The sequence below is a fragment of the Saccostrea echinata genome, unplaced genomic scaffold (genome assembly GCF_033153115.1).
Source record: "Saccostrea echinata isolate AGI-Se365-2 ecotype Australia unplaced genomic scaffold, CSIRO_AGI_Sech_v1 ptg000001l, whole genome shotgun sequence".
Classification (NCBI taxonomy): domain Eukaryota; kingdom Metazoa; phylum Mollusca; class Bivalvia; order Ostreida; family Ostreidae; genus Saccostrea; species Saccostrea echinata.
In genome coordinates, this window is record NW_026889750.1 from 28140981 (window position 1) to 28213069 (window position 72089).

General features: G+C 33.3%; 3 protein-coding genes across 3 annotated transcripts in view; 1 reads left to right on the forward strand and 2 right to left on the reverse strand.

Annotated features, from left to right (window-relative positions):
• Positions 1-433: 433 nt before the first annotated feature.
• On the forward strand, positions 434-36446 carry LOC133188670 (uncharacterized). Its single transcript, XM_061324176.1, has 12 exons — positions 434-897; positions 19521-19718; positions 25897-25956; positions 27275-27337; positions 28352-28420; positions 28844-28933; positions 29346-29564; positions 29809-29847; positions 31328-31558; positions 31809-31838; positions 33452-33934; positions 34325-36446. The coding sequence occupies exons 1-12, from the start codon at positions 810-812 to the stop codon at positions 34996-34998; spliced, it is 2244 nt and encodes a 747-aa protein (XP_061180160.1). The 5' UTR covers positions 434-809; the 3' UTR covers positions 34999-36446.
• Positions 36368-53510, reverse strand: LOC133188681 (cytochrome P450 3A5-like). Its single transcript, XM_061324187.1, has 14 exons — positions 53392-53510; positions 50815-50911; positions 49241-49293; positions 48728-48824; positions 46756-46882; positions 45544-45631; positions 45312-45466; positions 41574-41698; positions 41231-41312; positions 40873-41054; positions 38396-38484; positions 37525-37662; positions 37125-37287; positions 36368-37023 (listed from the first exon to the last, which is right to left on the reverse strand). The coding sequence occupies exons 1-14, from the start codon at positions 53445-53447 to the stop codon at positions 36943-36945; spliced, it is 1533 nt and encodes a 510-aa protein (XP_061180171.1). The 5' UTR covers positions 53448-53510; the 3' UTR covers positions 36368-36942.
• A 13257-nt stretch (positions 53511-66767) lies between these two features.
• Positions 66768-72089, reverse strand: part of LOC133174386 (nucleoporin NUP35-like) — a 7241-nt gene continuing 1919 nt past the window's right edge. Inside the window, exons 2-11 of the mRNA XM_061309544.1 lie at positions 71378-71487; positions 70936-71036; positions 70634-70748; positions 70475-70535; positions 70285-70387; positions 70042-70095; positions 69851-69920; positions 69400-69528; positions 68996-69130; positions 66768-66914 (exon numbers count right to left, since the gene is read on the reverse strand). Of these exons, the coding sequence (XP_061165528.1) occupies positions 66837-66914; positions 68996-69130; positions 69400-69528; positions 69851-69920; positions 70042-70095; positions 70285-70387; positions 70475-70535; positions 70634-70748; positions 70936-71036; positions 71378-71487 (956 nt within the window). The 3' untranslated portion in view covers positions 66768-66836. The remainder of the gene's footprint in view (positions 66915-68995; positions 69131-69399; positions 69529-69850; positions 69921-70041; positions 70096-70284; positions 70388-70474; positions 70536-70633; positions 70749-70935; positions 71037-71377; positions 71488-72089) is intronic.

Genomic DNA, 72089 nt, shown 5'->3' on the forward strand with positions numbered 1-72089 from the left:
TGCAATTCTTTGAATCGTAATAGGTAGCTGAGTGGTCCGTTCAAGAAAGTTACATTCTTAGAGGCTAGCTTAGCTGCTACAATCTTGAACGCAGCATTTGTCTGAGGCCAAATCGAAATTACCGGACGATATATACATTGTATTAAAGTTAACATTACTTTTCGTTGAAAACAATCCCTTTACATGTACAATACATAACTAAAACAGTTTTTTCAATTATAATGATAAAACCTGCTACAAAACATTATCATTCTTTTGTACATATTTTAAAAGTATCAAAGAAATGCAGGTTTTATTGCCATGGAATTCTGGTTCATGGTAATAGAAATAAAAAATGAAAGTGATTGAATCTGCAGAATGGCAGAAACCTATCCCATTTGGTTTAGGTCACTGCTGTTATCACATCTCCATAATTAATGCAGTGAGTCAAACTCCATCGATCGGGTCTTTCGAGTATTGCCAATCTGAACTGTATCGCCGGGACCAATACGAAGAATAAAAAATATTTAAGTTCTCCAAAAGATCGATAGAAGCTCTGACTAACGTGAAACCAGCTCTCTCCTCGCCGGGATCCGCTGATGGTTAGCTGGTGTCGTAGTGAATATTTCCATCGATCTGCACAGAATTTCCTACCTCCAAGTATCACTATTTTCTATCACATTCCTGGATTCCGCTCAGACATTTATTTATCATTGCGGCATATCACTGGCGTCTACTGTCCGGAATTGGAGACCTGGGGATGCGAGTCTGAAATATAACCTGTTTCCCTTTTAACAATTGTGAAGTGACTAAAGCAATTTTAGCGAAACATGAAGCCGATTTGGACTGTTTTGGTTGTGTTTGGAATAGTTCTTGTCTTTTCTCATCATTCCATACAGGAACCAATTAACAAATCAGGTAATATTTGCAATAATGTTTATTCTTTTTTATTCTTATACATGTGCTTATTAAAATTATTTAAGTTACAAAGATGTTAACTCTTTTTTTTATCCAAAAAACAAAACAACAAAAAAAACAATACATTTACATGTACAAGCTTAATTGTATCTAATGGGAGTTTATGAACTCTAATTTTCTTTATTTTAAATATAGCTAATAAATTATTATGTTACAGTAACTCTACATAATTTCTCATAAGGAAATTGTTCTTTCTGCGAAAGGTGGTAGATGCACCGAACTCGAACGGAAGCAAATTACATGTATTCAGTCTGAACTTATTGTCACTACACAGGAAAAAAAGTATCTATTTTTTATCAAAATTGAAATTTATCAAGGACTGAACCATACTTTTCCATATATATGTTTTTCTTAATAACTTGAAACATCCTGTAGAGTTTGTAAAATCTTTATTTCAAAGATTTTAGTGTTAAATGTTCTTAACCTTTGCATATAATACTAATCAACAAAAGAATGTTGTTATTAACATTGGCACTTAATTAATTATTGACATTCTTTTGAAGAAATCTTTGAAACTTGAAAATGTTCCATGCATACTTTGCCATTCACATAAGTTCAATAGTCTTTGGGTCTGTGTCATCAGACTTTCAAAAGGTGCGATAGACGCCATCAGAATTACAAAAGCCGAGATGCGGAAACTTCAAACGATTTTATGGTAGTGCAATTATTTAAAAAAAAAAAGGAAAAAAAAGACAATTCAATTACAATTCGTCTTGTTGCATTTTGTCTTTGATTTATTTCCCAGAAGACCAACGGATGTTAAAATTATCAAATAAAGTTATTAAACCCAATGAGAATAGAAGTAGTTTTGTTTGATTTACGATTTGACAACATCTTTAAGATACAGTAGCCATGAAAGTTCATCTGGTTTATTGCCAAATTTCAGGAAAATCAAATGAAATAAAATTCAATAGGTGTGAATCTGATCAACACTGTTATAATCATAAGTGATCGTTTGTTATGAACGTAAATACTGAATATAAATATTTTCTGCATAGCGCATACAGTCGCCGACATTGTACCTGTCATTCTGCGCGTTATACTTGATATCCTAATATTGATTCAGTTCATCAAATGTTTAGCCTCCAATTATTGGCATTTAATACAAATCATCCGGGGAATCAGCATTATGTACTATGACAATTATCTATGGACCCATTTAGACAGATAAAGCCCTGCTGGTGTAGAGTACCTATCAGACTGTCTGTATAATGGCTGCCATGTAGTTTAAGGTTTATGTTTACAGCTCACTATGGTATTCTCATGCAGAGTGACTTAGCTGTATCTATTTTAAAGACATAATTATAATTAGGTCTTTCCACCTTTCTGTGGAAAGACCTCTTGAAATGCTTATGTTTATTATTAGGTCTTTCCACCTTTCTGTGGAAAGACCTATTGATATTCTTCTGTTTATTATTAGGTCTTTCCACCTTTCTGTGGAAAGACCTATTGATATTCTTCTGTTTATTATTATTAGGTCTTTCCACCTTTCTGTGGAAAGACCTCTTGAAATGCTTATGTTTATTATTATTATTATTATTTTTCCGTTACCGCCTTTTGAACCGAAAGACTTTTCGAAGAACTTTATAGTTCATGATACTCGACATCAAAAGTTATTTCGAAAAACTACCCAACGAGTATGACCTATGACCCCTTTCGGAGTTCTTGCCCTTTAAACGAATAACCTTGTTATCGCTACTCCTTCGAAATCATAAACCGCAGAGGTACGAAACCTTAACCAATGTCTTCGACTAACTGAGTACTCGCTTCAAGGTTTCACTGCGAAAGAATTCGTCAACCCCTTTTATGAGTTATTGCCCCTGGACGTTTCTCATGTTTACGAATAATGAAAAACTTTTCTAAACGACAAGTCGTAAAGACATGGGACCAACTGCATAAGATTCTGTGACCTTAGACCTTGAACTTAAGGTCAAGGTCAAAGGTCAAGGTCATTCAAAATATAAGAAAATTAGCTCTTTTTATAGCTCTTTTGTCTTTCAACATATACTATATATCTTTGCATATTTGATATGTCCTTCTAAAAGTATTATAAAAATTTCATTCTTGTCCCCCAAGCTTGACCCATTCAAAAGTTGTCATCCCTTTCGCAATAAAACCTTGTTATCGCTACTCCTCCGAAACCGTAAACCGTAGACATTCCAAACCTTCATCAGTGTCTTCGACTCATTTAGTACACTCTTCAATCTATACAGTGCGAAAGGGTTCTTCGGCCCCTTCTATGAGTTACTGTCCCTGAAAGTTTTTGCTGCTTACATTTACTGAACTTTTTTTTAAAACGGTGTATCCTAGAGACATGGGACTAACTACATCGGCATATTTGACCTTTGACCTTGAAATATAGGTCAAGGTCAAAGGTCAAGGTCATTTAAAAACATAAGAAATCCCTTATATATGTGTAAAATATAGCAATTCACTAAATGACCTTGAACTTTGACCTTGACCTTTGACCTTGACATTGCTTTAAACGGAAAAGTTAGGACATGCATCCAGCTCCAGTATCAGGTAACAACACAGAAAGTAAAGATTTTTTTTTTTTTTTTTTTTTTTGTTAGGACCTTGACCTTTGACCTTGACCTTTGACCTTGACTCAAAGGTCACAATAAGGCTTAAGGATGTGGAAGTAGTTACAATTCTCTGTTTAAAAGAGGAATAAAATAAGTAATTCAAACCCCCCCCCCTTTCTTAAAAAAAAAAATCACATCAACAACAATGTAGAATATTACTCTAGAATTCAAACCAGACCTCGGATCGACACCAAATTTGGTACAAATGTAGTATAGACTTCAGAAAAACTTTCAGGAGAGTTTTACGGTGAGTCTTATAAGTTTGTAGAAGTCATGAAGTTTCACGGCAAAAACTACAAGTTCTGTTGTGTTGGAAATTTAAGTGCAGGTGAACGAAGAAATGATCTAAACCTTTTATCGGCTATTTCTTCAGATGTCGTTAGTAGCATTTAATTCTCCTGATATGATACGACATTTTAATACCAAGCATTCTCTCTTTCTTTTACATTTGGAATTTATTTGATTTTTATTTAGAATTAATCAGTTTCCAGAAATAGCGATTTTCGGTATATAAAAAAACAATTCTCGCTTTCATTGTCGTGTTTCCCTTCTAAAAATGCATGTTGGGAGTTTAATTTGTGCTATACACATATTTAATTTAACCCAAAGAAATGCTTATTTAAATGTTTCATATTTATTTCAGGATATTCAGACAGAAATGTAACAATCCGAACCCGATCTTTTAAGCTTACAACAAAGCTATTTACAAAAAATTCAGCATGCTCACAATATCGATGAATCGGGCTACAGTCCAGTAATACATATTCATTAGGGAACAGTGTTAACGTTTTCTCACGCAGCCCGTTCCTTATTATTTTATATACTGCTTGCAAATTCAGGAACTATTTCCTTTTACGGAACTTCTTTCTTCCCCTACCGATTCCAAAAATACGCTTGCATTTCTTCTATAGTCTTAAACAATTAACTTACGTATGTTATCGGAATGCGTGGCCGAATGGTTAGCGCACCTGCCTTTCAACCCAAGGGTTTTGAGTTCGAGCCCAGCTGGAGGAGCAATTTTTTTTTTTTTTTTTTTTTTCATTTTTTTTCATTTTTTGCATTTTTCTACTTTTTCTCAACCCAAATGACACGGAAACACTTAAAAAGGTGGAAAGGCCTCTAATTGTTCTCTGAACAATTAGTCTCCTAGTTATTATTATTATTATTAGGTCTTTCCACCTTTCTGTGGAAAGACCTATTGATATTCTTCTGTTTATTATTATTATTATTATTATTATTAGGTCTTTCCACCTTTCTGTGGAAAGACCTATTGAAATGCTTATGTTTATTATTATTATTATTATTTTTCCGTTACCGCCTTTTGAACCGAAAGACTTTTCGAAGAACTTTATAGTTCATGATACTCGACATCAAAAGTTATTTCGAAAAACTACCCAACGAGTATGACCTATGACCCCTTTCGGAGTTCTTGCCCTTTAAACGAATAACCTTGTTATCGCTACTCCTTCGAAATCATAAACCGCAGAGGTACGAAACCTTAACCAATGTCTTCGACTAACTGAGTACTCGCTTCAAGGTTTCACTGCGAAAGAATTCGTCGACCCCTTTTATGAGTTATTGCCCCTGGACGTTTCTCATGTTTACGAATAATGAAAAACTTTTCTAAACGACAAGTCGTAAAGACATGGGACCAACTGCATAAGATTCTTTGACCTTAGACCTTGAACTTAAGGTCAAGGTCAAAGGTCAAGGTCATTCAAAATATAAGAAAATTAGCTCTTTTTATAGCTCTTTTGTCTTTCAACATATACTATATATCTTTGCATATTTAATATGTCCTTCTAAAAGTATTATAAAAATTTCATTCTTGTCCCCCAAGCTTGACCCATTCAAAAGTTGTCATCCCTTTCGCAATAAAACCTTGTTATCGCTACTCCTCCGAAACCGTAAACCGTAGACATTCCAAACCTTCATCAGTGTCTTCGACTCATTTAGTACACTCTTCAATCTATACAGTGCGAAAGGGTTCTTCGGCCCCTTCTATGAGTTACTGTCCCTGAAAGTTTTTGCTGCTTACATTTACTGAACTTTTTTTTAAAACGGTGTATCCTAGAGACATGGGACTAACTACATCGGCATATTTGACCTTTGACCTTGAAATATAGGTCAAGGTCAAAGGTCAAGGTCATTTAAAAACATAAGAAATCCCTTATATATGTGTAAAATATAGCAATTCACTAAATGACCTTGAACTTTGACCTTGACCTTTGACCTTGACATTGCTTTAAACGGAAAAGTTAGGACATGCATCCAGCTCCAGTATCAGGTAAAAACACAGAAAGTAAAGATTTTTTTTTTTTTTTTTTTTTTTTTTTTTTTTTTTTGTTAGGACCTTGACCTTTGACCTTGACCTTTGACCTTGACTCAAAGGTCACAATAAGGCTTAAGGATGTGGAAGTAGTTACAATTCTCTGTTTAAAAGAGGAATAAAATAAGTAATTCAAACCCCCCCCCCCCTTTCTTAAAAAAAAAAATCACATCAACAACAATGTAGAATATTACTCTAGAATTCAAACCAGACCTCGGATCGACACCAAATTTGGTACAAATGTAGTATAGACTTCAGAAAAACTTTCAGGAGAGTTTTACGGTGAGTCTTATAAGTTTGTAGAAGTCATGAAGTTTCACGGCAAAAACTACAAGTTCTGTTGTGTTGGAAATTTAAGTGCAGGTGAACGAAGAAATGATCTAAACCTTTTATCGGCTATTTCTTCAGATGTCGTTAGTAGCATTTAATTCTCCTGATATGATACGACATTTTAATACCAAGCATTCTCTCTTTCTTTTACATTTGGAATTTATTTGATTTTTATTTAGAATTAATCAGTTTCCAGAAATAGCGATTTTCGGTATATAAAAAAACAATTCTCGCTTTCATTGTCGTGTTTCCCTTCTAAAAATGCATGTTGGGAGTTTAATTTGTGCTACACATATTTAATTTAACCCAAAGAAATGCTTATTTAAATGTTTCATATTTATTTCAGGATATTCAGACAGAAATGTAACAATCCGAACCCGATCTTTTAAGCTTACAACAAAGCTATTTACAAAAAATTCAGCATGCTCACAATATCGATGAATCGGGCTACAGTCCAGTAATACATATTCATTAGGGAACAGTGTTAACGTTTTCTCACGCAGCCCGTTCCTTATTATTTTATATACTGCTTGCAAATTCAGGAACTATTTCCTTTTACGGAACTTCTTTCTTCCCCTACCGATTCCAAAAATACGCTTGCATTTCTTCTATAGTCTTAAACAATTAACTTACGTATGTTATCGGAATGCGTGGCCGAATGGTTAGCGCACCTGCCTTTCAACCCAAGGGTTTTGAGTTCGAGCCCAGCTGGAGGAGCAATTTTTTTTTTTTTTTTTTTTTTCATTTTTTTTCATTTTTTGCATTTTTCTACTTTTTCTCAACCCAAATGACACGGAAACACTTAAAAAGGTGGAAAGGCCTCTAATTGTTCTCTGAACAATTAGTCTCCTAGTTAGGTCTTTCCACCTTTCTGTGGAAAGACCTATTGAAATGCTTATGTTTATTATTATTATTATTATTTTTCCGTTACCGCCTTTTGAACCGAAAGACTTTTCGAAGAACTTTATAGTTCATGATACTCGACATCAAAAGTTATTTCGAAAAACTACCCAACGAGTATGACCTACGACCCCTTTCGGAGTTCTTGCCCTTTGAACGAAAAACCTTGTTATCGCTACTCCTTCGAAACCATAAACCCCAGAGGTACGAAACCGTTACCAATGTTTTTGACTACTTGAGAGGACTTTTCAATCTTTCATTGCGAAATGATTTGTCGAGCCCTTTATTAAGTTATCCCCCCTGAGAGTTTTCGATGTTTACGAATAATGAAATATTTTTCAAAACGACAAGTCGTAAAGACATGGGACCAACTGCATTAAATTCTTTGACATTTGACCTTGACATTTATATAGAGGTCAAAGGTCAAGGTCATTCAAAATATGAGAAAATTAGCTTTTTAAATATCTCTTTTGTCTTTCGACATATACTGAATACCTTTGCATCTATAATATGTTCTTCTAAAACTATTTTAAGGATTTCATTCTTGTCCCCCAAGCTTGACCCATTCAAAAGTTGTCACCCCTTTCGCAATAAAACCTTGTTATCGCTACTCCTCCGAAACCGTAAACCGTAGAGATTCCAAACCTTCATCAGTGTCTTCGACTCATTTAGTACACTCTTCAATCTATGTAGTGCGAAAGGATACTTCGGCCCCTTGTATGAGTTAATGTCCCTGAAAGTTTTCGCTGCTTACATTTAATGAGCTTTTTTTCAAAGGGTCTATCCTAGAGACATGGGACCAACTGCATGGGCATGTTTGACCTTTGACCTTGAAATGTAGGTCAAGGTCAAAGGTCAAGGTCATTTAAAACCATAAGAAATTCCTTATATGTATGTAAAAATGTAACAATCAACTAAATGACCTTGACCTTGAACTTCGACCTTGACCTTTGACCTTGAACTTTGATGACCTTGGCCTTTGACCAAAAGGTCAGAATCAGTAATTAAATTACTCCTCTTCTCAAAAAAAAAAAAAAAAAAAAAAAAAAAAAAAAAAATCAAACCAATAGCAACGTAGAATATTTCTCAAAAACTCGTACAACACCTTGGATCGACATAAAATTTCGGGGGAACTGCAGAACAGACCGGAAAGAAACTTTCCTGAAAGTTTTACGCTGAATCTCTGAAGTATATAGAAATTATGAATGTTAACGGCAAACACTACATCTTTTCTCGTATCTGAAATTTAGGTGCCGATGAACATAAAAAGAATTGAAGCTTTTATCGGTTATTTCTTCAGTTGTTATGAATAGCAGTCGATTCTCTTGACATGATATGATATTTTAATACCAAGCATTCTTGATTTATTTAGTATGTGGAATTTATTTCAATTTTATTTAGAATTAATATTAATCGAATGAATGTCGAAAACAGCGATTTTTCAGAGCAAATAAATTTTCACGCTCTCATTGACACCTTTTTCTATCTAAAATGCATATCTGAGATTTTAATTTATGCTCCTTACATTTAATTCAGTCCACACACAGATGCTTATTTCAATCTTACCTAGTATTTCAGGATATTCAGTCATATCCGAACCCGATCCGATATTTTCATATATTTGTAAACAAAGTCACGGCACTGCAGTACTAATGCATCATAGGCTCTAAATGATTAACTCAATGCATTCAAATTATACACCAACTCAAATAATTTTTTTAAACCGAAAATCTGCATTCGTATTATACACCAATCGTGTTTCTCAAAACTATCTAATACTGATTACTACATTCCATAACAAACAAATCGCCACGTGCTTTTAGATTCCTATTTATTCCTAAACAATATATTTACTACCTCCATCTTCATCGGAATGCATGGCCTAATGGTTAGCGCACCTGCCTTTCAATCCAAGGGTTTTGGGTTCGATCCCTGCTGGAGGAGCAATTTCTTTTTTTTTTTTTTTTTTTTTTTTTTTTGCATTTTTCTTCTTTTTTTCAACCCAAATGACACGGAAACACTTAAAAAGGTGGAAAGGCCTCTAATTGTTCTCTGAACAATTAGTCTCCTAGTTATTATTATTATTTTTCCACCCCCTGATGTGATTCTATGTTTCAAGATATATCAAAAAGATTTATAGTCTATAAGAATGTACTCTTTAAAAGATTTTTGTAGTTGACCCTGCATGAATGAACTTTGACCTCTTAAGGAGTTACAAACCCTTTCGCAATAAAACCTTGTTATCGCTACTCCTTCGAAACCGTAAACCGTAGAGGTATGGAACCTTCACCAATGTCTTCGACTAATTGAGGGGACTCTTCAATCTTTTCATTGCGAAAGTATTCGTGCACCCCTTTTATGAGTTATTGCCCCTGAAAGTCTTTGATATTTATGAATAATGAAAAATTTTCAAAACGATAAGTCGTAGAGACATGGGACCAACTGCATAAGATTCATTAACCTTTGACCTAAAAATATTTGTAAAGGTCAAAGGTCAAGTTCATTCCAAAAATAAGAAATTAAGCTCTTTTTACAGCTCTTTTGTCTTTCAATATATACTATTGGTCTTTGCATCATTAATATGTACTCTTAAATCTATCTCAAAGATTTCATTCTTGTCCCCTAAGCTTAACCCCTTTGAAAGTTATTGCCCCTTGTGCGAAAAACCTTGTTATCGCTACTTCTCCTAAACCGTAAATCGCAGAGACATGAAACCTTCACTAATGTCTTCAGGGTCTTTAGTCACAACTTCAGTCTATTAGTGCAAAAGGATCTGCTGACCCCTTATGAGTTATTGCCCTTTAACGTCTTTGCGCTTACTATTAAACCTTATAACTTTAAAACTAAAAGTCCTAGAAGGATGGGGTTAAGTGCAATGTGACCCTTGACCTTTGACCTTGAATATTTGTTCAAGGTCAAAGGTCAAGGTCATTTCCAAATTTCTAAAATTTTAATATTTTCCATCTCTCAAGCCATCTCTGGTTTCTCCTGTATAAAAATAAACAGTAGAGAGTTAAATGTGAAGAATATATGAAATTTAAAGAAGGTGGAAAGACCTCTAATTGTTCGAGAACAATTAGTCTACTAGTTATTATTATTATTTTTCCACCCCCTGATGTGATTCTATGTTTCAAGATATATCAAAAAGATTTATAGTCTATAAGAATGTACTCTTTAAAAGATTTTTGTAGTTGACCCTGCGTGTATGAACTTTGACCTCTTAAGGAGTTACAACCCCTTTCGCAATAAAACCTTGTTATCGCTACTCCTTCAAAACCGTAAACCATAGAGGTATGGAACCTTCACCAATGTCTTCGACTAATTGAGGGGACTCTTCAATCTTTTCATTGCGAAAGTATTCGTGCACCCCTTTTATGAGTTATTGCCCCTGAAAGTCTTTGATATTTATGAATAATGAAAAATTTTCAAAACGATAAGTCGTAGAGACATGGGACCAACTGCATAAGATTCATTGACCTTTGACCTAAAAATATATGTAAAGGTCAAAGGTCAAGGTCATTCCAAAAATGAGAAATTAAGCTCTTTTTACAGCTCTTTTGTCTTTCAATATATACTATTGGTCTTTGCATCATTAATATGTACTCTTAAATCTATCTCAAAGATTTCATTCTTGTCCCCTAAGCTTAACCCCTTTGAAAGTTATTGCCCCTTGTGCGAAAAACCTTGTTATCGCTACTTCTCCTAAACCGTAAATCGCAGAGACATGAAACCTTCACTAATGTCTTCAGGGTCTTTAGTCACAACTTCAATCTATTAGTGCAAAAGGATCTGCTGACCCCTTATGAGTTATTGCCCTTTAACGTCTTTGCGCTTACTATTAAACCTTATAACTTTAAAACTAAAAGTCGTAGAAGGATGGGGTTAAGTGCAATGTGACCCTTGACCTTTGACCTTGAATATTTGTTCAAGGTCAAAGGTCAAGGTCATTTCCAAATTTCTAAAATTTTAATATTTTCCATCTCTCAAGCCATCTCTGGTTTCTCCTGTATAAAAATAAACAGTAGAGAGTTAAATGTGAAGAATATATGAAATTTAAAGAAGGTGGAAAGACCTCTAATTGTTCGAGAACAATTAGTCTACTAGTTATTATTATTATTATTATTATTATTATTATTTTTCCACCCCCTGATGTGATTCTATGTTTCAAGATATATCGAAAAGATTTATAGTCTATAAGAATGTACTCTTTAAAAGATTTTTATAGTTGACCCTGCGTGTATGAACTTTGACCCCTTAAGGAGTTACAACCCCTTTTGCAATAAAGCCTTGTTATCGCTACTCCTTCGAAACCGTAAACCGTAGAGGTATGGAACCTTCACCAATGTCTTCGACTAATTGAGGGGACTCTTCAATCTTTTAATTGCGAAAGTATTCGTCAACCCCTTTTATGAGTTATTGCCCCTGAAAGTCTTTGATATTTACGAATAATGAAAAATTTTCAAAACGATAAGTTGTAGAGACATGGGACCAACTGCATTACATTCATTGACCTTTGACCTAAAAATATATGGAAAGGTCAAAGGTCAAGGTTATTCCAAAAATGAGAAATTAAGCTCTTTTTACAGCTCTTCTGTCTTTCAATATATACTATTATTCTTTGCATCATTAATATGTACTCTTCAATTTATCTCAAAGATTTCATTCTTGTCCCCTAAGCTTAACCCCTTTGAAAGTTATTGCCCCTTGTGCGAAAAACCTTGTTATCGCTACTTCTCTGAAACCGTAAATCGCAGAGACACGAAACCTTCACTAATGTCTTCAGGGTCATTAGACACAACTTCAGATTACCAGAGCAAAAGGATCCGATGACCCCTTATATGAGTTATTGTCCTTTAACATCTTTGTACTTACTATAAAACCTTATAACTTTAAAACTAAAAGTTGTAGAAGGATGGGGTCAAGTGCAATGTGACCCTTGACCTTTGACCTTGAATATTTGTTCAAGGTCAAAGGTCAAGAACATTACCAAATTTTTAAAATTTTAATTTTCCATCTCTCAAGCCATTTCTGGTTTCTCCTATATAAAAATAAACAGTAGAGAGTTAAATGTGAAGAATATATGAAATTTAAAGAAGGTGGAAAGACCTCTAATTGTTCGCGAACAATTAGTCTACTAGTTATTATTATTATTCTTCTTTTTCTTCCCGGACTTTTGAAACCGCAAGACTTATCGAAAAACTTTATAGTTCATGATACTGGACATTAAAAGTTATTTCGAAAAACGACCCCCCGTGTTTGACCCATGACCTCTTACGAAGTTATTGCCTCTTTCGCAAGAATAGCCTGTTATCGCTACTCCTTCGAAACCATAAACCATAGAGTTACAGAACCTTCACCAATGTTTTCGACTACTCGAGAGGACTTTTCAATCTTTTCATTGCGAAACGATTTGTCGAGCCCTTTAATAAATTACTGCCCCTGAGAGTTTTTGATGTTTACGAATAATGACAAAATTCTCTAAACGATAAGTCGTAAAGACATGGGACCAACTGCATTAGATTTTGTGACCTCTGACCTTGAAATTTTTGTGAAGGTCAAAGGTCAAGGTCATTCAAAACATGAGAAAATTAGCTTTTTTAATATCTCTTTTGTCTTTCAACATATACTGAATATCTTTGCATCTATAATATGTCCTTCTAAAACTATTTCAAAGATTTCATTCTTGTCCCCCGACCTTGACCCATTCAAAAGTTGTCACCCCTTTTGCAACAAAACCTTGTTATCGCTACTCCTCCGAAAGCGTAAACCGTAGAGATTCAAAACCTTCATCAGTGTCTTCGACTCATTTAGTACTCTCTTCATTCTATCACTGCGAAAGCATTCTTTGGTCCCTTGTATGAGTTACTGCCCCTGAAAGTTTACGCTACTTACAATTAATGAACTTATTTTTAAAACGGTGTATCCTAGAGACATGGGACCAACTGCATCGGCATATTTGACCTTTGACCTTGAAATATAGGTCAAGGTCATTTAAAAACATAAAAAATCCCTCATATATGTGTAAAATATAGCAATTCACCAAATGACCTTGAACTTTGACCTTGAACTTTGACCTTGACATTGGGTCAAATAGAAAAGTTAGGACATGCATCCAGCTCCAGTATCAGGTAAAAATACAGAAAGTAAAGATTTCTTGTTGTTTTTTTTTGTTTTTTTAATGACCTTGACCTTTGACCTTTGACCTTGACTCAAAGGTCACAATAAGGCTTAAGCATGTGGAAGTAGTTACAATTCTTAGTTTAAAAGAGGCATAAAATAAATAATTCACCCCCCCCCCCCTTTTAAAAAAAAAAAAAAAAAAAAAAAAATCACATCAACAACAATGTAGAATATTACTCTGGAATTCAAACCAGACCTCGGATCGACACCAAATTTGGTACAAATGTAGTATAGACCTCAGAGAAACTTTCTGGAGAGTTTTACGGTGAGTCTTATAAGTTTATAGAAGTCATGAAGTTTCACGGCAAAAACTACAAGTTCTGTTGTGTTTGAAATTTAAGTGCAGGTGAACGAAGAAGTGATCTAAACCTTTTATCGGCTATTTCTTCAGATGTCGTTAGTAGCATTCGATTCTCCTGATATGATACGACATTTTAACACCAAGCATTCTCTCTTTCTCTTACATTTGGAATTTATTTGATTTTTATCTAGAATTAATCAGTTTCCAGAAATAGCGATTTTCGGTAGATTAAAAACAATTCTCGCTTTCATTGTCGTCTTTCCCTTCTAAAAATGCATGTTGGGAGTTTAATTTGTGATACACATATTTAATTTAACCCAAAGAAATGCTTATTTAAATTGTCCATATTTATTTTAGGATATTCAGTCAGAAATGTTAAAATCCGAACCCGATCTTTTAAGCTTACAAGAAAGCTATTTACAAAAAATTCAACATGCGCACAATATCGATGAATCGGGCTACAGTCCATTAATACATTTTCCTTAGGGAACAGTATTAACGTTTTCTCACGCAGCCCGTCCCTTATTATTTTATATACTGCTTGCAAATTCAGGAACTATTTCCTTTTACGGAACTTCTTTCTTCCCCTACCGATTCCAAAAATACGCTTGCATTTCTTCTATAGTCTTAAACAATTAACTTACGTATGTTATCGGAATGCGTGGCCGAATGGTTAGCGCACCTGCCTTTCAACCCAAGGGTTTTGAGTTCGAGCCCAGCTGGAGGAGCGTTTATTTTTTTTTTTTTTTTTTTTTTTTTTTTTTTGTGCATATTTTGCATTTTTCTCCTTTTTTTCAACCCAAATGACACGGAAACACTTAAAAAGGTGGAAAGGCCTCTAATTGTTCTCTGAACAATTAGTCTCCTAGTTTATTATAATACTGCGATATATGTCTATCAAATAAGTACCATTTATCATTTTAATATTTGTTTGAAACCAAAGCATAAAAATGTTTAAGATGAAAAAGTTTTGTTTTCTCATAATTATATGCAAAGTAGATTTTGCATTTTTAAATAGGAGTATATTTGTGTTGTCCAACAATAAGACTTATTTGTCTTTGAAGAATATTTTGCACAGTGTATTCTGAAAAATGTAAGGTATATGCATGTACATTAAAGATAAGATTCTTATCCAAATCAGCTTTATAAATACCTAGTTTTCAGTCTTAATTTTTAATGTCAAAAAGAAAATTTTGCATGTGAAAAGGTTTATGCCTTTTTGAGAATCTTGAGAACTAAAAATGGAAAATTCAGGGAAGTATTTAAAGCTATTATTAAAAGAACGTGGCTTAGAAAATTCATATTCCCAAATTTTAATTACAATACTGATAATTTACAAAAACTTTCTCAGAATAATTCCATAAGACTCTTTTATGGTCAAGAAATAAGACCTCTCCCTATGCCTACTAGCAAATTTTTGCCATAGACTATTCAACACATATCCTGTATTTGGATAATATTGTTTAGATACTGAAGTATCACGTCCGTCCAGTCAATTTTCCAATAAAAAGACATTTAGCTCAGCAGTGTTGCTTACAATATTTGATTTATCTAACCCCCTTTTTTCCTTTTTTCTCAAAATTTTGAGTCAAATGAAAATCAATCAAATTGTTTTGGAACAAAATTTAACAACGTATAAATGTGAAGTGGTGAAGGATTTTCAACGTTTTTATTTTTTTAAAATTATTATTATTATTATTTTTTTTTTTTTTTTGGATTATTACATAAATATGACAGGGATGTGATGCGTTTTGCTTGCTGTATAGTGTCGGTAAACAAAAAGAAAAAATCAGACTGCATTAAAAACTTTTCGGTTAATAAATGAATCCATTTTGCATAATAAACGTTAAAAAATATCGAAACTATTGCTATTGCGTGCATGATTCTCGTCTTGGGATCTAGAACTTTCTTTGATGTTCTTAGGAGTAAAAACTATCAAATCCAATTGCTTAGTTTCCAAAAAACTGTGTTTCTGGTTCAACTGTTTCCTTTGGCAGCAATCCAGACTTGCTTTCTGCTTTTCAGCTTGTCGTAACCAGAATTGGAAATAGAGATTAAGTGATCATCCACGAGACGTACACTTTTAATTCAGTAGTCATTCACGACTGTGTAGTAGTATTGATTATGCAAATCACTCCTTGTTTCCCCTCTGCTTGACAGGTTACATCTTCCTTTATTCCGTTAATAATTCAGTTAAGTCCGACATTCCTTCAGAAATAAGTGATACTAAGATTTGATACCTACTGGAAGAATCTCTTTAATTAGATTTTATATTATATACTGCAGCCTCATTGGTGATTTTTTAAAACAGAATATAGGTCTTTTATTCAAGCGCTGATTGCTTTAACGTTGAATATCAAAATAAAAAAAGAAGAAACTCTAAGAAATATAATAGTTATTAGAATATTAAGTTATTAAAATAAGATATTTCTAATAAAATTATTAAAATGATAATACGAGGACTTAAAAAACACCAAAGCTAATACTTGTTATGACGCTGAAGAGGTTTGCTTATATCTACTTTCAGCTATTTATTTATTTTTTATATAAAAGAGAAAAAAGCAGATTAAGAGATTTCTTTGTCGTTTTGTCTAGGTTTGGTCTTTGATTGATTGATTGATTGTATATTGTTTTACGTCCCATTCGAGAATTTTTCACTCATATAGAGACGTCACCATATACCGGTGAATGGCTTCAAATTTTGACCTATACTCGGCACTCAGGGCCATTGAGCAGTGAGGGATCTTTATCGTGCCAACGCCTGCCGTGACACGGGGCCTCGGTTTTTAAGGTCTCATCCGAAGGACCCGCAACTTTCACTTCAAAGTGCCGAGCGCTTGGCGAAGAAATAGTTGCTACCTATTTTTTTTATCGACTTAGGTCAGTCGCGGCCGTGATTCGAACAAACGACCTTCCGATCACGGAGCGAGCGCTCTACCGACTGAGCTACCGTGAACGGTGGTTTGGTCTTTGAAATAAAAGAATGGGACTGCTGAAGTCACAAACGGTCGAATAACATCATGACTCTAAAGCTCCTTCTTAATGTCAGGTGCTTCCACCTGAATCAATTTAACAATATCCCTAGAATTCTTACACTTCTTCCTTTTAATGTTTGCATTCCGCAATCTGTATATCTAAATAAAAACATCTTGACACTTGTTGCTAATAGTTGAACTCTGACATACATGTAGTTTAAAATTTAAAAATATATATGTCAATCAATTGTCCTTATATAGAGAAGTGAAGTAGGGATACAGACATTCTACACGAACTCTTCATGCATGCATGGGGTATTGCATGATAATTGCCTCGATATCAACTCGCCCACATCCTGGCTCTCGGGAAGTGCTTCTGGGATTTCAGCAGAGGCAAATCAATCCCAAACTGCTTTATTGTTGGCTGTGAACAAAATGTCATAGCTTTACCCACAGTCACGTTTTATCCCTTTATCATCTTTCTGATTTAAATGCCATTGATAGTGTGATCAGCCGTTAGATATCCAATGTGTTCAAATAAACCTTGCATGAACAATTATCCACGAAATTCAAAAACGATTCAAATGTTGGTTTATGCAGTTCATGCGATATTCAGTATTTTCTTATATTTCCCTTTTCCCAGTTAGCACAATAAAATTTGCACCACTTTTAAGATAATATACATGTATTGAATTTGACTCGTAAATCTTTAAATACAAATGACTGGAATGAGTCATTCTGAATCGATACGTCTGAAATGATTGAATTCCCCACAGAATTCTTATCATCCTATTGATGGAACCAATATATCATGATTGACAATAAATGAATCAGCAGATGATATGTAATCTTTTTTATAAACCTGTTGTAAGGATATCTAATGATGTTTGATTTCGTATTATTTAAACTGCTTTGAAATAAACATGTGTTTTTATATTTAGGTACAATGTAACAAAAATCGATTGAACAACGAGGATTGATCCAAAAGTTATCTCACAAACTGCTATAAAATTTTTAATAATTGAAAGTTTCCAACAAAACTTTATATACCTATGCCTCTATCTTCTTTGAATTTTGCTCTAAAATTTCATTCAGATATACATGTATACAATACTTATAAATTATCAAATAAACACAACATTGGGTCTCGTCTATCGCCGCACGGCAAGAATGTGCTGACGTCGTTATGACGTTTTGCTTCGACAATCATTTTGAATCTGATTGTACATAAGATCTACGCAAAAAGGAATGAATAGGAATAACATTTGGACAAAGTTCAAATAATTTTAATACTAAAACTCAAAACAAAACGGTTTAAAGCAAAATGGCAGTAAGGTTATTAAAAAGAAGAACTTCAGAGGTTAAAAAGATATGCGGGTATTGTTATAGTTAGAAATGTCAATCATTTTTCGAACGATTAATTCTTCTTTGGGGTTTTTTTTTTCTCCATTTCTAAATAAAACTTTTTTAATTGAATTTATTATTCTTACGGAAAATCTAAGGATATTAAGAACGGACTTGCTTTTAAGAAAGTTAAACTTCAACTAAATGATTGTTTATAACATTTATTGTTTTAAAATACTTTTCTTTCAAGTTCTTTTTTTATCGATGATTTATGAAAAAAGATTTGTGCAAACAGGTTTAAATGTTTGTTTTACTTGCATCTTGCATGCTAGTATGAAGACAATTCCTTAAGCTAAATTATTAAAAGTATTTTATTTATTTAATTCTTTTTAAACTTTTTATATATTTTTCCCTCTGATTTTCCCTCTCCCTCAAAGAAGTAACAAACAAACAAAAAATTATAAAAATTGCAATATGAACAAATTATGAGAAAAGCAGATTAGATAGACATACTTTTAATGTTACCTTGTCTATTTCTATGATTGTTTTGCTTGTATATGTATGTATGTTTGTTTGTATGTATGTTTGTATGTATGTTTGTTGGTGGGGTGCAATAAGGAGATGAACTAATGGATCAAAAGATACTATCTTTTATTAATTTTTATCACAACATTTGTTCTATAACAATTAACTAGAACCATGCATGAAGATTAAAATTGTGGAAATCATGCAGCAAATTCAAATTGATAATTATTTTTTTTTCCAGTTAGATATCCTTCTATCGCACATGCATTAAAACATCCATTATTTATGCCTTGAGTTAACAAGCGTAAAATTATTAAAAGTAAATAAGTTTGTTGCGGTATCAGTTTTATCATATTTTTTTCTGAATTATGCACATTGGTTCATTGACCTTAGGTTTTACGAGAAATTGTATGTTACTTATCCAAACTGATAGTCCTTATTCAATATTCTTTTCTATATCATAAAGCAACTGCTCTGTATTCGAAATTCATCCCAGCTTTTCTGCATTGATTCTTTTTTGCCTGCTTATAATGGGAGAATAAGCCCCAAGATAATCGTAAACGGCGATAAGTTATAGAAAAGAGAGAACCCTTCCATATGAAATGAGTTCGTTTCGTGTTCGAACACGATGACTCATCTCCATCTGATTATTTTCAGCAAGAGACTGGTTATATATTCTCTAGGCTAAAGAGAAGACACAATATAGTAATAGAAATCTGATATCCTATAGCTAGATAATTTATAAGGGTGTCCACTTGAACAAATTTGTATTTATCATGTCCTGTGGCGTAAGATGTAGTTCGTTAAATTTCATTCCGGAATTCTCCAATCCAGACATGTTGTCGTCATTGATCACACAGTGTACATCATTACTGGAAATCGATTAGTTCGTGCAAGTCTTAGCAACTAGTCTGTAATTGTTTTTTAGGAAACAATATTCTTTGGAAGTCTTTATTGATAATTAATTTAATTGTTATGCACCCTATCATGCTACTCATCACTTATAAACATATCTACTACTCCTCAGAAGATCAAAGAAATATCAGGTGTACACAGATACTGATTAATTGAACTTTTTTGGTTTCTCTTTACAGGCAATGACCATCATCCGGATTTAATTAATATTGATGAAGGTTCACTTCATCATTCCAAGCCAAGACCTAAACCTGCTGTTACTATAGAGAGAGACGATGATGATGACGGAGATGATAGTGACGTCATCGATGGTTCCGGTTCTGGGGCTAGTGAAGTTAAAATAGAAACCACAACATTACATCCAACACAATACCCAGGTTGCTGTTCTTTAGAATATCCATCTAATTTCTAAGCTGCACTAGTCTTAAATTAAGAAGCATTTAGTTTACATGTTTTTTTTTCTTTAACAAAATATCGATACCCCGCTCAGTGTTGCATTGCGTGAAGTCTAATTTAGAACGGTTTAGTGTCATTTTCATTGGAACACAAAATTCATACAGTACTTACATACCCATGACCTTGCAATATTTTTTTTTCATACAAATGATAGCAATTTTTAACTGTGATTAAACCTACTGAACTTTGCCTACAGGACTTTTTACTTAATGGTCACGGAAAAGATTTTATATATTCGGTCAATTCCTCCGTTAATTTGATGTATGATACAATTTTTAATACAAATATGAATTTCCTCTTCATTAAGATTGCAGAAAAATAAATGATTCGCCAAATGTAAAACCTTATTAATCGGCAATATTTACATGAATCCAATGACAAGAACAGACCAATTTTTTATCCAATGGAATTTCAGTTTTCCTTTTAATAGCATTGTATCCGAGTAACAAGATCGATACTTCATATGAATATTCTTAAATGATTGCAGTATTGCCTTGGAAAATCAGATCTCGTTATGACATTACATTTTTTTTATAAATGAGAACATTAGATTGACGCATCAACTTAACAGTTTCACATGCATTGCCAAATCATGATGAAATTGATGATCATATAAAAGCAGTAAATGATGGAATGAATTAACTACTTAACGAGGCCGAGTCTAATTATTTCTACCCTAGAGATTTTGATAAATTTTCTTGAATTAATTTTTACTATTATATTTATTGTTTTAAGATTAAAAAATCGAATGTTTACCGTCCTGATTTCTTATGGGGCCATCTCAAAAGTTGTCAAATTTTACTATTGGACCCTTATGGGAATTTGTTGGAAAAGCGCCAAATCATCACATTTTTTCCATATTTTTTGTATTTCTGCCCTAGAAATTTCTTTTTCAGCCGAGTACATGAAAATTATTGTAAAAAGTCACCAAACTGTGAAATTTCAAAAAGGTTGACCACCTAGGTTGTTTTAGGATTTGTTACAAAGTTTATTTTTTCAATGCCCAATACCTCTAAAATTGCAATATTGCGGTATATGCATATATCGGTGCAGATGAATTATCGGAGCAGATGAATTATTTTGGTAAAAATAGCAATGTTTAGATTGCTAGTATGTTTATTTTGATGTTCTGTCAACAATTTTAGTAAAATATCCATGGACGTCTTGAATATACAAGCCAGTCATGTGACATTCTTCAGCGTCATGCATTGCTTGCAAAATCGGAAAACAGTGACGTCGTTAGAGCCATTTCAGTGGTTTTTTCGTAAAAGCACAATTTCAGACCCATAGGCGTTACAGATAATGTATTAATTTTGTATTAAAATCACAATATTTAGGAAAGGTGTAATATCGCACATATGACTGCATGAAATTAGAAAGCTGCGCAACGTCATGCGCACTCGAATTAGACTCGGCCTCGATAAACCATTTAAACAAACGTGAAATAGGTGAAGGAAACGAACAGTGATCGATCTCAAAAATCCTACAAACAATACAAATCTTTGAACAGGGCATAAAACACGGACCCCTGAAAATGTCAGAGGTGGGATCAGGTGCCTTGGAGGAATAAGCATTCCCTATCGACAGGTTACCCGCCGTGAGCCATATGTATTGACCAGGTACACGGAATAATCCCTAGTCAAATATGGTATAAAAAGAAAGGCCTAACAATTGGTATGAAACGTGCCAGTCAAAATACGACCCAATGATAGGTTGTATTTGTTAACAAGGTCATTATAACGACAGTAGAATTTACGAAATGCTGACTTTAAACGAGGTTGTTGAAATCCCTGTCACATCAACCTATTTTTCAGTAGCCTGTGTCGGTTTCAAATTTATCGTATTCGGAGCATGCTCTTGACTATCGAATAAATTGGGAGACATAAACACCATATGCAGGTGATAGTGGAATATTACTACATAAAAGGAAAGTTGACGATGGAAAAGCTGAAGTCATATAAAGTGGATTCAGTTCAGCGCAGATACTCTAAATAGTTTATGATGTGGATGAAGTTTCAATTTTCTACAAAGTATACGAAAAGTTGCAAAATAAACTATAATTAAACAACAGTACATAGCTAAATAATTCTTATTAAATTTAAAGAAATGTGGAAGTGATTCATTTTGGGTAATAAGTAGCTGTTCACCTTATTGAGAATGTTATCGTTTACAAGATTAAGATCTTCACATTTCTTTCTGTCCTTTGCTTGTGTGGTGTTCGATTCCATGATTGGTGTCTCAATACTTTGATTTCTTTTTTCAAATATCTCCAACTGATTCCCTTTTCCTCTGACTCATCTATGTTTGTGCATTGGTGTATGTCGCTTAACACAAAGAAGTGTAGTCTTTTGTTACTGCAGAAACAGTTAATTTAGATCTATCATTCTGCAGTTATGATTGGTATATAATTTTTTTTGGTTTAGAAAATTCATGTATAGCATTTATGTAGGCAATAATGCAACGTGTTCTCACAACCTCTGTTCATAGGAAATAAGAAGAGAGAGTATGATTTGAATAATGAAAACAGTTTTTAAAGTTCTAGTTGGTGCTTTTTCAGAAATTGCAAGAAGTGTAGTGATGTATTCCTTGCAATCAAAAACCTTCTATAATCATATCTTATGTTCCTTCTGTTTTATTTATCATACAATTCCTAAAATCAATTTCATCTTGAATATTGCAATCATTACTGACTTGCTGGTATGCAGTATTCCGTATTTAGATAATGCGATTGTTTTTTTAATCCAAATGTTTGTACGTATTCTTTTATTTCAATTTCACTGTCTTATTCGTAACGGGTACTAACTGTTTTATTTTCCAATTCAAACTTGATTGATTTTATGGAATGTCATGTTCCATTTTTTCATAAATCTTTACAATATTTCCTTGTTTTTCTCTTTTATGAATTGCTCTACTTTTTTATATTCTTGCTGTTGCGTGCGTTTCTGACTTCTTTGCTTTATTTCTTTCGACGTATTTTACTCTCGTGTCATCGATCTTTCGTTCACGGTTTTCCTTTTACCAGATACACATTCATTTAATGCTTCTTTTACATCTAGACAGATGTTATCAATCTTTTCTGCCAGTGCAGTACATAAATTTCACTTGTAAAATAAACTTTTTTCTGAACCCGAATACTCCTCTGTAAAATATTGCTTTTGTAGCCACTTTTGCCTTTCATTTCGTGTTGCTGTTTTAAAATTCAGTCTTCTAGTCTGGTTTTCTAGACTTGTGTTGTCTTATACTTTCTAACACATGAACTTTTCAGTAGATTGAACTTTAAGCTTTTAATGTAATTAAGTGCGATGTTTTTGCTTTTTTGCGTGCTTTATTTTCCTTTGTCTATTTCCTACACCAATGTAATTCAACTGTCTCTTCTAGTACATAAACTAAACATTTATTTCGAGCTGGAAAATCATCTGTGTAGCAAGTACATATATTTCCTTCTTCTTATTATACATTTTATCGTTGTTCTACCTGTCTTCGATACCGACGACAATCATTTCTTCTCTTCTGAATCATAAATTTTACGATAGTTTTCTCAAGCTTTCACTTTATGATTAAAAACATCACGTGGTTTGATGTTGAAGTTTTCTAATCTGTTGTCAGTGATAACAGTCTAGAATACCTGTGTTCACTGAAAATATCTGTTCCTTTTTTATCATACGACAGATTAAACTATTTCAATAGCTAGCTGTTATAAAACTACTATGGTACAATTAAGATAAGTCTTGGCTGTAATTTGTTGGACTTTATTGCAGAAAACATGGAACTATAGGGTCTGCAGAACTCTATAAGCACTTGACTTACTTTGTAACACTTTTTTTTTTAATAAAAATTAGTTCATTTTTGTCGTAAAGTTATCGTTATTTACCAGTTTGATCTCTTCCGTACTATCTATATGACATTTTAAATTATTACAATTATGTCAATGATTCCATGTATATTGTCAAAGAGTTGCTTTTTAGCTCTACTGGTCAGAGATCAGAAGAGCTTATGCGATAGTAATAGTGTCCGTCGTCCGTCCGTCTGTCTGTTCGTCTGTAAACAAATTTTCAAACCGCTACTCCTCCTACAGTTTTGGTCTGATTTCAATATAACTTGGCACACAAGTAAACTACACTTGGAAACATAATTCTGTGTATCGGTTTTTGATTCTGTTGAGCGGTGTTGCCATGGTTACTAAAAAGGGATTTCTGGGAAATACTTTGAAAACACTACTCTTCCTACAGTTTTGGTCTGATTTCAATATAATAACTTGACACACAAGTAGACTATAATAAGATACATAAAATTATTCTGTATATCGGTTTTTGATTTCAATGAAAGGTGTTGCCATGGTTACTAAAAATAGAAATTTTTGTGAAATACTTTCAAAACGCTACTCCTCCTACAGTTTTGATTTGATTTCAGTATAACTTGGCACACAAGTAGACTACACTAAGATACATAATTCTTTGTATCGGTTTTTGATTTCGATGAACGGTATTGCCATGGTTACTAAAAATAAAATTTTCCTTGAAATACATTCAAAATGCTACTCCTCATACAGTTTTGGTCTGATTTCAGTATATCTTCGCACACAAGTAGACTACACTAAGATACATAATTCTCTCTACCAGTTTTGGATTTCAATGAAGAGTGATGCCATGGTTACTAAAAATAGAAATTTTCTTGAAATACTGTCAAAACGCTACTCCTCCTACACCTTTTCTCTGATTTCAGTATAACTTGGCATTCAAGTAGACTACACTGAGATACATAATTGCCGTTATTGTTTTTTGATTTTGTTGAATGATGTTGCCATGGTTACTTAAATCGAAATGTCTGTAAAATTGTTTTAAAAGGCTACTACTCCTACAGTTTTAGTCTGATTGCAATAAATCTTGCCACAAAAAGAGACTAAACAAAGGATCATTATTCTAATTATTGCTGTTGCAAAGTTTCAAGTCCAAGTGCTAATTTAATCTTCCTTTATGAGCACAACCAGTAGAGCTACAGTCTCGTCAGAGACTTCTGGTTCATATTTCTATCTGCGCCGATTGTTTGATCATATGTTTAGATAATTTTTGTTTTATCGGATTCAACAACGTTTTCTTAATTATATGGCTAAGCATTATTATTGTCGCCCGCGTGGCGCAGTGGTTAGAGCGTTCGCTCTAGAGTCGCGGAGTAAGGAGTTGATCCTTACGTCGCGGGTTCGAATCCCACTGTGGGATGTGGAGACCGGTCCTTCGGATGAGACCGTATAAACCGAGGTCCCGTATGGCAGAGACCGTATAAACCGAGGTCCCGTATGGCAGAGACCGTATAAACCGAGGTCCCGTATGGCAGTAGGTGCTGGCACGAAAAAGATCCCTCACTGCTCAATGGCCCTAAGTGCCGAGTATAGGTCAAAATTTGCAGCTCTCCACCGGCAAGTGGTGGCGTCTCCATATGAGTGAAAAATTCTCGAGCGGGACGTTAAACATTAATAAAAAAAAAAAGCATTATTGTCGTTTGGAGTAGGGGGACCGGCGGTGTTTTTTTTTTAATCTATTCAACATATTTGTTGTTCTGTCTTGGGAACCAGTATGTCGTTGTCATTTAAAGATTCTCATGAATATTCAGAAATAGGCTTTACAGAGGCCTATTGGCAATGAAAATACACTATATAGTTGTTTTCTTTTATCATTTTTGATATAACTATGGGTTCTGATATCTCACAGCATAATATTCCGAATTGTTCTTGTGTTATATAGATAACTCGAATTATTGACAGAATTTTTTTCCAGTCTGTGTGTGTTTTTTTTTTTAAAAAAAAACACTTGTCCAAAAAAAAAAAAAAAAAAAAATCGGGGAAAGTTCTCAATAATATTTTTTAGGAGGAGGTAACCTTGCTGTACAATAAAAACTCATCAAGTTTTAATGAAACATTTTTCGAAGTTGAGTATGTAGGGCGACGTTAAATTGATACAAAGCTCTATGCGTCATTCATTTTAGTTGAAATGATAGATCAAGAAATATCGAGGTTTTTTTTTCATACGTGATTATATAAATACAGTCAATGTTAAAATCAATAATTAAATGCATTTTATGTATAGAATTTATGTCATTTTTCAGGTCCTGTGGTTATGGAAACACCTGCGCCAATGTCAACCATGGACGATAGAAAAATCAAAGGTAAAAACGCTCCTCTTACGAAATGGTATTCTCAACGTAATTTCCGGATTTTTTTTTTTTCTATTTCATACAAGGAAATGTAGGAGGTCATAAATATTAAAATAGGTTTACTGCATAAAAATAGTTTGCACTGGAAATCAGAAAGCAGCCAAATATGTCATTTGAGACACGTTTTCTTTTTCTTTTTATTAACAGTTAGTATGCTATTTCATTTAAATTTTGAATACCCTAATGAAGTATTGTGTTCACAGTATTCCTAGTGTTGTATCTCTCTCTCTCTCTCTCTCTCTCTCTCCGCAATTCAGAATAAATTTAATCATAAATCACATTAATACTTGTGCATATCTAAATAAAATAACAGTTCCCAGAAACGGCATTATTAATAATAAATTACTTGGCTTCGGAGAACCACGACAAACACTCTCGTAAAAGATGTTGATTGATGTTTACAAATTACTATTGTCTTTGTACCTCGGATGTAAAGCGACTTGATCCTAAGTTAATGGTGTCTTTGACACCTGATTCCATATAAGGTGATGACTTGGTTGGCAGTTCCAGCAATATGGATGCTGATAAAACGACAAAATTAATTCACCCGGTCTCTCGCAATTAGCTACTGTTTGTAGACGGTGTAATTGCCCGGTCACATGTAAAATAAACCCTTAGTCTAACTCTTAATTGATGATACAGTGATAAAGTCAGTCTGCAGTGTTACTGCATAAGTATATTTTAATGGCTAGGCAATTATTGCAAAACCCGTTTTCTGTGGGATTTTTTTAACGTTGATTTTAATGAGAACCAAGAAAATTGACATTCAATCTAATCATGTTTTTATCGATACGCATCTTTTAACTAATCATTTTTTAAAACAACTTTCTTATTAAGTTCGGTTTCACTTTCATTTAGATGTATAGTGTATCAGAACAGCTGATTTTGATCAGATTTTGATTTTTGTTAGTGTATAATAAGTATTTTTCTATTGTTAAATTATTTTAGATGAAACTTTTATAGAAAATTACTGGTTTAAAAAAATCATGTTTTAGTGCTTTTACTATGTTTTTCCTCTTCTTTCTAAGGAAAGGGTCAATGTAGTGTCCTGAAAATGATTTTTAGAGAGAATTTGTAAAAGTAAAATATAAAAATATTTGGGCATAAATTTCATGAAATGAAATTTTTGAAACTTCATGGAATGAAGACAAAATATTACAGCATTGTGCTTCCTAAAATGTCCATTCTTTTTCTAATTCTGAAGAATGTTGTGAACTGACATTAATTTGCCCTAAAAGTGGTTTTATTTTCTTCTTTTTTTTCATTTCAGAAATTATCATTCAAGAAAAAGGCTCAAAACTTCTAAAAGATGTTTCAGATAACAACACAAAAGGTAAAATTATCTTTATATATATATAAGAAGCAAATACTTAAATAAAAACTAAATTAAAACTAAGAAATGCAAACCGACTTTCAAGCCCATTTTGTAATAGCGGGTATCAAACGAGAAAAGAAATGCACTCGTCGCCATTTCACAATAATTTGTACAAATTGAAATAACAATGTTTTGTTCTCGCTCGCATGCGATGATGTTAATTTAATGGTATTGATAAAAAGATTTCTTTGTTCAAAGAAAAATAATTATTTGTTAAAAAACAGCTTATGTACCATTTTCATTTATTAAACATTATTTAAGGCTAAAACTTTCTCCTTTCGATTGAAAACCATTATTGATTTGATTATTTATCGTTCAAATTGTAAATTACACCTTCCTTTTGTCGTGTTGGATAACTGTTGAAACTTTTTTTAACCGAACCCTCTAGACACTAAATCAGTTTATCGTAAAAGTAATTTATAAAGGTTACGGTAGCGTACAGGTTATAACAATTAATTTTTTAAAAAGTGGAATATTGCCTGATCAAATCAATCAGAAAAAAACCATTTTTCCCTGACGAAGTTAATTACAGTCATAGAAAGTTTAATCAATACCAGCTCCGGAAAATGGCTTAAGGTGTTAAAATATCCTTACCAAAAGATATTAATCTCTTCACCGCTGACCATTTTTCCTTTCTTCCTTGATTTGACGTGAAAATGAATTCATTCAATATAGAGCGGAAATATCAAAAATACATTTCAATATAGAAAATTGGCAGCAAAATATCAACGTACAGAAAGCAGGCAATTTAACTGAATTTCTCAGATTGTGGATTAATATTTGAAAAAAAGTTATCTTTTGAGCAATTTTTCATTGTGTTTCTCAAGGTGAAGAGAATATTTGGCGAAAATGATTAGGTGGCAATTTTCAAAGTTTGGATTATATTGATGTATGTACTACTGCCCTATCAAAGGAGATTAATCTGAGATATAGAAGGCTTAAGTCTGCAGTATTCTTATCTTCTTTTTGCAGTATTGGTTTATGGAAATAACGTTATTACCCTAGTATCTGATGACGACAAAGAACAAAACACAAACGAAGGTAAAACACTAATCAACGTATAAACGATATATTCCTTTTAGTATAAAAAGTTCAAACATTTGAAGTTCACTCTACATTTAAATGATATGTAATGTTTTATGTATTTTAAACACAAAAGCTTGACAGTGCTTACAGAAAGACAAGTCTTGCCTTCCGTCTTTTCAGGAAACTTTAGTTGCTACTTTGTGAAACTATCTCACCACCGGGGAATTATTATCTATAATACTAAAGCATATGTCATTGTTATAAATTCATACTTGCATATTTATTTACATATACCTACCTTACAATTACATATACACGTAATTACCTATTTGGTAATTAGAAATGTTCATATTTTAATGTGTCATAGACAATAAAATTTTACAAAGAATTAAAGATTCTGTTGACAGTGATGACTAACAAAGTTTTCTCTATTTTTAGATAAAAAGTCAGCCTCCAATATACTGGCTGAGAAGATTAAAGAAACTGGGAAAAATCCTAAACGACCAGAGGAAACAAAGAAGGAACAAAGTATGAATTATCATCAACATTACAGACATAGCTAATTATTTAACAATTCAGCCGCCATAAATCTGACGAAATCATGCAAAAAAAATCATAAAGCACATAGTATTGGAAGTAATTATTGCAAAAAGCTGTTTTTAGTTGTTTCTTCGTTTGTTTTGTAATCTTAATTCACGGGCCATAATTCAACAATGCTAAACTATAATTGTGTATAATTCTGATGAGAATAATATTTTTTATCAACAAATTCTGTATATTTAACAAATTGATTGATGCATGTTAAGATTGGTTTTATTCATACACAAGAGAAGACTGTGTGATGCACAGAATATAGCGTTTAATTAATTATTTGTTCCCAACATTATTTTTTTGTCTTGAGTACATAAATTGATGACTCTTTTTGGATTTTTTGTTGCAGGTGACAGAATTTGTGAAGCTCTTGCTTGTAAATATGGTGCAAAATGTACTGAAAAAGAACCACTTAACTTTGAATGCATCTGTCCAGTTGGCACATGCGCAGACGAAGAAGGTGCAGAGGTCTGTGGATCTGACGGCATGACATACCGGGGCTCTTGTCAGCTGGAGATGGAGAGCTGCAAACAACAGAAAAACATCTCTATAGTTAAACAGACTAGCTGTACGTTTGTATCTCTCAGTTTCAGAGATTCAATTACGATACAAATTACTATTAATAAAGATGTATTTCTTGCCACTACATTTAGTGAGCAGTACTCATTGAGACTTACATTAATAACGTCTTAAATTAAGGACTTTATACTGAATGTGAAATTATTTTCTGAATATTACACTTCCAAATACACAAAAACTTAATATATATTTAAAAATGTTTAGAAACATAAATATTAATATTTTCGTTACAGGTGAGCAAGAAACTCTAGAGATGTGCCCGCTGTTTCCAGGTTTGTAAATCAAAATTACTATGTGCTTTTTAACACCAGAGTTTTTTTTCTGTGCAAATGATTTCTGTCAATGACATAATTTTCAGCTGGTCACTTTAGGATATTCATAGTGAATATCTGCACAAATACGAATATAAATTAATATATGTATTTTACTCAAAATGCGTCGCAATTTATCTTTTGTTACAAAATCAGAATTTCAGCTGGCAAGTATAATGTCGAATTGATATCAAATTAAACCATTTTTAAGTTGAATATAAAATTGAAAACTGAAAGAACATATTTCTAACAAATTCAATATGTTTGGAAAAAAAAAACAAAATAACTAAATTGTAAAAAAGACCGCATAAAATGTGCAAATATTGTATAATATATAAGGGACTCCAAACTATTTTTTGGTCCGAATTATTAATTTTTTATTTTAAGATCAATGTTTTGATGTTTAGGAAAGAAATTTTTGCTTCTATTACTAAAACGAATGAAATTTAACAAATTTACAAAGACAATTGTTTAAGATAACAAAAGTAGCCCGAAACAAATGTTATAAACTAATTTACTTATTTCCAAAATCACACGATAAAAGTATTTATGGAATCCTCGACAAAGTGTCTATTCAATTTCTTGCATTTTTTTTCTCATTCTGATTTTTTTCTTCTAAATCACATATGCAATTAAAATTGTTGTAATTGACTAATGAAATTTGGCGATAAATAAATGTAGGAAAGGAAAATTATTTTAATTCCCGCTAAGAATCATCAGTGTCTAAAACTCTTTGAAAATCTTTTTATAGTGAAGTTAATGCAAGAATTTTATGACCATCTATTAAGAGATTTTGTTCATCGTTGGCCAATGCAGGCATTGTCCGACTCTTTTAACTGCCATTGCCGGCATTGCCAGACTCTCTCAAGAACCACTGCAGGGGATGAGACTCTCCCAAAGGCCATACATGCATTTGAGGACTCTCCGAAGAGCCATTGCAGCATTGGGAGACTCTCTCAATGGCCAGTGCAGGCATTGCACGACTCTCTATGCATTGACTGACTGTGGAGTCGACCAATGTCTGCATTAGCTGACTGTGAAGTTAGCCAATATCTGCATTGACAAATTGTGGAGTTGTCAAATGCCTGCATTGATTGACAGCGCTGATAGACAATGCCTGCATTGAAAGACTTTGGGTTCAGGCAATACACAATGGAGTCGGCCGATGAGTGCATTGAGAGACATTATAATTCATTGTTTGAAGCCTACATTCACTCTACATGGTCATGAAATCCCTGCATTGAGGAATTGTAAAATGATTTTACCTGCATTGGCAACAGTTCTGCAAATTATATAGCTTTGCAACGATGAACCCTGAAAAGACAATATTATTCAAAAAATAGATTGGACAAAGAAAACAAATGCTCATAATCCTAATATATTTTATTTTATGAAATGATTCTTTGACTGCCTCATGATAAATGTATGTACTTGTATCTAGTCCCAAAGTGGAGTCCATGGTCGATGTGGATAAAGTCTGGTCCCACTGAGTTCCGTTTCCGGGTTTGTCTTTCCCATGAAACCGGAAGTCCAGGATGTGACGGGAAGTCGATTGAGGAGAGGAAGTGTAGAAGTCGTCAAGTAGGTTATTGTCAGTCTACGCTAGGAAAGACCATTCCTAGAAAGGAGCATAAATGCGAAGGAAGCGACGTTGCCGATTACACAAAACTAGGTAAACTGGGATTAATCTATCTACAAATCCTTTGACCTCTGTCAAAGGTTTCCTTTTTTACTGCGATGTGGCTCCGTACAATATATCATACACTGAGAATAGAGTTAGATACATATGATTTGAAAATGAATTACATGTATCTAAAATCCGCTAAACGTAATTTGACTTTACATTAATATGAGTGTTCGATAATTTAGATTTAAGAGCAAATACAATACTTATATTAAGAGGAATTTTATATTACTTTCAGATATATTGCTCCCAAGATTAAAAAATGAAGGTGAGTATTTTTTAGTGCGATTTGTTAAACTTTCCAACGTTACGTAACCATTTGCAGATTTCTCTATTGTTTATTCTTAACTATGTAATGATTTAACCGCTCTGATGGGACTTTGATGATCTTGGAAATTGCTTTATATCGATGAAATATAGAGAAGTATGACTCATGAATTTATCTGATGTTTTAATTTTTACACACACTCGCTTTTTCCTAGGTTTCCTGCATCAACGTAAGGAAGATATTGATTTTATTGTGCATAAAATACACAGCTATGAATCCTTAAAAATACTTTATTTTTAAATATTTTTTGGTGTAAATCCTTTCTTTTATGATTGGTTCAAGAGGGAAAAAAACTTTGAAAATACGGAGAGATAATGTTTTATCCATTTCTCGCAGTAATTTGTTTTCCACAGAAGAATCCCACATCTGCCATAAAGAGAAATATTTTTTATATTTCACTAATGTACCATTGATCATACAGGAATCTAGAATTTAATGAAGAGTAAAAACCACAGTGAGAGAGGTTTTCCAATTGTAAACAGTCCCTGTGGTGTGTATCAGATGTAGGATATGTTCAGTACGTTTTCAATGGGTGAAAGCATTTCGAATTCAAATCCAACTTATGAGTACGTGCTACTATTAGGGGGAATCATACGGCACTGAATCTTCTAAAACAAAGATTAATCAGAAATAGAAACCATTTATAGTTCTTTTATCCCTTCATTTTCTAAATTTGACTTTAACTTTAATACATTTTTTTCAATATTCAAGTGAAAGTGACTTTTATTCATACAAGTTATTAAGATAGATTTTAAAGATTATTCTTCTTCTTATGTTTTCCTTGGTTGTAATTTCCAAATACTGAGGAGGTGTTCCTTGACAGGAATACTGAACGAATATAGGATTTATCGACTAACAAAGCCATGCATTATGTCATCTATTTTGTTATAATTTTGTTCTGTGCTGTGCACCCACTCATTCCTCCATGGACGACTTCTAGATTGTTCTTAATTTGGCATACCCAGCAACAATTCGTGATACAAAATGTAATTTAGATAGCAAAGGACAACGGGAAGTTTTCTTTTCACAGATTCATCCTATTTTTATCTTCTAACATTCTTGTTAGCATCGTGTATGTCGCAAGTCTTTCAAGTCAAACAAAGGGCATATTTAATATTTCCGATGTGGATTGTAATAAATCCTTTTTCTGATGAAATACGTGATTCCACTAAGAACCAAATTAACCTCGAGACTGAATCTTAAGCATGGAATTTGACAACTCAGCAAAATGTAGCACCGTGTTTTGCGCAAAGGCCAAAAAAAAAAACCAGCATAAAATCGTTAAATCATTGATAATCTTTACATGACACAATGGGGGTAGTAATTTCATTCGTTTCAGACACTTGACTCATATGTTGCCAATCGTTCATTTTTTTTATTTTTCCCGTAGAAATAACTGCATCATGCATTTAATCAATAAATTTACTTTTGAGGTAGACAAATTTCCAGTGGGAGATAGCAAACTGGAGTTTTAATTATTTATTTGGCAAAAAAAAGAATGCATAATGTATTGCTTAATTTTTTTTAATATCATATGTTATTCTCACTTGCAGATTATGACTGCATGTTCTCTCTGTATGACACCGCTGAGTCCAAATTTGTCCATACAAATTGGACCCTTGACCAACTGTTAAATAAAGGGGATTCCGTCGTTTGGTGTGCCCACAGAGGCATATTTATTCCTTTTGTATCTGCAAATCAGAGATGCAATCATCATCTCAAAAACTTCTGCAGCAAACCAAAGGTCTGTGAAAAAAAGAAAAGAAAGGGTCTAAAGGACCGTGGAGACTTTAAGAAGAAGTGTTGGAAAAAATTCCTCTTGGGCGAATCTCTTCCAGTTGCACTTCCTCTAAAAGATAAGTATTTCATCTGTCAGAGATTTGCAGACGATACTGAATTTGCTCACATATTTGGAAACAAGCCTTTCTACACAACAGTATACGACACTAGAAGGAAAATTCCGCTGATTTCATTTGGGCGCTTCAGCAATCTTGGAGATAAGTCTTGGCCCGCCGTTCCTTCAATGATTGAGAAGGGTATGTTTACCTTACTTGTGAACATTGTGTATTAAAAAAAAGAAGCTTTTGCAACTGTTTTGGTATGTATTGGCTTTTTGCGCGTTTTCATTCATTTACCCGGTATGTATAGCTTCATGGCATTTTATTTATTTCACGTAACATTTTCAGTAAAGACTGGAGTTTAGATTAGATAAAAATTGAAATAAGCGAAAGAGTAATGTGTTCAAAATACATGCATCACATGTGTTCGCTTGACATTTATCTACTTATTTATTTAAAAAAAATATTTCCTTAATTATGAGCAACATTTGCTTGTATCATTTTTAAAGTAAAATTTGTGAGTAATACTTTGTTTTTAAAGTTCCCTTACCACAAGGTTACTAGTTTATTTTTCGAACAATCTTACAGGTCTTAAGAAAATTGAACCAATGGATGTCGGTCTGAAAAGAAAGAGAGAGCCCAATGGACTACAGTATGTATCAACCGAGGATATGACCTTCGAACAAAGATGTCAGCTTGGGGAGTACCAGGCCATCGAGTCTGACTATGAGAACCAGCCATACCAGCTACAATATCTACTGGCTCCTGAGATAGCAGGAAGTGACGTTGCAAAGCGGATCGCTACCCTTTCGATGACCAATACTGTCCCTATTCATGCCTCTATTTACAGCGCTTGGAAACAGGCGTTAGAAAGTGTTAGAAAATACGCCATCAATGTTTGTGGAGTTGTTAACTTGGACCAAAATGTAGAGAACCATCATAGAAGAAAGAAGAATAACTCCCCTGATATACATATTGTAGCCGGAGGGGTGCCATCTCAGAATAAAACGATTGGAAATGATGTAAATGTCCCGGACGTCATTTGGTTGGCTGGATGTTGTGTAAAAGGTGGTGAAACCAAGTCTTTTGCAATCTACGTTAGAAACGTCCAAAATGGACAAATTATTTCAGCCCCTGTAGAACAAGTGGAGGTTCTTCTATCAGATCTTCATAAAACAGAACCAACAGTTCGGTTATTTCCGGCACTGAACGGAATGTGTGCAGACTTACAAAATGACGTATCGAAATACGTGATTGTTTGAAAGGTATTGCAAACGCAGTGTTAAACAAAAACATTATTTTGTTCAGTTTTCCCTCTCATATCTTGGAAATAATACTCAGCAATTTATAAAATCTGTGCACAAAAGGATTTGATCTACTTAAGGATTTGTTTGATCAATGTGAATTACACTAAATCAAAATTAAGATGACAAACGTAACAAGTTTGTTTCAAAAATCTACAATTGAGATGATTTAGGTTGTTTAAGGAGTATAAATGGTCCTTATTTTCATTTGAAGTATAAAAGCAATAGAAATCATTCTACATTCATATTTGTATGTACAGAATCGTCGATATATTGATGTTTATATACATTTTTATTTCTACAGTTTTTGGTACAATGCCCTTTACATTGCAATACTGAAAGGCGAAATACTCAAAGTATATTTCAATATTTGGAGTATTCTTTCAACTTGATAGAGAAAAAAAGAGTAAATTAATGGAGCTCCAAAAGTGACATTCATAATGTTGTGAAAACTTCTTGAGTAGACTTATGATATTCGACCTATTGTTTATAAACAAACTCGGCAAAAGAATATCAATTTTATTCCTTTTTCCCAAAGGAATAGTTTATAGATTGATGAAACTTGGAATGTGCAGTATTTTGCATTTTCTAGCACTGTTAAGTTTTCTTGGTTCAAAAAGGGTAATTGAAGTCACAATTTGCTTTCAGTGTTCAATCTCAGTGTACATATTCTTTTAGATATATATTTCGCTTTTCCCATTTTCAGTGCATTGCATTCATTTACATGGAGTAGAAAGTTTTCCTTCTTAACGACATTTAACCAGTCATACTCCCAGAGCTTTCTTATATTGAATATTACTTACATGTACAAACAACATTGTAACTACAACTGTACAACTAGGTTATTACATATCTCGGTTATAAAGCTCACAAAATCTGTTATTGGTGTGACTTTTATTTTCGAGCCCATCAAACAGAAATGAACACAGCATATGTATTATTACAAGAAACTACCTTACAATTTACCTATAAAATAATACTTCATGACAATTTTATCATTTAGGTAGCTTGCATTGACCCAAGCACGTATACTCAAGAAAATACCCGTATACTCAAGAAAATACCCAAACTGCTTGTTAAAATCTGATGAATTAGCTCATGCAGTAGTTTAACATTTAGGTTCAAGTTATAGCTTATAAGCAAACTTGTATGATGATACTTTGTAACATACCTTTTAAAGGTATCTAATAGATATATAGATCATTGGCTTTATCCATTGAACCCATAATTATATGTACCTAACTCTAGCAATTGTGTTGTTGTTTATTATACATATATAACTTATTACGATTTAAGTGTAAATATCTTAATATTCGAATTCATGTCATGTATTGTTAATATTTTATTTTAGTTATATTGCATTCCATTCTGTTCGTGTTATTGCTGAATAAAATTGGTTTTCTTTAGGATGGTCTTATAATATCTTTTAAAAATAGAGAAGGGATATAGATCATTAATTATGTATCTTTTAGATGGGCATTCCTAGAATTGATGTACTGGCCACATCGATCTGTGATTCTGTCTGATAAATCTATGATTCCTGGTCTCATTAACTAGTATGTGAACTCTCCTTCGTGAACTCTGGCAAAAGTATTGTGTATTAAAAAAGTTAATGAAAGGTTATTGCACGTTCATTCACTAGCCATTAATGAGAAACATCGGATTTGCATCATGATGGATTTCCGTCATGCTATTTCTATTCCACACTTCTTTATTTTCTCCAAAATGCTCTGTGTGTATTTCAAGATGATTAAAATTCTCTGTTGGCCCTTTGGTTTTGAGAACTAATCTCCAACAAAAATCTTTTCGATTTAAAACTTTTCCGTCTCATTAACTCGAATTTACAGTTTTGTGATTCAAGTCAATGTTTTAATATTCCTATTAATTATGGTCTACTCTCCTTTATTGCCTACGTTCTGAAAATTTCAGCCAAATTCCATTTTCTGCTTTGGAAAAGTTGCCCTTTTCTAAAACTGGTGGAAACTAAAATGGAATATAAATGAAGCAATCAATGATTAAGAATCGTCACGAAATTTAGCTCTATCGAAAAATTCTTTTATTGCATCACATTATTCAATACTTGCCTCGGTGTCAGGAAGAGTGGAAACTTCATACTGCTGTAATAAAGAAACTAAAGCTAATTTGACTTCCAGAATAGCAAAATCCTTCCCAAAACAGTCTCTTGGACCAAGTCCAAACGGTAGAAAGTGGCTGAGGTGTGATAATGGGAACCGTTCTTCTGAAAACCTAAGTTAAGAATATTAAGGGTTATTTATGAGACTTTTATTGAAGATATCATATATCACTTTTTTAGGAACAAGATTTGACTACTCCATCACAAACACCATTTTTTTTTTAAAAAATACAGTTAAAATGCAATAAACAATTGTTGATTTTACACTCTAATTTGAATCTCATATTTTGCTCTGTCATATTGTTAACATTAAGGCCCAATCTGTTCTGGTAGCCATCTATTTTAAGTACCTCTCGGGATCGAATTTCTCTGGTTCTGACCAGACATCGGGATCATGATGCAGTGCATATGTAGACACTGTGACATCCATTCCCTCCGGTATACTTATTCCATTGATAACAATTTCTGTATTTGTGGTTCTATTAAATCTGAATGAAAAGCAGGAAAATAAGAGGGAATTAAATATTTGTGTATCATCATTAGTATTCAGAGAAATGGTAAAGCAGATTTTCTAATAATTAAATGTCTCATTCTGAAATGGATTTTTCCCCTTCTTATTCGCTAAAATGTCTGAGGTCAATTGAACAAGTTATATATAAGGCATGATAGAACAAGATACATGAACGTGATCTTTTGATTGTGAACCCACAAGCCAAATAACAAAATCCCGTCCCCCCGTGATCAAAAAGCCCTGAAAGGAAATAGATAACTTTCTAGTAGTAAAATACAAATTATGTTTAGTGTTTCACAGCCTTGTTTAATATTCTAATCCTTGATGAAGATTCTGAGATCAAATCTTAAGGTTTCACGTGTGTCATGAAAATATCTATAAGTTGTCTTATGATAATATCTCCACAAGCTAAAAAACGTATGCCTGTAAAATGATATTGGTTGAAATGAACAAGGAAGGTTTGTTTGAGCAGAATAAAAAAAACCCAGTATACAGTCAAACCTCGTTATCTCGAACTCAATGAGACCGAGTTCGAGATATCCGAAGATTCAAGATATACAATATAAAATACTTAAAAGAATAAGTGTTTGGGACTTCCTTATCACTTCGACATATCCGTGGTATTCGATCTAGATATCAGTGTTCGAGATACTGAAGTTCAACTGTAATTAATTTTTAACATGATACAGGAGAAACATCCCAACGTGTACCTAAGAAATGGTGGAAACAACCGAAGGCTCTCATTCACACATTGTTGTAAATATTTCAGCTTCTGTACATCTTCCCAAGTTGACAGCTTCTAGAAAGAAATTTTATGAGTTGTTAATTAATTAGTTATAATATATGAATGAAGATAACGAACAGTGATCGATCTAAAAAAAAAAAAAAACTACAAATAATACAAGTATGTGATCTGGGCATAAAACGCACATTCCTGGAAATTCCAGAGGTGGGATCAGGTACCTAGAAGGAGTAGGCATCCCCTGTCGACAGGTCACATCCGCCTTGAACCGTAAATATTGATCAGGTGGACGGAAAAAATCCGTAATCAATTTAGTATAAAAACAATAACCTAATAAATCTTATGAAACTTCTCATATTTTATTTGCAAAAGGCAGCATATTTTAAACTTGCAACATTGACAGGCCTAAGATGGAAACAAAATGACACAAGAAAATCAATAAAATTGCTGTCGGTCAGACGGCTCTCTTTTTCTAGAAACATACATCTACATGAAACGTGATATTCAACTTTATCATAGAAATCATTTGAAACATCACATAGAAAATCGAAGGTAGTCCGACGTGTTATAAAAAATATCTTTAAAAAAAAAACTGAAATGGAATGGAATTCTTTGCGTCTGTAATTGAAAGAATAAAGGATGTTAGCTTTTGAGAATGATACAGTATGATTCAATTATCGATTATTAGTTTAAGGAGATATGGTTTTAAAAATTCATGAACTAAAAAAATCTGAATGACATTTACTTTTGAAGTAAACTGTATGCAATAAAATGCCTAGACAACCTTGGAATCAAAGACAAGACTATGAAATATTTTCATATTGATTAAATAAAGACAACCAGGCAAGATTTGAGGTTATAGATACCGATACATTTTGATTTTTGTGAAAATTTAATTTTATCAACATTTTTGGTTTGTAAATAAGAATGTGAACCATGACGGACAGGGTGAAGATAAAGAAAAGTGATAGATCTCATAAATCCTGTAAAACAAATCGATCGTGAACAGGGCAGAAAACACCAGAGGTGATATCATATGCCTAGGAGGAGTACAGCCTGTAAGCATCCCCCCGACGACCGGTCACACCCATCGGAAGCCCTCTATATTGTCATTTGTTTCGGTAAACGGAGTAATTCTTAGTCGAAATAAGTATAAAAACAATGACATAATAATTAGGGTCGTTTACTTATTTTTATTTGAAAATGAAAATAAGTACACGACTATAATATAGTTGTGTACTTATTTTCATTTTCAAATAAAAATCAGTAAACGTCATTAGTATGAAACATATCAGTCAAAATATGACCAATTAGCAAAAAAAAGTCATTATAACGAAGAAATTTGCAAAATGCTGAATTTAAACAAGGGTGATGAAGTTCCATAACATCAACTTATTTGCCATTTGCCTACCTCGGTTTAATAAGTGATCGTACTTTGTGTACCGAATAACAACAAATGCAGGTTAGTGGAATAATACTACATAAGAAGGAATAAGTTGACGATGGAAAACTTGAAGTAATCCGGTTTGCCATATACATGTACGTAGTTTAGTTCTGGTTGCATGGTCATAAACACCTATAGGCACTAAATCATCCAAATATCGAAGATATGGCACACTCTGTGGGTCTTTTATTTCGAGTTCACTTTGATATACATAGTCAATATATAAATGAAAATAACGACTGTTCATTGATAAAATGTTCATGATATATATCTAAAAGCCACAACAAGAGCTTTCTTTTTCTTATATACAAGTTCCTGAATAAAATTTCTTCATAAGAATATAAAAAACAGGTCGGCTGATGATAAAGGAGTACACTTAGTGTCTATCGTATTCTAACAGATTGTTGAAAGACATGGTCTCCAAAGACTGCACTGTACAAAGGTATTTTCAATGAGGAACTCCAGAATCCTTTAACTATCAACTTCAGAGTACTTGTGTGTAAAATTAAAAATCATTTTTGCGAAGTAATTTTTTACATGCCAAGCACAAGACATAAAAAATTCCGAGTTCCATTTTTATTGAAGAAGCAATTGTCTAAGATGTCTAAAAATCTAGTCTTAAGCCTGTCTTAAGAAGTGATTGTATAAAGTGTTGAAAACTCATACTTTTTTTTTTGATTTTGGAGAAAAAGAATTGTGATTTCAAAAAATTTCTATAAGTAGAATGCAGACGGATAGGTTATCACGAAATAAAAATGTACTATATCCATGTAATTATGTTCCACTAACTTTTTTCGAGAGGTGCTAAACAAACTAAATATAATATTAACAAAATTATGAAATATACAGCTTCATAATCTGCTTGTATTGTACTTTTTAAAATAATACTAGTATTCCAAAGGAAAGATAAGGAAGAAAAAATACCATTTATATTAAAAACAGCTACATCATATCATATCAGTCTGTTTTATAGCAGGAACTTCAACTTTGAGAAAACTCACCTCTTTGTGACAATTAGAGTTTGGCGTTTTTAAACATGCTCTGATTTCATTTATCAATTTCTTCTGGCATTCAGGATGTACTGCTAGACATAAAACTGTCAGTGCTAGTGCATTAGCCACCGTTTCGTATCCGGACAGGACGAAGAATAAGCTATTAGCCGTTAGGTCGGAAATGCTTAGATCTGAAACATCAAAGTCAATCAAGTAGGTTGAACTTGCATTAGATTAGAAATATTTTTCTTTGGCGCATTGGCCAAAGACAGTATTTATACATCAAAGGAAACAGTCAGTTGCATGCTTATGATAAACAGATAAATAGATAGATATAGATGGTACTTGGAGTGGTTCAATATCAAACCTAGATTTTTTCCCTTCCTTTCTCTAGTGGTGTTTGAATTGCTGTCGGCTTCCAGCATACTTTGTAGAAGGTCATTCGATCTCTACAAAGGTTTAAAGAAAATTCTCAAATTTATTTCTCATCAATATACAAATGAAGATAACGTACGTATTAACTGCATCGTCTATGCATTCAAAATTGTATTCCCTGAGGCAATTTAAACTTTTTCACGCAGATTACCTTGATAAGTAGCCAAAATAATTGAAACCGTATACCAGTATCTGAATGAATTAAGTTATGTGTAAGCCAAAGGACACTGTTGAAATACCTTAAAGTTACATAATCTATATTATTATGTTCTCACGTTAACTGGGTTATCCCTCTTCTCTATCTCTGCCGTCATCTGGTCAATGAAAAACTTCCTGGTGTCCTTGGATATAGGGTTGTAATTTCTACACTGGAACCAGAGCCGCAAACAAGGAAGTATTGCTGTTATAAATAAGATACAAGTCTGATTATTTCCACAAAATATCATGCCTTGTTATTCAACAAGCTACATTTATAATCTAGCAGACATTTTTGAGCACATTAAATCTTTAAAATTAAAAATTAAGCGTCGATATATAATCATATTTCAATTTTAATGTGTGACTCAAGATAATGGTTAAAGAAGGAAAAAGAATACTTTTTCTAAATATTTTCTACATTATACATAATTAGTAATAACCTATTTTCAACTTAATTCAAAACTGTTTATTTAAAACTGAAATGTAAGGTTCAAGGTATAAATTGAAGCCCCCCCCCCCCCCACAATGAAATATGGAGATAACAAACAGTATTCAAACTTATAAGTCCATTTAAACAATACAAATCAGGAGCAGAGCAAACGCGGACAGCTGAAACATTAGAGGTGGGATCAGATGCCATGGAGGAGTGAGCATCCCCTGCCGACATGTCACATCCGCCGTGTGCTCCTTGACATGATCGGGAAAACCCGGAAAATTACGTAGACAATTCAGTGTGTAAATAATGGCCTAACAATTAGTATGAAAAACATCAGTCAGCATTTGACTTGATGATAGATTGTATACTTGCCAACAAGGTCATTGTATCGACCATAAAACATGAGAAATGATGACTTTAAACGAGAATGTTGATATTCTTGTTTCATCAACTTGTTTCTGTTGATATTCTTGTTTCTTCAACTTGTTTGTCAACGACATAAACATAGAGAATATGTGTGGAATGCATAATATAAATACTAGTAGGTGAGGACAATGAACAGCGATCGATCTCATAAATCCCCAACAAATACAAATCGTAAACAGGGCAAAAGCAAGGACCCGTGATAACTGCAGAGGTAGAAGGAATAACTATCCCCTGTCGACCAGATACACTCGTCATCAACCCTCAATATTAGTCAGGTAAATGTCAAACAAAATACGACCCAGCTATGGGTTGTATATTAAAAAAAACTGTCTCATTATATCGACCTTATAATTTGATAAATACTATGGAATTCCATATACGACAGCCAACTGCTTACTGCCAACTGCTCACTGCTTACTGCCAACTGCTTACTGCCAACTGCCACACATATTTGAATAAATTTTCACATTTATATTGATATTTATGTGAATTTTCATAAAACCTGGCGCGGATCTAGGATTTTTTTTACAGGAGGGGCCCACCCCATTAAAAGAAAATCCAACCCAGAAATTTCTTGACCAAAAAAAAACCAACAAAACAACAAAAACAAAAACGTAAACTCCTTTCCTATACGTGAAAAACCTATTTCGGCCGGGGGGGGGGGGGGGGGGGGTTAACATCTTATGCTTCATATTATCTATGACTTTTCATATCAACTTAACACGGATCCGCGTTTTCTAGGGGGGGGGGGGGGGGGGGCGGGAGTCCAAGGTCACTTTTAGTTGGTTTAGTATAGGTCTATACATTAAATAACTCTACAAATTCCAGGGGGTGGTCCGGACCCCCCCCTCCCAACGACCCCCCCCCCTCTAGATCCATGTATGTAAAACATAACTTATTTGGGAAAATAAAGAGATATAGATCTTTAATTTGAGAAAATATTTCACTATAGAAATTAACGGAAAATGGAACTTTATTTTCAAAACATCTTCCCCCGCGAAACAACAGATCCTTTTTTTCAGTTTTTATTCATTCCAAAGGTTTTGATGTCTCACGGGGGGGGGGGGGGGGGACGGGGCACGTGTTTAAAGATTAAAAACATGAAAATAGTCATTTTATTACCAATTTTAAATGAGATCACAAATTAAAAAAATGTACTTTATCACTTTATCAATCTCAAATGATAAATTTTACATAAGTTAAAACATACGGTGAGATTTAAGAGTCATTTATCCATTTCATTTTCATGAGTATTTGAAAATGGTGATGTTTTCAGCCTGATTTCAAAAGATGACATTTTGTACCCCCTTATGAAAGGAGTTGTAAATAAGAGCAATTAACTTTTTGTCACTGGTTTTAAAAATTATTTAACGTATGTAAAATTTAACATATGAGATTGATAAAGTGATAAAGTACATTTTTTATTTGTGATCTCATTTGAAATTGGTAATAAAATGACTATTTTCCTGTTTTTAATCTTCAAAAAACACGTGCCCCCCCCCCCCCCCCCCGTGAGACAACAAAACCTTTGGAATGAATAAAAACTGAAAAAAAGGATCTGTTGTTTCGCGGGGGAAGATGTTTTGAAAATAAATTTCCATTTTCCGTTAATTTCTATAGTGAAATACTTTCTCAAATTAAAGATCTATATCTTTGTTTTCCCAAATAAGTTATGTTTTACATACACGGATCTAGAGGGGGCGGTGGGAGGGGTGGGTGGGTGTCCGGACCACCCCTGGAATTTGTAGAGTTATTTAATGTATATACTAAACCAACTAAATGCCTTGGTGACCTTGGAACCCCCCTCCTAAAAAACGTGGATCCGTGTTAAGTTGATATGAAAAGTCATAGATTTGAAGCATAAGATGTCAACCCCTCCCTTCCCTTCGCCGAAATAGGTTTTTTACGTTTAGGGAAGGAGTTTACGTTTTTTTTTTTTTTGTTTGTTTGTTTGTTTGTTTTTTTTTTTGTCAAGAAATTGCTGGGTTGGATTTTTTTTACTGGGGTGGACCCCTCCTGTAAAAAAAAATCCTGGATCCGCGCCTGGTTTTATGAAAATTCACATAAATATCAATAGAAAAATGAAAATTTATTCAAATATGTGTGGCAGTTGGCAGTAAGCAGTGAGCAGCTGGCAGTAAGCAGTGAGCAGCTGGCAGTAAGCAGTTGGCTGTCGTATATGGAATTCCATAAAATGCTGATTTTTTTTTTTTTTTTTTTTGGTTTTTTTTTTTGGTTTTTTTTTGTTTTGAAAAGCCAACATCAATTTATTTGTCAGTAATTTGCCTTCGTTTAAAAATTGATCCTCCTCAGAACATGATCTTGAGTACCGAATCGGTTTGGAGATGTAAACACCATACAGGTGACATTAAAATTTTGCTACATAAATAGGGGAAGTTGACGATGGAAAAGCTGAAGTTATTACATCTGTCATATAGTTTAGCTGTTAGTTGGCCACTTAAGTCATTATGTTACAGACTGTAATACTTTCACTTTCAGTTCAGTGGGATATATCGACATATGAATGAGAATACTGTTAATTGGATATATCGAAATGTCGAATACAAAGCCAAAGCAAGAGTTTTCTTCTTCTCATGTAGTTTGTAAAGTTTTTAAAATAAATTCTGCATCATAATAAAATACAAGTAAAAGCAGGTCAGCTAATAAAGGAGCACAATTATTTTCCATATCTAGAATTTCCAACAAAATATAGTAAACAGATCTATACAATTGCCTTTACTAGAATTTGTTTGGAATCTGACATTTTAGTCAACAACATCCTTAAATAAATGTTGATAATAACAGAAATAGTTATTGTTGAGAGGAATTTTGTATGCAACATTTGTAAATAAAGTAGGGTAAGTACTGAAAAAAAGGTGACAGTGATAGGCTTGTTTCTCATATGGGTGGTTTATATTCTTATGTAATTCCATATTGATATAGAAAATCTTACCACACAGTGTTACAGGCTTAACAATATCTTTATTGCCAGCTTTAAATGCTTCAACAATTTTTCTGACAAAATCTTCATTAGGATTTTTATGACTGGTCACACGATGTCCAAATAGGGAGGTACACAGAACGTCCATTGAAAAATATGCACATGCTCTGTAAACGAGGTTGTAGTTGTTATACCATTTATTTAATATCAAAAAGAATGTCAATAAACGATTTCGAAGACTTACTCGTAAAAATCGAAGCCATGTTTATTGGCCAGGGTCAATTCCTTCACGTGATCTACCAATTCTTCTGCACACTCATTTACGATGGTTACTACCTGCAAAAGAAAGCCGGATTTATCTTCAATTGTCATGGTTGGCGGATTACATTCTCCATTTTTCTTTTTTAAAAATTTGAATGTTATTCATTTACGCATATTATTTTGATTTTATATGTAATTAGATAAAAAAAAAAAAATAAGTAGGGCTGTTTTAGAGATATATGAATTCATTAAATTCTTGGTGAATGATAATCAATGATAAATTTAGTGATACCAAAATCACAATATGTTCACTGGCCTCAGTGAGGATAATTGTATAACATGTTTATTAGCATGCAAGAAAAAAAACTTTTATTTCATGAGTTGTTGTAGAATTGTTGCCTAAAAAAATTCTTTTCTTTTTAAGCAAGGCATTTACGAGTGAGCAACAATGAATCTAGGTTAAATTCTACATAAAACTCCCGGTTTTTTCCTCTCTCCCTTAAAATCATATCAACAAAGAAATTCGTATTTCGAAAGAAAAAGGGGTCAACGTTATCGACTAGTAATCAAATTCCTTTTGAAAACACTATGTGATGGTTGACATTAAACATTGTATCTGGGCGGTAGATTAGGGAAAGGATTGTCAAGTCTATGAACAACAAAATCAGAGCGGGATCCATTATAAAAAAAAAATTGCGATACAGAGTTCATGTATGAATTTATCAATATTGCATAAATTTTCTGAATGACGACAAGACAGCCTACATAGTTTGCGGAATTTCAGAATACATTATAAATTTCATTATCACACATTTCAGCACTTGAATCTCATGATTATTTATTTATTACACGTACCAAAGCATAAGCACACTTACATGTACTCATTTTCTGCCCTTACTTGTTATACAATAATTGGGATATGTATAAAAAATTCCCTAACAAGACTTCATTCTTAATGTATGTGTGTTAATTTTTAGTTATTATATTTTGATATTTCTCTGATATATTTAAAATGAGAAATGCCATCAAAGAAAAATGATCTATTCTAACAATAATAATTCGATTCTGTATTAACCTTATTCTCTATAGCTGTAATATTCTAAACACCCCTTTAGCATTCAATCCAAAACGGAAAAAAGTACACTGAATAAAAAATGGTATGTATTAAGTCTATTACTTTCTAGTCTTCCGTTACTTACACCTGATTTTTGGAGTTTTGCGGGACAAAATAACGGCGCCAATCTCCTGCGAAGAATCTCCCACTTCTCATCCTTTGCCAACGCCACAGCTGATTGCAGAGTACAGCCTAGGTTCATAATACTCTAAAACATGCATAAAATAGACATCATTGAGTAAAAGCTGACAGCAGAGTACAGCCTAAGTTCATAATACTTTAAAACACAAACAGAATTGACAGACTTTATTTTTAACGCCTTCTTACATGCTTATTCGCCTATTTTAACAGCAGGGTAGGATTTGTTTGATACTTCCACTACAGACTAGCAAAAATGGACATGTTTGGAAAACTTTTTGAGCAATCAAACATATTTGCTTCAAATTTGAAAAGAATATGGAGACATGAATACTGGACAAAAACAAAGCAGAACTCAAAGCACCCTTTTGAATGAGAATACCTTATCTCCCTACTTTCACATAGAAATGACTTCAATGCTTTTTAAGTATGTCAAACACAAGCTGTTTTTTCCCAAACATTAGTATTTAGGATGTACAAAAATGTAGGCAAATTCAGCGCAACTTACTGCATATTTAGAATTCTATGCTAATGTTTTAATCATTTCAGTGAATTTTTTTTTTCACTGCCATGCATCAATTGCATTGTACTGTAATACTTGATTATTAGCAAGTCATGTCATTTTATTCTCATTCTCCATACAAGGTTTCTCTCTTTTAACAAGCATTCTGAGAGTATTGCATTAGCAATACTAGTCCCCTACCGGCAAGTGTAATCTGGTTCCGTTCCCGTTAAAAATTGAAAATGCCATAATTCCGTCAAAAATTAATGAAGCGGGACGAAATGCAAACTTGATCTATAACTAATCAAGTTAAAGCCACATACCAAAAATCAGCTCAATATCTACAAGCGTTTAGAAGAAAATTGCGGAAAACCCGTAAAAATTGAAAAGGCCGTAATTCCGTCAAAAATCAATGAAGCGGAACGAAATGCAAAGTTGATCTGTAACTCATCAAGATACACTTACATACCAAAAATCAGCTCAATATCTGCAAGCGTTTAGGAAAAAAGTGCGGAAAACCAAGTGGGACAGACTGACAGACAGACAGAGGGACAGACAGACAGACAGACGGACAGACAGACAGACAGACGGACGGACAGACGGACGGACAGACTCAGAGGAAACCTATAGTCCCCTCCGGTTTCACCGGTAGGGGACTAATAACAGATACTGTTCGTTATCTCTACATATTTCATGCTTAGTCTATAGATAGATTTGTTCTTCTTCAGGATGTATCTATATCAAAAAAGGAGAAATAACCTTGAAGAAAGTTTACCTCCTATCTTGAAGATACGCCATTTTCATTTTTTTTAAAAATATATCCTGTTTTAAATGAAATTTCTCTATATGAAGAGGTACATGTATATTACTGAAAACGTTCCTAACTGAAGAAGTATTTTTAGAATGAATTGTAAGATGAATGGACCTTTTTCTTTGTTTATGAAAACAACTGTTTTGAGAATTCAAAAATTGCACAGGTTTTCTATAGACAAACGCATGCATAACACCTGTCGTCTTATAGAAATACGAATCTGTAAAGCCTTTTCCTCCTTCTAAAAGCGATCGAACCCTCAGTCTGTCAGTTTCTTGGGTTTTCTTTTATTTATCAACCTATCCTCATTAATGAACTTTCGCAGAATATTTGTAATTTCAGGCCCGTAGGAAGCAAATTCACTTTGAGGGGGCACAACCATACATTTTCAGTTGGGGGAGCACTGTCAACTACCAAAAAAAAAAAAAGGTCATCAGACGTTATTTTTGAGGGGGCACAAGCATAAAGTAGACATGTTTTCTAAAGTAGTATATACATCGGCTAAATTATTGGGGGGGGGGGGGGGCACGCCCCCCCCCCGGTTCCTACGGCCATGAATTTACAGGATAATCAAGATTTTTTTTTACATCGTAGATTCCTACCGCTCTGTTTCTGAAGCAGTTGAACTTTTTTACACAAACTTCGTGAATAAAGTCAGCATCACTCGTCAATAAAGAAGGTTTGTGTCCAACATAAATGCTAAAAAAAGAGAAAGGAAAAAAATAAAGCACTGCATTTAAAATAAGATTGTAGAAAGACAACAGGCTATGATGGTAATAAATGCTTATGCTACTTTCATCAAATTTATGATAGCTTGCAGTAAGTTAGTAGGTTAACTTAAGTGTTCTTGTACGGCAAAGTACATCTACAAGTACGCCTCAAAATCAAGCTAACTAAAACAATACAAAATTATATCTTGTCCTTTAGAAGTCCGAAGATCTGACTGAACAACATTACAGACCATGCAAAGGACCCCAAACTGTAGTTACTCTTTTCTGCACAGAGAGATGAGAAAGTTCAAAATGCTGAAGAAAATATGGATCTTCAACAATTTTGTTGCACGGACGAAGCAATATTAATAACTGAATATACACATACTTGATTTACATGCATACCCGACAATTTTTCCGTATTTTGATACCAATTCCAAATCTGTTTTAGCAATCCCCTATAAAAAAAAATCTTAACTGTATTCATGATTAGTTTATGTATAAAGATAAGAAAAAATATACAAATAAATCCTGCTGCAATTTTTCACAAAATTTAACAAAACACTGTTGAGGCCATATTACAAACGGTAAAAATCTAATAATTAAATTATTAGTCAATAATAGAGAATAGTCAGTTTAAAAGCAACTTAAAAACTAGACAAGAGGCCCATGGGCCACATCGCTCACCTGAGCACATTGGCAAGGCAAAAGCACAAATCAGTTCAGTATTGAAAAGATTAAGGGGGGGGGGGGGTTGAATTTTAAACTTCCTGATGATGCTTCCATGTCAATATAACAAATGGCTTTGTTGTACTTGAGAAGTTTTAAAAAAAAAATTCCCATATATTCCTTTGTAAAAATTTGATCCCCCATTGTGGCTCCTCCCTATCCCAGGGGTCATCATTTGAACAAATTTGAATCTACACTACCTGAAGATGCTTCCATATCAAAATGACTAAACATGATTTTCAGTTCTTGAGAAGAAGATATTTTCCTATATGTTCCTATGTAAAATTTTCGATCCCCCATTATGCCCCATCCCTATCCCCAGGGGGTCATGATTTGAACATACTTGAATCTACACTACCTGAGGATACTTCCACATAAATATGATCAATCAGGGCTTTGCTGTTCCTGAGAAGAAGATTTTTAAAGATTTTTCCTATATATTTCTACGTAAAACTTTGATCCTCCATTGTGGCCCCGCCCTACCCCTGGGGGGTCAAGACTTGAATAAATTTGAATCTACACTACCTGAGGATGCTATCATATAAATATGACCAATTTGGGCTTTGCTGTTCCTGAGAAGAAGATTTTTAAAATTTTTTCCTATATATTTCTATGTAAAACTTTGATCCTCCATTGTGGCCCCGCCCTACTCCAGGGGGTCATGATTTGAACAAACTTGAATCTACACTACCTGAGGATGCTTCCATATAAATATGACTCATCATGGCTTTGCTGTTCTTGAGAAGAAGATTTTTAAAGGTTTTTCCTATATATTTCTATGTAAAAATTTGATCCTCCACTGTGGCCCCGCCCTACCCCCGGGTGTCATGATTTGAACAAATGTGAATCTACACTACCTGAGGATGCTTCCACATGAGTTTCATCTTCCCTGGCTTTGTGGTTCTTGAGAAGAAGATTTTTAAAAGATGCTATTAATTTTTCTCTAATTCTTTATTATCTCCCCTTGAAAGAGGGCGTGGCCCTTCATTTGAACAAACTTAAATCCCCTTCACCCAAGGATACTTTGTGGCAAGTTTGGTTGAAATTGGCCCAGTGGTTCTTGAGAAGAAGTCGAAAATGTGAAAAGTTTACAGACGGACGGACAGACGGACTACAGACAAAATGTGATCAGAAAAGCTCACTTGAGCCTTCGGCTCAGGTGAGCTAAAAACATAGAAGTTCAAGTAAAGATTTCCAGATATAACAGAGCTTGGTGTTTGAAAAAAACGTAAATATATGATTATTCATACCTTTTTCTTGATTAAAGGGATGATTCCTAAAAACAAAGTAGGTTCTGGGCCAGGGATATTCAGTTGCTTAAAATACCTGTGCCTTCTCTTGCTAAACCTGGAATATAAACAGGTAAATTTTATAAGTTCTCACCGAAAGATTTTTTTTTTTCAGAGACAAGCGTTTATATATGTATGTATGAATTATTAACCTAATAACGCATAAAATTAAAACAAGATCCTCTGACGGGCCACCTAGTAGACAAGTTGAAAGAGAATTTATTTTGCCGTCTAGTTACCTTGTTTAAGTACACATTTGACCAAGCACAAAAATAAGTTTATCATTTTTCGTATAAATTCTGTCAATTGAAATACAGTGTAACGCTATTAATACTAGTAAGTCATTTCAATTTCAAATTTTCACGTTCACAGATGTTCAACGTCATTACTTCATCATTTCATCAACTTGGAAACATTTGATAGCCTATCCTCATTAACTTCTGTAAAAATAACTATATTCCTATGTTTCGTTTTTCGATCACGGATCGTTATCTTTACCTTTTTTTTTCTTTTTTAAACAGAAGTATTAAAAGATTCTTTTTTTATGCACCTGTGTTTAAACCGTGTTTGTTTTATCATCTGTAGCTAGCAATTAAAAGATTCCTTAAAATCAGAGAAACTTGTTGGGGGGGGGTCATTAAATCCTTTGGCAGTTGGGGATTTTTGCATTGCTTTTCCCCCTTTTTTTATCCATTCTACTTAAAAATGGTTTATTCTCCTCTGAAGCTGTCGTTATTAAACGTAATATCAGGTCAACACGATCGACCCAGTAAAAATACTTTAGTACTGGGTGCATTTAGAGTAAAGAAATGGGAAACTGTTTGTTCTATTTATTGTCTCAAGATCTTAACCTCAAGATACATGTAGTCCCCACATTATTATAAAATGGATAATGTATCCATACATACAACTTTGTTGTTAATTCATTTTTTTTTTTGTCACAATACATATTCAATCTCTAAGTTTTTTTTGTCATTAATTAACATAAGATCTCGTCAGAGTTATGTGATTCATTAAGAAAACACCTTGAACTAGGACCACACGATCAGGAAGTCTTTGTTGGCGTAATATGATTGTTAGATGATTAATTGATAAGAATAGTGTGTATATTGTAATTGTTTTAGTAATGCTAAATAATCGTTAATAATACATCAAATTATTCGATTTCTTCTGAATTAATTATTAATTCGTGGATAACTAATGGATTAGCGAAAATATAGCGCAACCTCCCACAAACACTAAGTACAAGTCTAGCAAGTGATTCACCTATTTCCTATTTGAGGTTCAAAATGTTGTAGAATATATTATGTAGATACTACTTCGTAAAGGTGACAGATAATAAATGGATTTTGGGCACTTTCTTCCCACTCGGGAGGGGGCACGCTCTTTTACATCTTAAATGTGTAGTCTTTTAAATCCTACACAATGATGCATTCACGTAGAGATAGGGACGGTGTACAATTACATGACCGTCTCTTTTTCTTGATGAAACCACGATTGTCAATCTTTTAGACCCGTGTTCATAAGAATGAAAAGATTTTGAAATAATGTTGTTGTTTTTTTTTAATTCAAAAATTACATCGTATAAAAATGTTTTGTCATCTTCTTCTGGTTTAAAAACCAGCGAGCATAATACACAGCTGTCCCATGTCCCAAATAAGAGGAAGATCGAAAGTTTTGAATTTGTTTTACATTTACACAAGAAAAATATTATTCTTTCTATTCAGATCAAATATATCTTAGAGTACACTTTATATACAACTAATTTCTTTACTGACAAAGGTTTTAATAAAAACATTTTTTGGACGTTTAATCGGCTATAATAATGTTTTCACCTTGTACAAACAATTTCTTATCATTTTTGTAAAGTTGATTTAAAGCACTTCTCAGAACCTACGATTAAACTATTCTCCCTTGTTATTCTGTAATTCATACTTGTCACCGATTTTGTCCTTGGTCACTTAAGACTAAAAGTTGTTTTAATAAAAATGGGCATCAAGCAATTTATCGATACAGGCTTTCTCTGCATCTTTCTCTTTAAACAATGCAGACAGACATTAAAAAGATCTTATTTGTCGAATTAGGTCAACCAAACCCATGTAGCGTACAAAATGGGGCTATAAATGAGTTAAAAGACCAGTACTGATCAGCTGATAGCATTGGATATGAAAATGTCCCCAAAAATAAATCTGCCAAGTAACCTATGGCATTAATTCGATAGCAGTATCATGATAAATTAAAAACCATAGACAAAATCAGAGTTGGTTGTTATACACGTACTTAATTAAATCTGTTAAGAAAATTAAAAATTTTTAGGTAATGAAAAGGAAAAGCGTATTCCTATATATATATATATATATATATATATATATATATATATATATATATATATATATATATATATATATATATATATATATATATATCGAAGAGCTAAAACCGTGATCTCGATACTTAAAAAGCTGATATGCAATCCTGATAAATGTATATTCACCTTTGTATTAAAATAGCACAAAAATGTGTAAAATATCTACTTACATTACAAATGCTAAAATTAAGCCCCATATTATTCCCAGCAAATATAGCCAAACCATTTTCTCCGCTTGATGTCCCCGTTTAATTCTGTCGGTCTTTGTACACTTGGCTATCAGGCTGTTAACTAACGTTCTCCGTACCAGTTCCGCCTTCCGCATTTAAATTTAAACCTGGCACTTCTTTATATACATAGCAGTGACTCCGACAGAGAATTGTTACATAATTCAGTGTAGGAGATTATTGCTTTTTGTTTGAACAGATAAGCTATATCTGTGATTTTTTTCTAAAGTTTAAGATCTGTCTTAGGATATCGGCCTTTAAAGCTAGTAAATGCATGCGTTGTACTAACTGGATTTTAATGTTTAAAATACATATACTATAACCAAATATACTTTATTTAATTGTCGGTGATGATTTAGAGAAAATTAAACCGACATGGCATCCTTCAGTATTTTATTGAATTAACTTTAGCTGACTAATATATTAATATTTATACTAATAAAACTGTATTTCTCCTGTAAGATTTTTTTGAAGTAAATACAAAGTTTATTTTGTGTGAACTACACCCGATGAGAAATGAATTTATCAACTGGCATTACTCTATAAGCTAACAAGTATGTGGAAAAGAATCCATGAAAGTATTTGAATTTAAGGACAATTTAACAATGAATACTGTCTTTCATTAATTTCCTAGATAAAGTGGAAAAAGCATGCATGACAATATAAGTAACTACATGTACATGTATAAACCATATGGTAACTAAATTTTAATGGACGACCTATCTTGTGATTCACGCTACCAGATTAGCCTTGAATGTTGGATCTGACCTACATTTTCCGGATGAGTGAACAGGTTAATTTTTAGAGCAAGCCCATTTTGAAGAGCATGTAACTATAAGTCAGTGGTGACTTAACTCGGGTGGATGATGCATCAAGGGATACACACTATCAGACATGCTTCGTATGTTGGATCTGACTAACATGGTCAGTTTTTTTACGCAGATCTATTTCCAGATTCCCATAATACCGGAAAGTTCGTTTGGTGTGAGATTTAGCCTTACTTATCCATAATATTTGTGAGGGTGACTTAGAGCTATGTAACTTTAGTTACCTGTGTTTTTTTAATCAGAAAATTAAGACCTGATGATTTTTTTTTTTCAATTTAGATTCAAAATTCTCAAAATTTAAATTATTTTATTTAAAGCGTTAAGTGTTTACACCTCATACCGATCTAGATATGTACAATCAGCAAAATCTTAGTTTTCATTTTCTCTTAAAGTCTTTCTTTTCATTCTTTGACAGATATTTTTCTATCAGCTTTAAATTCCAGACCCTAACAGACCTCTGTACAAGATGTCACAATGTGCAAGCGATAATAGATAAGCATTCGTCTCCTTACTACACAAAGAATTAAAGGGCAATTACAATTGCATAAACAGTTTTAAATATGGTGTTGAGATGAAAGGTACGTAGTAAAGAAGCTTAAATCCACCTCTGTAAGGTTATTTTATATCCGGAGGCTGTAAATTCATTTGTTTATGGTGTTTTCATCCGAGATTTTTTTTTTCACTCTAGTAGAGACTTCACTAGCTTTTAGGTTTTGATCAATGCATTTTTTGTAATATTTCTAGTGATATGAACATAAAAAATAGTTTGTTTTGCAGGCAATCAGAAGTTAGAAGGTTATTCCCTATTCCCCTGGCGAACCGCATGCTGTTCCCTATTCGAATGGCGAACCGCATGCTGTGACCGGTTCCCTATTCAAATTACGGTAAGTGTCCTAATATTTTTTTTTTCAAAAAAAGTGAATAACTCATTATAATACATGTTAAAGAAGCAAATCAAAGACATCACTTAAAAAAGAAGAGTTAGGACCCCAAACCAATGTAGCTAGCCTGACCAAAATGATGACAATGGATAGAATAGGTAAACCTTGAACCAGGAGGTGGTTAACACCCTGGATCCAATATTTAGACCTTCTTCTTTTTACGGGGAAGGGGCCTGGGAAGGACCCCTCGACTATCAAAAGGAAATGAGTTTGCAAGACCGGGAACCTATTTAGCTAGCCCGGTCAAAATTGGGAAATCCCGTATATGACTGTTATAAGAGTACATAGTTCGAGGGGCTGGCTAACACCCTGGATCCCATGTTTAGACCTTCTTCTTTTTACGGGGGAGGGGCCTGGGAGAGACCCCTCGACTGTCAAAAGGAACTGAGTTTACAAGACCGGGAACCCTCGAACTATGTACTCTTATAACAGTTATATACGGAATTTTTTCAATTTTGACAGGGTTAGCTAAATAAGTTCCCGGACTTGCATACTCAATTCCTTTTGACAGTCGATGGATCCCTCCCAGGCCCCTCCCCCGTAAAAAGATGAAGGTCTAAATATTGGATCCAGGGTGTTAACCACCTCCTGGTTCAAGGTTTACTTATTCTATCCATTGTCATCATTTTGGTCAGGCTAGCTACACTGGTTTGGGGCCCTCACTCTTCTTTTTTAAGTGATGTCTTTCATTTGCTTCTTTAACATTTATTATAATGAGATATTCAAGTTTTTTTTTTGAAAAAAAATTTATCAGGACACTTACGGTAATTTGAAGAGGGAACCGGTCACAGCAGGCGGTTCGCCATTCGAATAGGGAATAGGGAATAACCTTCTAACTTCTGATTGCTTGTTTTGCAATGGTCAGATGGTGTTCGTCCGCTCCTCGTTATTATCAAGTACATAAATATATTTCCACCCTGTTTATTTATCGCCCTAATTAAATTACTATTTGTTTTAGTTATATTTAAATTAATATGTATGCACGAACTCATGACAAGATTATAAGTTGGTTGGAAAAATTATAATATTGTTAAGAGTGTTTTTTTTTTTGGGGGGGGGGGGCATTTTGGTATATTTATATGGGATATGTTATTTATTTATTTATTGGAAGTTCTACAATAAAATACAACTGAGAATAATTACTTTTTTTTTCATTACAGACTTTAGAAATATAGTAATAATTGTTATTTGAAATCATCTTTTAATCGGTTGATTTCATTTTTAATATTAATTTCAAAAGATTCAAAATAGAATAAGTATATTACTAGTATATCAAACTCTACAATTTTTCATCTTAAAGAGATATGGTCTGTAAGCGTTTTCACTGAAGATAAATGTTTGGGCAGACAAGATTAGTGCATTTTTACTTCTTAGCCAGAGTTACATGTATGTTGATATTGAAAATTACAAATTTTAAAACAGATCTCCTGGTAAATAAGGGGAAATTGATTTAACCAAAATGTCAAAATATAGATTTGTCACTTCATAAGCCAATGATATATGAAAGCAAAAACAAAAAAACAAACAAACCAAAAAAGAAAAAAAAATGCCTCAGCATGAAAACGAATGTATTTACAAATACATTTCTGCAAAATATTGGGGAAAAAATCTATTTTACATTTCTGCAAAAGGATTTCTTATGTTTCCGCAAAATGTTTTCAACAATTACATGTAGCTGCTGTTTCACAATGGACAGAGCTGGTAGCGGAAGACTAAGCAAAGAATACTAGGGTAAAATCATCTTTAGATTGACATTCAGAAGAATGTCATGTTGTAAATTTTGAATTTACTGGGTGGCACTAAATACAAAATTTACAACATTATAACTAGAAGTTGAAGGCTCTTTCGTCGAAGACTTCATAGCGGAACTGCCATGAAACGATAGATGCATTGATTTTGCAGACGGTGTTGCCATTGATTCAACTCCAGACATTGAGGCAAAAAGAACAAAAGGACTAAAACTGTTTTATTCACAGTTTATTTCTCGCTTCTTTTCGCTGCAACCCAGTATTGGACCTTTTGCAAAAACTGCAGACAACTCACATCAAAATCAGGTCACTTTGTCTTCAATAGAACGGGTGAAAGAGAGTGAGAAGGGCAGTCATAACGTTCTTTCAAGAGAACATGAAAGAGGAAACCCAAACTTTTTGCGGAATAGTTAACAAAGAATAATTGCTTAATTGTAATACTCTTTGCAGAAAGGTAATGCCTCTTACACGATACAGCATGAAGACAACAAAATACGACACAACGCTGGGGTTTATTTGAAATCAAGGACATTATAAGGACCATAGAATTTGCGAAATGCTGAATTCATATTAGATTGTTGAAAGCTCTATAACATTGTTATTTTTCAGGAGCCTGTCTTGGTTTAAAAATTGATCGTACACAGAACAGGTTTTTGCGTACCGAATCAGTTGGGGGATATAACATATCCAGATGATAGTGAATGTTACTGCATGTAGATAAATAGGGGAAGTTAACAATGGAAAAGCTTAAGTCATCCCGTTTGTCATATAGTTTAGTTGTTGATCGACCAACGTCTAGAGTCAAACATCCAAATGTGAAAAAAGATGTGGCAGATTCTGTGGTGTTTTTTTTTTTTTTGTAAAGTTTACTGAGATACAGCGTATCGAATCTAATGAATGAAAATAACTATTGTTGATAAAAAGTCGTCGATATGTCTAAATATCGAATTGAAGGCAACGACAAGAGTTTTTTAAAACAAACTCTGCTTCATAAGAATATAATTGTGCTAATAAATTTGCACAATTAATGTCCATCGGACGTCCAGCAATTTGTTGGAAGACCTGATCTCCAATACTACATAGATAGTGGATGAGGAATTCCAGCATCATTTTAATATCCACATCGGAGTACTTGTGTGTAGAATCAGAGTGATATTTATTAAAATATTTTGTACATGACCTTTCACAAGATATGAAAATTCCTGAGTTCTATTTTATTGAAGAAGCAGTTGTCTATGATGTCATGAAGCATGGTCTTTAATTTATCGTGTCTTGTGGTATTTTGGAAATATATATATGTAATTTATACGCCAATACTACTACTGTGAAATGTAGAAAAGTCATGCCTCGTTTTGATGTTGGTTTTTATGTTGAAAAAAAATGGCTATTTAAATTTTCTAAAAGTTCTTTAGAGCTTTTGAGAGTCCACATTTGACTAAAACTATACTTCTTGAATATGTTGAATTACAGTAGCCCTGAAGTTTCTCCTCTACAACAGTTAAACATGGGGACTTTATAGAACATTTACGGAATCCTAAAATGAATCTTAACTGAAAGTTTATAAGGATTTTTATGAATTTGCAGTTTAAGTAGGGTTAATCACATTCACCTCCGTTTACTGAAATGTCAAAAGTATTTAAAACTGAAATGTGGTATTGAAGAATCTTATCCTTTGGAAAGGAACTGTGAGTTTAACTTGGATATGTGGAATTACAGCCAAATTTCCTCGAGGGTTACATAAATATTACTCTTATTTTGCTGTAAAAACGTCTAATTAGCAAAGTCTTATTATGATGAAACATCTCAGTTAGCATACATTCGGTATGAAACGATTGATTGATTGATTGTATGTTGTTTTACGTCCCATTCGAGAATTTTTCACTCATATAGAGACGTCACCATATACCGGTGAAGGGCTTCAAATTTTGACCTTTACTCGGCACTCAGGGCCATTGAGCAGTGAGGGATCTGTATCGTGCCAACGCCTGCCGTGACACGGGGCCTCGGTTTTTAAGGTCTCATCCGAAGGACCCGCAACTTTCACTTCAAAGTGCCGAGCGCATGGCGAAGGAACAGTTGCTACCCATTTTTTATCGACTTAGGTCAGTCGCGGCCCGGTATGAAACGACGAATGTTACCTGTGATTGAATCTACCTCCAGTTGACCTTTGATTAAGATGCACTATTTGATTTCATCTTTGAAAAGTTTTAGTAACACATGTAATTCACAATAGATCTGCCTTAAAAATCTCGAATCCGGACTCTTAAGAGGAAAAAATGAAGGCAAAGTCTGACATTAAAATAAAGATTGGTGGAATATTTCCATACAAACTTTCCATTCAATGATTTAAGTAAGACACTGAGAAATATGTCTGCTTCAGAAATTTTACCTTAGTCATTCATCCATTTGAAAATTTAAATTTAATACAGTTCGAAAAAAGAAAACCCCAAAACGCATCATCCAAACAGGTTTGGTAAATTCTACACTTTCAACAGAAAATGTCGATGAATTAAGTAATGTTCCCACAGAAAGCAGAATCACTTGGTGACTCACTTAAATATGCAAGGCAAAAAAAGACAAAGAATATAGCTCATATAGTACATGTATTATCATCTCACATAAATTTTAGTGTACCTACTTATTTTTGTACACATATATATGAATTGTAAAAACATAACTCTCATTGAAAAATATGTAGAAATTACTTACAAAAGGCACTATACAAGTACATGTATATTGTGTGTGCTAAATGTTGTTCTGTGTGCAATGTAATTGATAGACGTTTTGCTCAATGTAATGAAGGAATATTTCCAAAAACCTTTGACTCGTTTTGATTTCATCAAGGTAGACAAAATTGACTAACTAGATACACACGTGATTACCCCTTATTGACCCCGAGTAAGAAATATGCCATATACTCGTATCAGGGACCTATATACTCACTTAGTATATAGGTCCCTGCTCGTATTGTATGTCTGTATCAAAACAATAAGTAACAGGTAAAACATGTGTTTAATATTCACAAATTCAAAAGGAAAAACAAACTGAAAAAAAAAAACATAAATTGAAATGTGATGTCTCCAAGGTGACCTTTGTGTCATGTTTCTAAAGGAAATAGGATACTCCAAGAAAATTTAAAATGGAAATTTGCAAAACTGAGTCCCTACTAGATATATCATTGCTAAAACTCATCACAGTTTTCCTAAACCCATCCTCATTCGATATATATCGGTATGTATTACGAAAACATACTCGAAACAATATGTAAAGTGGGACTTTTTTTCCGTGAAAACTAGATTTACTATTATGTGTTCAAACAGTTTAAACCTAATGAATTATATGTATTGAAGCATTAATATCAAGAAAAGATCGATATTAAGGACATTATTTGATATTTCAATTTTTGTCATGTTTTTGCATTGTACATATATCAATATACCAAGGTAGATATGAAAATACAGATTTTGAGGAGAATGTAAGCATGCATATAAGGAAGGCTTTGTATGGAAAAACTTCGTGATAAATATCAGTTTTAGCAATGATAAAAAACATGTTCAAACTGCTTCTTAAATTTCTTTAACATATTTTTTATACTCCTACGTCCTTAAAAGTTACACAACACTGCCAAAGTCCATTGGTAGTGAAGAGGAAGTAGCTATCATAATCAATGCGAATTTCAATGCACAGAGGTACACTTACAAGAAAACGTGACACACAAGTACTACTTCATATCAAACACCTGTTTCCTTCTAAAAAACATCTCAAAAACAGTGTAATTAACCTACCGACTTTCTTATGCAAAAGAATCATTAAATGTTAAATGTGAATATATGCCGAATTTTATTGTAGATAACAATATGGTTGTGTTTTCTCAGTAGAAAAATATTCCACGGATCTCAAGGCGGCTCATTGGAATTCTAGAACCCAGATCGGTATTGCGTGTCAAAGGATGTGTAAACTCGTACTCGTTTTTGTACAAACTAGAATTTGATAGTATTCAACTTGACATGAAAAACATTAAAGAAAATAATTTATACAGCTCAAAAAACTTGTCAAATGTACGTTTTGGAAATATAGATATTGCTATATACTAACAAAGGCGCAAAAGAATATGAAGAATTTCGCAATTTTATTTAAGTCTTTATATCCATATTTGATCATTTACTTTGTAGTATTTACTTGCTCCCCTTTAATCACGAATAACAAACCTTAATGCAAATAGGCTATTATAAACTAAGTTTTCACAAAACCTTTTTCGGAATTGAGCACCGTTGTCGCTAGAGTTTTTGAATTTATAAATTGATAGCATGTTTTGAGTAAGGTCCGGTCTTCTTTATTTGATCCCAAATGTTTTTATTTGGGTTTGAATTGGGACTGTTCCAGGACAACATATGTGTAAACTACATTTCGTTTGAGAAACCCTCAAGTGCTGAGTTATAGCATAATGCTGACATAATACATGCAAATCGTTTTGAGGGGAATACTTAACAAGTACACATGGTACTAACATCTTTTATTTTCTTCTGATGAGCACAGGAGAGTTTCTCAAAAGCAGAGCATTTTCTTTATATAGGGAATAGGGAAACAATCCCGATTAAAACTTAATCTAAAGCAGTTGAGGAAATTCTGTGTGAAATGTGAGGAATTTGATTAAACTATGCCAACGGCTTTAAAAAGGACTTGTGGAAGATACTTCAGCGGGAATGGTACTCCAAAAAAAGTTTTGTGAAAATAATTCATATATTGCATTTTAAATCGCATGCCTAATTGCATTTAGGGTTTTACTCATGCAAAAAGGGGTAACTAAGTACTACAAAGAGAGTTACCGTTCATGAATATAAATTTTTTTTTACTAAAATTGCAAAATCCATCATGGATTTTCTTAATGCTTTTTCTTAGTAGAATTATATTTATTTCCAATTTATACATTTAATAAGTTCACAATTGAAAAGCATGTTAGGTTTAAAAGTTTTGTTCTTGTTGTTGTTGTTGTTGTTTTTTTGTTTTTTTTTTTGTTTTTTTGTTTTTTTTGTTTTTTTTTTTTTGAGATGTAAAATCTACAAAAGAATTTTTTTTTTTTAATTCTGTCTATGTTTTTTAATCTTCTCTGTCTGGAGACAAATCTTGACACATGTTAATTCTTCAGAGATGATTCATCATCCTTTAAGGCCATCTGACTATTTGGACTTCATCGGAACGTATGTCAGTCATCAGTCTAAAACCTAAGAGTCCCTCAAATGGACTCTGAAAGTTGCTTTTCGGTAGGCTAGTAATTTGTACTTCAGGTGAGGATGACTATTATGTATTTTTCCTCTTTTGATCCCTTATAGATGATGTGTTTCGTTTTGGAACGATTGGAATATTTGGCTCATATGTTTTATAACGATCCAACGGTTCAAAGAAAATGTTGTCTTTTCTGTTTGCTTTTTTGGATATTATAATAATAATTACAAAACAACAATGCTGTCTTGAACTTGCCTATTCCATTCTTGAACAAATCCACTGTCACCATCATACTCAGCTAAGTAATTTTTGTATTTCCCTATATGATTGCTTTGGATCTCCCTCTAGGTTGAGGATATTTTATGTACACAGTAAATTCATTTATAAATTGCCATTTCCTAAACCATTTCAATATAAATTTCAGAACATTATAACATATAGTGAATTCTACTACGGTTATTGCAAATATCAAAGAGAGGCCGCGACCATTATTCTCCAAGATAAAGCTATCAATATGGTATTATTTGAAATAGTCGCTTGGCAATGATTATACTTGTTCGGAAATCTTCTTGACCGTTAACCTTGCAATTCACCTAGAAAAAGAGAACATATACGGACCGTTGGTGATCAAGATGTAATGCTGTTGCCTAATGCGATTTATTAAACTTTACTTTATTATTAAAAATTACTTTATTTACATCTTTCTATTTGCTCTAGTTTTATTTATCCGCTGTAATGGCAAAATAAACCAATGTTAATAATTTCACTGTAGTGATTTGACCTTTCATCAGTTAAAGGGATAGAGAGCTTGCGAATTCAAACTGAAGTGACCACTCGTGACTGCTTTTTAAGAAAACATGAAAATCACTGTGGGCGAAATCAAAGTCGTACACTCTGGTTCAAGTAAACAAATTTTGAAAATATTATTGTATATTGTTTGGTCAACATGACTTTTGACCAACTATTTTCACAATTAGCTATCGAAGTTAATGTATACACCCTGAGGCGAGTGGAGCTAGGTTGTCTTCATTTTATAATCCATGGGTAAACCAGGGACCTATATACTAATATTACATGTATATAGGTCCCTGGACAAACAAACACTTCGTAATTAACTGTGGTATATATCAAATATTGAATTGTCCAACCATATTATGGTGCAGACTCCATTTACACAAAGCACTGGTCAGGTAATACAGTATTTATATCAGCTGTCTTCTAGCATTGTTGATAATTGAAATCGGATCACCACATTCTTACAAATACATTTATTCATGATACAACAAATCAATTTTTGTAATAAATACCATAAGTGATCAATTCTTGTGTGAAAGGTCGTGACTGTGTATTATATTATACATGGTATACTATGCTTGAACATGACATTCCAAAGAATTAAGACGTTCGATCTGCTGTTGTGTAAGTATAAGCATTACATCACTGTTCATTGTCTGACGTCATGGCGTCAGACAGTATTAGATTTAGCCAAGGCTTGTTGGTCAAGTCGTTCAATAGAATTCTTGTGATAACTTGATCTTGGAAACTTCATACTATCTAATCTATTAATTGGCGAGCATGTGGAGTAAAGGAAACATGCTAAACACCCAAACAAGCCAGAGTATTGGAGCTGATATCATTATTATCACATTATACATTACAGGTTACATAACATTTGGCCATTCTCGAAAATTGCATTATTCATGTCCAGCAAAAACAGAAGGAATGAAGCTGGTCAGGTCAACACTATCAGATAAACTACTGATTGGATGTTTATTTTCAATGCATGCACTATGTCCCTCTACCTTTAGAATTTTTATAAATCTACACATATTCATAATTAGCAGACGTTTCATTTTTTCATAGTTTAAAAAAATATCAAAGTGAAGGATAGATGTTGAATATTCTTTTGCTTTAAATTAATTGCAAAGATATTAGCTCATTTGAAACACGTTTATTATTTTTAATAAGACATTTCTTAATTATCAAAATTGTTCACCAATTGATGTTTAGATTTTTATGTGTTGTAACTTTTTCTTTCAAAAGCACTGGTTATATCTTTCTATTCATTAACAAGCCCGTTGGAATAAATTTCAGAAAATTTCAGTTTCGGGTGGACACAATAAAGGAAAAATTCCTTATCGGGCATAAAAAAAATTATCCAAAGTTAATATCTACATAATTCAGGGGACACAAGCATAAAGTAGCTATGTATAAATCCTCGAAAAAAAAAAGAATTTAAAAATAATATAATGTATATAGAATCACGTCTCTGATACAATAAACTCATGTCCACGTTTCTGAATTGAACTTTTCTTGTTTCCAGTGCTCAGAAGAATTCATTTCATGACTCAGAGTCATGTTGATTACATTGGATTTAACTTTTCTTGATTCTTCGGGTAAAAATAAATTTGCTCAAGTCAGACAAGCTTTTTAGGAAAGCTAATACTTGTACTGATATAGTGTGTAGCTTTGTGTAGTGTACTGGTGTTTCGAGTTTTATTAAAATCAGACCAAACGCTGTTAAAGGTGTAATGTTTTGAGAAAAAAAAATCACAGATTTTTTGGTTCTTTTTGTACTACGGCAACACTTTTCGTCGATATAAAAACGTAAGAAAATCAGAGATTACAGAGCTCACCTCGACGAATGTTCCCTTAAGAAAGGAAAAGTCCCAAACTAATAATCTAGTATTGTGCATCCCTAGATGTAACATTTATGCAATTTTGGTCCGATAGGGCTTGCAGGTACTTGAGAATGGACTTACCTAAAAACTTTAAACTAGTCACTCATCCAGAAAATGTAAGTCATATCCAACATCTGAAGCAAGTTTGAGAGTGTTCATCCTGTGATGCATCATCCATGCAAGTTTGGTTCAGATAGCCCTTATAGTTTACTTTAACCTGGTCACTCATCTGGAAAATGTCGGTCAGATACTAGTGTTGTACCGATAATCAGAAAACATCGATTGTTGCCGAAAAAACGCTACCGATTCCGATGATCGATTATAATTTTTCATAATCGATCATCGGAAACATACTTCTAATACAATACATTCTAGAATTATCCATTTCTGGTTTAAAATTTATTTCTTCTTAATGAAAAAATGGCTCTACATCCGATACTAGCCAACTAGCATGAAGCAGAGGTGATTAAGAACCGAAAGGTGCATATATAGAAAGTGTAAAAGAAGCAAAACAACAAAGAAAATAAAATATTGTATATTTTATATATTCATGTTAAAGGAATAATATGAAATAATTGTAGTAGTCTGCTTTTTATATACAAAACTATGACATCCGATTATAATCGGTAAAATCGCATCAGAAGCAGTAACCGATTCCAACCGATGATCGATTATGAAAATTACCCGATGTCCCATCACTATCAGATACAGCATCCGAAGCAAACCTGGTAGTGAGCATCTTTAGATGTATCATCCATGCAAGTTTGGTCAACAAAGGGCTCAAAATTACTTGGAAATGAGACCTGCTCTAAAAACTTTAACCTGGTCACTCATCCGGAAATTGTATGTCAGATTCAGCATCCGAAGCAAGTCCAGTAGTGTGCATCCTTAGATGTATCATCCATGCAAGTTTGGTCAATATAGGGCTTATAGTTAGTTGGAAATGAAACCTGCTCTAAAAACTTTAACCTGGTCACTCTTCCAGAAAATGTAGGTCAGATCCAGCATCCGAAGCAAGCATTGTAGTGTGCATCCTTAGATGTCTCATTCGTGCAAGTTTGGTCAAAATAGGGCTTATAGTTACTTGGAAATGAAACCTGCTCCAAAAACTGTAACCTGCTCTAAGAACTTTAACCTGCTCCAAAAACATTAACCTGTCATTCTTCAGCTGAAATTGCAGCATCTGAAACCTTGACTGGAACGGAACATACTAGAAGCATCCTCCATGCATCTCTGATTAATATAGGGCACAGAAGTACTTGAAAAGGAAACTGCACCAAAAACTTTAACCTGGGACGTCGACACCGACGCCGAGGGTATTATATAAGCTCTCCCAACTTCGCTGAGGTGAGCTAAAAACGATATTTTATAATTATCACTATTTGTGAGGTCTTCGATTTGGCAACCTAAAAAATACCCGTCCAAGGGCACAACCAGACATTTTTCAGTTTGGGGGCACTACAAAGCAAAAATTCCTTGACAAGAAAATAAAAAAAAAAGGTCATCAGAAGTTATTACTGAGGACACACAAGCATAAAGTAGCTATGCTAGTATGTTGAAGTTAAGATCATTGATTTGATCTCCCTAAAAGTGATCTGTGCTAACCGACAACACGGAGATGTGGGACACAACTTTTCTCAGGTCATCAAGCAATTTCTCAATTTCCTTAGAATTCAAAACAGTACATTTTTTTTCTAAATGTTGATTTGAGAATACATATATGTGGAAGATTGTGTCTGTTCCTGCAGCAGACAACCACCGACTGCCAACTGGAGCATGAACAAGACTTAGTTCATAACCCCCTTCAACCCCCCCCCCCCCCCAACCCCAATATAAAAAAAATTATATACTGACTACAGCTTATATAGCTTCCGAAAACAAATTATAAAATAAAAGCTATTAAAACATATATGTATTTATTAGGAAAACAATTCATTGCACAATATAAAATATTTTCTCCTGAGTTTGTCACCAGCCAAACATATATTCCATTGTCTTACCAAGGAAAGAGGAATTTTTCTGGGGGGTCTGATTGTTTTTCACAACCTACAAAATAAATGAAAGTGATTGTGAATTATTCCTCTGAAAGCTCTATGAAAAGAAGTCTATTTTATTGGCTGTTAATTAACTACTACACTTGCAGGCAATTCAAATGTTGTTATATACAAGATTGCAAAGATTGGATTTAATCAAAATCAGTTCAATTTAGTGCATCACATATAATTATACTGGTATACATGTATCTGGATACAAACTGCATTAATAAAAATATTTTTTCTTTGTTTCTGCCAACATTGTTCTGATGAACCTATCTCTCCTTTACCCATCATATTTATATCTCTCCTTTAAAGCGACACTGTGACGCACACACGGGAAAACTGACAAACATAGAATTTTTACATGACCCTTGCAAATTTTGTTCAATTCCTAAAAGTATTAGGTTTCAGAAAATTACAGGTTTGGGAACCTAAAAAATCTATTTTTATGGAGAGAAAAATAATTTCTGTATAGCCCAACACGAAAATATTGTTTTACTATTTCCTCCTTATTGTACGCGTGCGCAGAAAAGTTTAAGAAGTTACCATGGTCTCAAGTACCAAAAAATGAATGTCGGTAGACCAAGAATTTTGATACAATCTTCAAAAAAAAGACTATTAGAATATATTTCTCACCTTTGCATGCTCCGATTGAATGTTGTTTACAAGTTTACGCTAAAAATAAAAGTGACGTGACCTTGACATGCACGATAACAACGAAACGGTAGATACAACCTTTGTTTTTCCGGCACTTTTATTGTGCAGTCTTTTCCTGCTCTGCAGTGCAATTTAGTTGTCATATTCTCGCTATACTCGTAATTTTCATTAATCTTTCGCTTTATGATACAGATATCTTAAAAGAAACACATGATTTTGACCCATTATGTAACTTTAACCATCATGTTTATATCTCTCCTTTACCAATCGTGTTTATATCTCACCTTTACCATCATGTTTATATCTCTCCTTTACCATCATGTTTATATCATGTTTATATCTCTCCTTTACCATCATGCTTATAACTCTCCTTTACCATCATGTTTATATCTCTCCTTTACCAATCATGTTTATATCTCTCCTTTAACCATCATGTTTATATCTCTCCTTTACCATCATGTTTATATCTCTCCTTTACCAATCGTGTTTATATCTCACCTTTACCATCATGTTTATATCTCTCCTTTATTCATCATGTTTATATCTCTTTTAACCATCATGTTTATATCTCACCTTTACCATCATGTTTATATCTCTCCTTTACCTCTCATGTTTATATCTCTTCTTTATCCATCATGTTTTTATATCTCTTATCAATCTTGTCTATGTCTTTCCTTTACCAATCATGTTTATACACCTTTATGCATCATCATGTTAATATCTCTCCTTTTCCAATCATGTTTATATCTTTCCTTTATTTATCATATTTCTTCTTTATCCATCATGTTTATATCTCTCCTTTACCAATCGTGTTTATATCTCACCTTTACCATCATGTTTATATCATGTTTATATCTCTCCTTTACCATCATGTTTATATCTCTCCTTTACCATCATGTTTATATCTCTCTCCTTTACCATCATGTTTATATCTCTCCTTTACCATCATGTTTATATCTCTTCTTTACCCATCATGTTTATATCATGTTTATATCTCTTCTTTACCATCATGTTTATATCTCTTCTTTACCCATCATGTTTATATCTCTCCTTTACCAATCGTGTTTATATCTCTCCTTTACCATCATGTTTATATCTCTCCTTTACCATCATGTTTATATCTCTTCTTTACCCATCATGTTTATATCATGTTTATATCTCTTCTTTACCATCATGTTTATATCTCTTCTTTACCCATCATGTTTATATCTCTCCTTTACCATCATGTTTATATCTCTCCTTTACCATCATGTTTATATCATGTTTATATCTCTCCTTTACCATCATGCTTATATCATGTTTATATCTCTTCTTTACCATCATGTTTATATCTCTTCTTTACCATCATATTTAAAGAAATGCAACTCTTTTGTTCTCTACTTAATTTTAACCTATACATACACAATCAAAGAAAGGTAACTTTAATTTCCTCACCTCGTGGTCACTCCTGGCAGCTTTGTATGCCGCTGTGAGGGGCCGGATGGGGGTGTTTCTTGTAGCAGTTGATGTGTTGAGGTCCATTGTATGTTCCTCTGGAACACTGGCTTTTCTATCTCTCTCCATGACAGCCTACAACCACTCAGAGTTGTTTTATTGCTTTTAAATCACTAGTGTTAGGAAACATGTTTAATGGCCAGTGCTATTATTCTACACTAGTTTCCAAACAAAGTTACATAAGAAATTAAACTATTTCTGTCTGGAAAGAAGCTGAGATAAATTTTTTTTTTTATTTTTACATGATGAGAAGTAATGATGGTCTATTGATTCAAGAGTTCATTCTGCTGGTTTCTTTAATAACAAAAAAAAAAGAAAAAGGAAAATTTCAGTTGATATTTCACCTTATCTATACATGGTTTGACGCCAATCATCACACAGTTATTGAAGATTTTTCCGTCTTTACTAAGCGCTTTCTTGGCTTGTAGTTTAGACTGGTAATGGAGATGCATCCAATTTCCTTCTGTTGCAATCTGAAATGATTCCACAGATAGGATTTTTTTTTTCATTCTCCTTACAAGATTTTCATATATAACCCACTCTAAAAAGCATCATTGTACATCATTGTATGCTTCACTGATTGAAAAGCACACTGCTTATAAAACTATATAGGTGGCTTGAAAAAATAGCTTCTAACCAATGTTTACCGATTGATGAAAGAAGTGGTATTCATAAGACACAAAGGGGAAATCTTCAGCAGATGTAAATATTATTAATTAAACAGTATAAAAAATAATTTTAATCTCTTTAGTTTTACAATTAGACACAGACTGAGATGTAGCTCATCTAACTTACCTCATATTTTAAAATATTCCCATACTGTGAAAACTGTTGTAAGAAATAAGAGGCTGCTGCAGCTTGAAATCTGGAAAGGAAGTCAAAGTTGGACAGTTTCTCTTTTATGCAGAATCTAATTTCTTTCAAATCCTTGTAAAAATTTTCATTCTTTTGTTCATGTCAAAAAAAAAATTACATAGAGACCTCACCCAAACACTGTGACCCATGTTTCATCAAGGGCATCATCAGCTGTCAACATTTCTCTGGGGAAAAAAAAGCATTACTGAGTCATATACATGTATCATAATATGTATATACTTTTTAATTACTCTCCAAGGAATATAAACTATAACTTGCAGGAACATGACATTTAGCTTTAAAAAAATTCCTAAAATTAAACTAAAATTTATTTGTGGTGATTTCCAATACCAAGAGACAAAATAAATATTTACCCTTGTGTGTAAAATGGGTCTATTTGGGCAGGAGAGAGCCCCATTGAATTGTCAAGCATAAAACTTTGGCTCCCTCCATGAGGTGTCTCACTGTGTAAAATACCTACAAGAAAAATGGTAATTACATCAAAACAAACATACATTCAAATTTAAGATTAGAACATATAAGAGTTTGTGCTGATATACTGACTTGCTGTAGGTGGGGCACCCATACCAGGAGTGTGAGCTGATTTCATGTGTAAACTGTGATCCTAAAATGATATAAAAAGAAACTTTTTGTCTTCCATTCTTCTTAGTAGTGAATGATGCCAACAGTAAATGTACATTCATTAAACACTGTATTTCTTACATGATGAGGTGTGTGGGGTGCATGAAATGAACCAGACAAAGCACTTGTTGGACTTGTCATGAGTCCTTTGATTGGAGGAGCTCCAATTCTCTCTTTTGGTCGCAATACTTCTGCCCTGCAGAAAAGCAAAACAAGTCTCATTTTTAAGCAAAATTACATTTTTGTGACTTTTCAAAACACTGCTATGGTTAATGGCATTGAATTTTGGCAAATTCAACTTTCAGTAAGCTGATGCCATGACTAATAATTGCAAAATTAAATAAGAGCTGAAATTTCTAGTTTTAATATGGTAATAAATGTACCTTGGCCTTGAGCCAGTATGATGACTTGTAGGAGAGGTAACTGAAGACCCTCTCTGAGTTGAGGATTGGGGACTTGAAGTTGACCAGTGTTGTGGACCTGGCTAAAATATCCAAAAAGACATGATAATATTCATTTATACGGATCAATTCAGATATCATTATAAGGTATATGTTCACATTAATACTGCAATTGTGGAATCAATATATATATTCTTTTTCTTTAAACATATAAATAAAATTTCACTAAAATGATCATTATCTCATTTGGGTTATTGATTCTGACCTAATTACAAGTATCTGTCATATTCTAATGAATAGGTTTATTGAAATAAGAAAAGATTTTATAGCCAAATTTTAAAAAAATGTCAATGCAGGACACTTTGAGAAGGGTGGGAAGGGATGAGGATCTAAAAATAAATTAAATGTGACTTATATCACATACACTGTGATGGATGGATTCTCCCATCAAAAAGCTTGGTAAAAACTGTGACTGGTGGGGAGAGGTAGGACTTGTGGGGGACCCCATTGTCATTGGCTCCATCCCTAAGCTACCTACAAGGAAAGAATACATGTTATAAAATATAAGTGACCGGAATAAAAGAATGTTTATAATAAAACAGGAACAAATAATTCTTATCTACACATATACTACAAACAATTCAGACAGTTCTGAATGTCAACATTTGAAGTGTGGAAAAAATGCTGCAAAAATGTGGGGTTTTATTTCTTTTAATAATTAACATATGGATTATTTTGGTAGAAGATATACACAACTTCAAAAAAGATTAATTTGGTGGTTATTTTCAATGCAACCTCCTTTTGTATTTTTCAAAATCGATCCACTCCATTTTGCTTTGTACACTGCAAAAATATGGGACATATTCTAACTGTGGGCTTGTCTTGAGACACAGTTAAATTATCCTGAATAGGAACATAACAGTCTACTTGGGTTATAACATCCCAAATAGAATATAAAATTTACAATGCAAAGAATATTAAAAGCTTCACCACATGAAAATGACAACATGGAACAAAATTAAAACTTAACCAGGTTCAGTACAATCTCTTAATTTGGCTATATAGCTTGAAATAGCTATATAGCTTTATTAAGCTATTCAAAATAGCTTGATTTAGCTATTTATATGCAGTTTTTC

Bases quoted from the DNA above. Each gene is read 5' to 3' on its own strand.
- LOC133188681 (XM_061324187.1), bottom strand. From the start codon at position 53,447: ATGGTTTGGCTATATTTGCTGGGAATAATATGGGGCTTAATTTTAGCA. The intron at 45,467-45,543 runs GTAAGTCTTCGA...CCTCGTTTACAG, and splicing joins CATGGCTTCGATTTTTACGA to AGCATGTGCATATTTTTCAA. The intron at 38,485-40,872 runs GTGAGTTTTCTC...ATTTCTTTCTAG, and splicing joins ACTCTAATTGTCACAAAGAG to AAGCTGTCAACTTGGGAAGA.
- LOC133188670 (XM_061324176.1), top strand. From the start codon at position 810: ATGAAGCCGATTTGGACTGTTTTGGTTGTGTTTGGAATAGTTCTTGTC. The intron at 28,421-28,843 runs GTAAAACACTAA...CTCTATTTTTAG, and splicing joins AGAACAAAACACAAACGAAG to ATAAAAAGTCAGCCTCCAAT. The intron at 31,839-33,451 runs GTGAGTATTTTT...TCTCACTTGCAG, and splicing joins CCCAAGATTAAAAAATGAAG to ATTATGACTGCATGTTCTCT.